Here is a 72,089-nt window from a genome sequence, read left to right on the forward strand (position 1 = left end):
CTTTGTGTGTGAAATTTTATGCTATGCACCATAGTAAGCTATAGTAAGGAATGCAAAGAATGCAGACACATATGACAACAAAATTGTGTTCCAAAAAAAGTATTTATTTTTTTATTTTAAAAAACGGAATACGTAATTTTTTCAGATTACATACTTGGCATGAAATATTTTGGAAACAATCCAGCTCCCTCTGACTCTCTGACCTCCTCTGACTCTCTAGCTCTCTAACTTCCCCTGACTCTCTAACTCACTCTGACTCTCTTACTTTCTCTGACTCTCTAACTTCCCCTGACTCTCTAATCTCCTCTGACTCTCTAACCTCCTCTGACTCTCTAACCTCCTCTGACTCTCTAACTTCCCCTGTCTCTCTAACTTCCCCTGACTCTCTAACTTCCCCTGGTTCTCTAACTTCCCCTGACTCTCTAACTTCCCCTGACTCTCTAACTTACCCTGACTCTCTAACTTCCCCTGACTCTCTAACTTCCCCTGACTCTCTAACCTCCTCTGACTCTCTTAATTCCTCTGAGGTATAAAACAGAGGGCGCTCTGGTGGAGGTGGGTAGCTAGTCAGAGGGATGATAGTGATGAGATGGCACTTCTGGCAGCACTTTGGTTAGAGGAGAAGCAACTCTGAAGATGTAAAAAAGGAAAAGAAAGGCGCCTCTAAGTGCAGTATGTCAAATTTAATAGAGTGCACAAAGGGTTAAAAGCACTTACAAGATTGTTGAGTGTTAAAAGACATGATAAAATCAGGAGTCCTCATTTGTGGCATGTGTCCATCCTCAGCACAGTGGTAGAGAGCAGTGTAGAGCCGTCCAGCAGCTGTAGAGCGTTCTCATGCATGTTGGAAAGAGGAGGCAGCAGGGAAGCCTGTATTCACTGCGGGGACACACAAGGCTGATGGTGTCAGTGTAGAGAAGGGGGTGGTAACGCGTTTCGGAGCATGTGCAGCTCCTTCGTCAGACCTACACCCACACTCCTTAAGCTGGCTTATAAATGGTGAGGGGGAGGAGCAAGGGGAGGAGTGTGGGCAGATACTAAATACACAATGATAAGGGAAGTGACAGATGTATTATGAGGACGGCCAGGACGACCGTGCACTCGCAAAATGGATTATTAACGTCAGTGCTATATACAATGAAGTCCTGAAGGAATTTGACACAGGGGTACAGGGCACAGATGGCAGTGGTTAAATTAACAATAATAAATAAATAAATATACAAACATAAGGTTGACATTGAATTAATATACAGGTGTGTTACATGGTCGGCCGGGTGTCTATATAAATGTGTTATAAAGGCGGCCGGGCGTTTGTACACATGCAAATAGGGTCGTAAGTCTAATATTGAGTAGACAATGAATAAATCTACAGCCGTGTTACAAGGGCGGCCAGGCGTATATACACATGTGTTACCGGGGCAGCCAGGCATCTATGTGCACGTGTTACAAAGGCAGCCGGGCGTTTGTACACATGCAAATAAGGTCGTAAGTCTAATGTTGAATTAACAATGAATAAATAATAAATAAATATGTAGCCGTGTTACAAGGGCAGCCGGGGAGCTATACACCTGTGTTACAGGGGCGGCCAGGCATCTGTACACATGCAAATAAAGTAATAAATCTGTTGTAAGGGGATAAAAAAGAAAAAAAAAAAAGGAATAAGCGATTACTAATTATGTCTGTAACAATGATAAAACAGTGATGAATATTACTTTACTATGAATAAGTGTATAGGTGTGTTACAAGGGCGGCCGGGCGTCTATACACTAAAGACAGATAGAGGAAAATAGTGGATGCTTATACAAGTTGTACGGATTGTGCAGATTATGACTGTAGCAATAATTTCACGGTGAGAGGTATTACTCAACTGTGTACTAGAATATAGAAGTGTTACAGGGGAGGCTGGGCGTCTATAAACTACAGAAGGATAATAGGAGATGGTGGATACTTATACAAATAGTGCAGATTATGCCTGTAGCAATACTCTGACGATAATAGATAATAATAGACTGTAAATAAGTATGCAAGTGTGTTACAGGGGCGGCCGGGCATTTACACACCCGCAAATAAGGTCACAAATCTACTATAAGGAATTAACTTATAGGAATAGGTAATAAGATGTAATAGATGCTCTACAAATAGTATTTGATTGTGACAGATGGCAGATATGTACATGTATAACAGGCAAACACCATGACGTATGGATATGATAATAAGGAGGGATGAATGATAAATGAACCATAATATTACAGTCTGTATGTTAAATGTGGTATTATCTAGAGTAAGGTGCTAATTTCCAATTCTTCATTGATACCTCCAGGCAAAAGTACATCAAGAGCGTATATCCAATAAGTCTCCCGTTGGCAGAGACGTTTAAATCTCTCTGCCGCAGGGAGAGTGGCTGGTAAATTATAGAAATACGGAGTTTGATGATATTTTTTAACCAAGAATGAAGCTTCGTTTTTGGTAATTACATTATCTTTGGTGGCTTGGTTAACTAAAATTGTAGCATCAATAGTGAAACTAGGTAGGGGGTCCTCTTGCAATTTTGTATAGGTTTGTGAGTCTCCGAGTAGTCTAATGGCCTCTTTGATGTAGTCTACCCGGTTTTGCAACACAATGCTACCGCCCTTATCTGCTGATTTAATGATAACATTCTCATTGGTTTTCAATAAATTGAGGGCTAATCTTTCTGGGTATGTTAAATTGAGATTTTTATAGGGGTTGTGTTGCTGTTGGCACATCATCAATAATTCAGAGTATACCATGCGGTAAAATGTTTCAAGGCAGCAGTACATTTAGTACAAATCCTCTCTGACGATATTTTAAAGCTCACCAATACACTTCCTGACAGATGGCTCAACACCCTCAAACAAAACACCAAACATCAAGAGGACATCCTCATTCGTACCAAACTAAGGAAATTCAAAAGAGATATAGATGATTATAATCGTAATAAAGTTTTTACGTGGAAACGCAAAAACGAGAACAGTATACCCTCATTATTGCATATTGACCCCTGGGTGGTCACTATTACCTCTAATCGTCAGGAACAACCCACCATCATTGAATCCATACCAGCCACTCTCCCTGCGGCAGAGAGATTTAAACGTCTCTGCCAACGGGAGACTTATTGGATATACGCTCTTGACGTACTTTCGCCTGGAGGTATCAATGAAGAATTGGAAATTAGCACCTTACTCTAGATGATACCACATTTAACATACAGACTGTAATATTATGGTTCATTTATCATTCATCCCTCCTTATTATCATATCCGTACGTCATGGTGTTTGCCTGTTATACATGTACATATCTGCCATCTGTCACAATCAAATACTATTTGTAGAGCATCTATTACATCTTATTACCTATTCCTATAAGTTAATTCCTTATAGTAGATTTGTGACATTATTTGTGGGTGTGTAAATGCCCGGCCGCCCCTGTAACACACTCGCATACTTATTTACAGTCTATTATTATCTATTATTATCTATTATCGTCAGAGTATTGCTACAGGCATAATTTGCACTATTCGTATAAGTATCCACCATCTCCTATTATCCTTCTGTAGTTTATAGACGCCCAGCCGCCCCTGTAACACTTCTATATTCTAGTATACAGTTGAGTAATACCTCTCACCGTGAGATTATTGCTACAGGCATAATCTGCACAATCCGTACAACTTGTATAAGCATCCACTATTTTCCTCTATCTGTCTTTAGTGTATAGACGCCCGGCCGCCCTTGTAACACACCTATACACTTATTCATAGTAAAGTAATATTCATCACTGTTTTATCATTGTTACAGACATAATTAGTAATCGCTTATTCCTTTTTTTTTTTTTTATCCCCTTACAACAGATTTATTACTTTATTTGCATGTGTACAGATGCCTGGCCGCCCCTGTAACACAGGTGTATAGCTCCCCGGCTGCCCTTGTAACACGGCTACATATTTATTTATTATTTATTCATTGTTAATTCAACATTAGACTTACGACCTTATTTACATGTGTACAAACGCCCGGCTGCCTTTGTAACACGTGCACATAGATGCCTGGCTGCCCCGGTAACACATGTGTATATACGCCTGGCCGCCCTTGTAACACGGCTGTAGATTTATTCATTGTCTACTCAATATTAGACTTACGACCCTATTTGCATGTGTACAAACGCCCGGCCGCCTTTATAACACATTCATATAGACACCAGGCCGACCATGTAACACACCTGTATATTAATTCAATGTCAACCTTATGTTTGTATATTTATTTATTTATTATTGTTAATTTAACCACTGCCATCTGTGCCCTGTACCCCTGTGTCAAATTCCTTCAGGACTTCATTGTATATAGCACTGACGTTAATAATCCATTTTGCGAGTGCACGGTCGCCCTGGCCGTCCTCATAATACATCTGTCACTTCCCTTATCATTGTGTATTTACTATCTGCCCACACTCCTCCCCTTGCTCCTCCCCCTCACCATTTATAAGCCAGCTTAAGGAGTGTGGGTGTAGGTCTGACGAAGGAGCCGCACATGCTCCGAAACGCGTTACCACCCCCTTCTCTACACTGACACCATCAGCCTTGTGTGTCCCGCAGTGAATACAGGCTTTCCTGCTGCCTCCTCTTTCCAACATGCATGAGAACGCTCTACAGCTGCTGGACGGCTCTACACTGCTCTCTACCACCGTGCTGAGGATGGACACGTGCCACAGATGAGGACTCCTGATTTTATCATGTCTTTTAACACTCAACAATCTTGTAAGTGCTTTTAACCCTTTGTGCACTCTATTAAATTTGACATACTGCACTTAGAGGTGCCTTTCTTTTCCTTTTTTATCTCTTAATTCCTCTGACTGTCTTGCTTCCTCTGACTGTCTAGCTTGAACGTAACTGAACTTTAATATTAAGTTACAAAACTTTAATAACTCAAACTCTATCTCTCCAACTCATCCTCCCTGTCATCTCCAACTCTTCCATCCTCCCTCCCTCCCTCGCATCTTCATCTCCACTTTCCCCCTAATCTTTTTTTCTCTACATCTCTATTTCCCTGAGCCATTCAAGATAGGATAGCATTTTGGAATACACTATTCAAAATTATAAAAAATAATTTAACAAAAACATAACGCTAACAAAGAAAGTATCAATTTTCAACATGAAATTGGTAGCGGCATTAGCAGGTAGTCATCTACAAATTCAAAAAACTTGGTGAACTATGTTCATCAGGCTTGGTGTGCTGTTGTAGTGTTGCTGTTGAAGAGCTTGGTGGTGTTAGCTGCAAGGCTTCACCTTGAGTTGAGGGATATTTCCTCAATAACACAGGTGGGGATATCTCGTTATCTGGTGGTACACTTGGGGACCCATATTGTCGATAGGGTGTAGGCATGTTTGAGGCTACTTCAAGCGATCGATTGTGATATGGATAATGACTTGGAATTGTTGGTTTCTGCTGTTCCATTGGTCTTGTTACAGGTGGAAATTGATTTGCCACGGACGGTATTTGCTCGTAGAGCTGTACTGGTCTGTTTTGTGTCGGGACACGGTAAGATGTTGAGTCAAGTGGTCTCGTATCCATTTGTCTGCCGATATCCGTGGTTCTACTTAGGGGTGAAATTACTGAGGCAACAGGTGAAGGAATAGGATATGGGATTTGTGATCTGGGGGTCTCATAAATTCTAGAGGGTTCTGCAAAACTAGAGGGATAAGGGTTTGGTGCAGTGTTCGAGGCAGAAGAAATGGGAGTAAATATTTGGGGACTAGGAATGTCGTGCATTGGCACAGAAACATGGCGTGGCACAGTGAATGAATGGATGCAATGTTGCACTGCAATCCTCATATTAAAGTAATGGTCTGGCAAGACCTCTTTGAGAAGCGGCACCAGACTAATGGCAAACATAGTGTGAGGGCATCGCTGGGCATTGATTTGTTCAGTGATACCTGACACTATGTTTAGTAATTTATTGATCTGGTCCTGGTCTTCAACCTGTTCTGCTGCCCTGCTGCTTTTCTTCCTGCGGGAAGCAAATGCTTGCCTTTGCCTTCTGCTGGACGGTGTCGAAACATCCGTATCCTCATTATCCCGCTCCTAAGCAGAGGACTCGTGTACCTCAATCAGCTCACCCTGGAGCTCCATAGATGAATCCTCCTGATTTGTGCAAGCAAATGATACTCCTTCATCATCGTCAACACTAGGAGCATGCGCCTCCTCCTCCCCCTCCTCCTCCTCCTCCCAACTTGCTTCCGTGCTGCAATACAAAAAATTTAAATTGGAACTCTGTTATGAAATAAAAAGTATAGCTGATAGGGGGAGAAGTAAAGGTTAGGGTTAGGACTGGTTAATTAGATAGAGATGGTAGAGTGACCGATTTCATGTATCATAAATTACTTCCTCAAATCTAGTACTGGCTTAAAAAAATCTATATATCTGGCGAAGGCATAGGGACGCTTTGGGGGGGCACCAGACCCACTCCTTGATTCACGCTGCAGTCTCTGGTGTCTCTGAAGTGTGTCCTTGAGGCTCCTCCACCTAGTGCGTATGAGTCCTTCTGTAATAAAAAAAAAACATAACTAATTTATTTTATATTTTTTTCAGGTACCTAGCAACTGGAAATTCATTTGCCAGCTTACACTACGAGTTAAAATTGGGAAAATCTACGGTGAGCATAATTATGCGTGACACCTGTATCGCCATCTGGGAGGTCCTAAGAGATGTGGTCATGAGAAAACCAAACAAAGAGGAATGGAACACCAAAGCTAAGTTGTTTTGGGACAACATTTTTTAATTATAAAAAATATTTTTCTTTCGTTCTTCTGGCAGTGGCTGATGCAAACTACTCATTCACCTACATCGACATTGGGTTCTTATGGGAGCAGTTCTGACTCCAGCATTTTTTCCCACTCAAGTTTTGGAAGAATGATTCGGGAGAACGCACTAGACCTCCCAAACGAACGACCACTCCCTGGAACATCAGAACCCTCTCTCCCTTTAATATTTGTCGGTGATGAGGCTTTCGCTCTTTCAGAAAAAATGCTCAGGCCATATGCTAACCGGTCACTGTCTGTGGAGAAAAGGGTCTTTAATTATCGGCTAACAAGAGCACGAAGAGTTGTGGAGTGTACTTTCGGAATCCTGGCAAACAAATGGCATTTTCTTCACACGCCAATAACTTTAAACATGGAAAACGCCATAATTGCCGCAAAAGCTGCCTGTGCACTCCACAATTTTGTCCGCGAAAGAGATGGATACCTTTTCGAGGACTTTTTAATGGATGGGATGGAAAACGCAGATTGGACACATACAAGGGGCAATTACAGAGGGGCCAGCATCCGTGAGAAATTTACTGATTTCTTTATGAGTCCTGCCGGTCAGGTATCATGGCAGCTTGATGGCATTCAATAAAGACCAATAACGTTTTCCCTGTCAATGCTGCATCGTCTACTATCTGTACTTTTTTCTATAAATGTAATAAAGTTTTATTGTTCGACAGTGTGTCCATCTATTTTTTGCACTTTCTGTGTCAACATACAGAGCATGTAATCATTCCACAACATTGGTGGTCAGTGGGATTGGTGGTCAGTGGGGTTGGTGGTCAGTGGGGTTGGTGGTCAGTGGCATTGGTGGTCAGTGGCATTGGTGGTCAGTGGCATTGGTGGTCAGTGGGATGCATGCCCTTACATTGGTGGTCAGTGGGATGAATAAATAGAAATATACTTACGTTTATGTTTGCGAACCTGGGGTGTGAAGTCATCCCAGTCTCCATACAGACTTTCACAAATTTCATCCCAGCCTCTGCTCTTCCGGGCATTGTTTTTGTATTCTTCAATCCGACTGTCCCATATATAATGCCTGTCACGAACAAGTCTGATGAGCTCCTCATTATCAATGGTGTTCCGACGCCTGGGGGCCATCTTGACTGCTTACAGATGGACATGAGACAGGAAACAGGAAGTGAGGGGGCAGAACTGAGTTGAACTGAACTGTTGAAAGGAGGAGCTGGAGGTGAAGAATTCGCACATATCTGAACCAACAATGCGCTTCCAGAACGATTTACATTGATGTCTATGGAGACTAAATTCGCAACGCAACACTGTAAACTCGCACAAGACCCTTTTTTTTATCGCATCGCATTTGGAGAAACCGCTGCATCGCATATATGTGAACGACCGTAATTGAAAACAATTACTTTTTGGATGACATGCGAATCTAGTTTTTGTTTAACGCATTCGTTATAAACTCGCACGAGTGTGAACCGGCACTAATACAGATAATTATGCAATAGTAGTGTTGCTGAAATTGTCCAGCTTTGTCACTCGATTACTTCATAGTTGTTAGTTTGTCAAATACTTATGGTATTAGGTAAACTGCTGCACTCCAGAGATCCAATTAAATCTGCTTTTAACATTTTGATAGTATAGAGGCAAAATGTGGCCCCGAATAATGAGATAACTGTTCTGGAGACTGTCTGTAAACTTTGGCAAAGGAAAGGCTTTAAAGGGTATGCAAATGTGGACCCCCAAAAAATAGGCAGAAAGCACAGTCAACAGTATTGCCTTTAGGCTCCCCACAAATAATATTTTTCTCATTATTAACAGTGCCTTGTTCTGTTCTGTGCCTTTTTATGGAAGCAGCCATCATGGTAGTGGAGCAAGGCTTTGCATTCTGATGTCAGAGCTGCCTTTGTGATGACTGGTGATCTGAAGACTAGTCGGGGAGTATTCAAGAAGCATTGGGAGAGCTGCAGAAAGCACAGACCTACAGAATGTATGAATAAAGTAGAAGCAGGGAGGTTCTTGCTCTGCAGGCTTTCAGGTACAGCTTACTCTTCAACATAGAAATATTACCAAATCTCCCTACAATAGGCTATATAACAGGATTGCCTAGACACAGGAAGTGCACCAATATTATTCAAGAATAATTCAAGACAAAAGGTCCATTTTTCAGGGTACAGCTTTGCCCTATAAGATAGCAAATCTTCACTTGTGAGTTTAGATCCACTTTAAGTTGCTGAATCACAGAAAATCACTCCCTTAGCACTTTAGTGGACTGCTGGCTGATGTTTTCTGCATTAGTCAGATGTTTACCATCCACTTATTGCTTAGTGAACCAGTGATAGATATTTCAGCAGATCAATTAGCCCAGGGAACTGGTGGTCTGCTACAAACATCTGCTCAGTGAGGATTTTTTTTAGTTTGGTGTAAACGATGGTTTGGGCAAAATGATTCATTCATCCCAACTACATCAATAACCACACTTCTTTGAAGTTCAATATGCATTTCTTATTGTATTACAAATAAACAAACACTTTCAGATGCCTACATAGCACACAGTATGAGATATACTGTAGCAACAAATGAATACTTAACCAAGCAAAAAAATAAAGAGCAGATTGGAATATTCATCCCCTTGGTTATTAAACTGCATCTCAAGCACTTTCACAGGGGGGAATTTTTCACATCATTAATTGACTATAAAATAAGCAATTTCACAGTATTAAATATAAGAATACAACATAAATACACTGAAGTCATCATCTGAATATCCTTTAGCTTCTATTTTTAGATATTAATTCACTCCGACCTGCTGAGAACAGTGTTTCAGGCTGGAAACAAAAATGTCTCTAGATTATCCTCAGCAGATAAGCCATCAGAAAAAATAAACAATGGGAACAATGCAAAATAAATAAAAAAAAATATAAATGTTACATTGGTTAGTACACAGCTGAGGCATTTTAACCTTCTCAATGCTGGACAATTTCACTCCCTTCCTGCCCAGGCCAATTTTCAGCTTTCAGTGCTGTCACACTTTGAATGACAATTACTCAGCCATGCAACACTATACCCAAATACATTTTTACCATTTCTTGAGACATACAGAGCTTACTTTTGGTGATATTTAATCGCCCACTGGGTTTTTTATCTTTTGCTATATAAACAAGAAAATACTGGAAAGTTTCTGTTATAACATTTTGCAAATGAATAATCTTTCTTCATAAATTCAGGCCAAAATGTATTCTGCTACACTTCTTTAGTAAATAAAAATAACCGAAATCCGTGTATATAAATTAGTATGTGTAAACGTTATACAAAGTCTACAAACTATGGTATACAGAATTTATATTTAAAAATTGATCAGTCCTGATGTACTGACTTCTAATTTCTGGAGACCCTAAAATGTCAGGACAGTACAAATACCCCCAAAATAACCCCTTTTTGGAAAATAGACAGTCCAAGGTACTTAGTAAGAGGTGTGGTGAGTTGTTTAACCGGTTTGCGACCAGCCGTAGCAGTTATACTACTGCAGTATGGCTCCACTGGGCGATCCGTCGTAGCTGTCCTTTAAGACGCTGTAGAAGGAGCGCGTGCCTGCAGCGTGTCCCCGGTCCCTGATTCAAGTGATAAGTGATAAAAATCGCTGATCGCCATTATTACTAGTAAAAAAAATAAATAAATAAAAATGCCATAAATCTATCCCCTATTTTGTAGACGCTATAACTTTTGCACAAACCAATCCATATACGCTTATTGCAATTCCTTTTAACAAAAATATGTAGAAGAATACATATCGGCCAAAACTGAGGAAAAAATTATTATTTTTTTTTTTTTAAAGTGGGATATTTATTATAGGAAAAATTAAAAGAAATTGTGTTTTTTCAAAATTGACGCTCTTTTTTTGTTTACAGCGCAAAAGATAAAAAAGGCAGAGTTAATCAAATACCACCAAAAGAAGGCTCTATTTGTGGGAAAAAAGTCGGAAATTTTGTTTTGGTACAGCGTCGCACAACAGCGCAATTGTCAGTTAAATCGACGTAGTGCCGTATCGCAAAAATGGCCTGGTCAGGAAGGCGGTAAATTCTTCTGGGGCTGAAGTGGATAGAGTTGAGATATTTTGTCACAATTTTTTGGAAATTAAGAAAATTAATACATTTCTTTTTACAAAGTTGTCATTATAACACCTTATATCTCACACACAGCATAGGCATAGTTATAATTACAAACCAAAACACATTCTGCTATGCCTCTCGAGTATGGGGATACCGCATGTGTGAGACTTTTTCACAGCCTAGATGCAAAGAGGTGCACAAAATCCAAGGAACACCTCAGGGCTTTCAAAGAGCATAAATTGTACATACTTAAACATCTAATTTCTTGACTACCTATCACAGTTTTAGAGGCCCTGGAGCACCAGGACAGTGGAAACACCCACAAAATTACCCAATTTTGGAAAACAAACATTCCAAAGTATTTTGTAAGAGGCATGATGAGTTTTTTTAAATTGCCATTGTTTGAAACAAGCTTTTGGAAAATGCAGGAAAATAAATTAAAATAATTTTTTAACACAGTTGTCAAGTAATAAAACATTTCTTAACACACAACATACTTAGATTTACATGTGGGGATAACATATGTGTGAGACTTTTTTCACTACCTTACAGCAGGTCAAGTTCCGAGCCTCCAGTTTCCCTTCCTACAACATTGTTTGCTGGCTGTCTCTTCCTGGTTAAGGTAGCCATAATCCACACTCCTCCAGATGCTGGGTGAAAGCTGATACATCCTGAAATATCTGACATGCACCAGATTGGGTACTTTCTTGCCTAGGTGACTGTGGAGGAAGGACAGGCTGGAGCCTTCACAAAAAAGGTAAATAGCACAAATAAAGTGGCTTTTTTGATTTCAGAGGGGGAAGGGTTTTAATTAGGGATAAGCCGAACACCCCCCGGCAGAACATGCGAACAGACCAAAAATTTGTGCAAACACATGAACCCCATTAAAGTCTATAGGACTCGAACGTGAAAAATCAAAAGTGCTAATTTTAAAGGCTAATATGCAAGTTATTGTCATAAAAAGTGTTTGGAGACTTGGGTCCTGCCCCAGGGGACATGAATTAATGCAAAAAAAGTTTTAAAAACGTTTGTTTTTACTGGAGCAGTGAGTTTAATAATGCTTAAAGTGAAACAATAAAAGTGAAATATTCCTTTAAATATCGTGCCTGGAGGGTGTCTATAGTATGTCTGTAAAGTGGCACATTTTTCCCGTGTTTAGAACAGTCCCTTCACAAAATGACATTTCTAAAGAAATAAAAGGCATTTAAAACTGCTTGCGGCTGTAATGTAATGTTGCCCCCCCAGCCCATTACCAGGCCCTTTGGATCTGGTATGGATATTAAGGTGAACCCCGCACCCAAATTTAAAAAAAAAAGGTGTGGGGTCCCCAGGCCCTATATACTCTGAACAGCAGCAGTATACAGGTGGTCCCCGGGTTACAAACAAGATAGGGACTGTAGGTTTGTTCTTAAGTTGAATCTGTTTGTAATTTGGAACAGGTACATTTTGTAAGTGTAGCACCAGCCAAAAAAATCTATTTTTAAGCTTTTTGGATAACATAGGGAAGCGTTATCACCACCCCTGTAACATTTGTTTTGCTGTCTGTGCCCCTGTTCAGAAGATTTCACCTCACTTTCTGTCCCAATGACAATTGGATTTTGAAAATTTTAGACTAATGGGGAAACAAGGATTGGTGATAAAGCATCAGTGGGGAGACAACTTTTTTCCATATTAACTCTTACAGGAGAGAATTTCCCTTCCTAGGGGTAGATTTCCTCTCACTTCCTGTTGTCTCTCTCTGTTTGTAAGTAGTAGTCATTTGTAAGTCGGATTTTTGAATATAGGGGACCCCTTTATATTCTATATGACCTGCCCCATACACTCTGTGGAAAATTGGGCCTTAGGTGTTGGTGGTACCAGAACACTGTAAGCCCTCACAGTTACTCTTGGTGGGTGCTGGAACGGGCCCTGCTGTGAAATATTATATCAAGAATTGTATCAGAAAAATTGGGCCTTAGGCGGTGGTGGTGGCACAACTGTCAGGAAAAGCCTTCTTGCAAGCTTTCCAGCAATAGGAAGTTTAAAAGAGTGCCTGTGCTCAGAAGCGCCATCCGGCACACACGCATGTGCAATAGCGCCAATAGCGGCACACGGGCACGCGCAGGTGCGCGCGCGCGCGCTCCCTATGAAAGCATTTGGCGCCAAAGATGTGATATAAAAAGGGGACTGTTCCATTGCTGCCTTGCTGTCCGGTCTACAGTGTTCCTGAAGACCCCTGCTGCCTTGTTACCCGTATTCTGTACTTGCAACCTGCTACCTGTTGGACTGTTCTTGATTACCCTGTTTGCTGCCTGCCCTGATCTTGGCTTTGGACTTTGACTATTCTCCTGGATTACCCTTCTGTACCTGATCTGCCCACCTGTGTTTGACCCAGCCTGCCTGTACCCTGCTGTCTGCATCCTGCTGCTGGACTACAAGACACCTCCCTGCTGTCTGCATCCCGCTGCTGGACTACAAGACACCTCCCTTCTGTCTGCCTCCTGCTGCATGACTACAAGACACCTCCCTTCTGTCTGCATCCTGCTGCTGGACTACAAGACACCTCCCTGCTGTCTGCATCCTGCTGCTGGACTACAAGACACCTACCTGCTGTCTGCATCCTGCTGCTGGACTACAAGACACCTCCCTGCTGTCTACATCCTGCTGCTGGACTACAAGTCGCCTCCCTGCTGTCTGCATCCTGCTGCTGGACTACAGAACACCTCCCAGCTGACCACTAGATCCAGCCATCTGCTCCAGCTTTCCAGTCAGGCACTTGTGCCCCTTCGCACTCTCGAGCCCCTGTCATCACTACCAGGGGTTCCCGAGTCGGAGGTATACGATGCATTCCGGGCTCTACCTACCAGGTACGTGACAGTACCGGACAGCCATGTCCGAGCCCACGCAGGGGACGTTGCCCATGGAGGACTTATGCCATCATCTAGCTGGACTCATGCAAGCTGTTAAGGACTTACAAGACGGTTATAAGCAACTAGAAGAGCGTGTCCAAGTTCTCTCTACCCCAGCTCCGGGTCCACCCACTGCTCCTTCAGTGGTCATGTTGCCTCCTGAACCCAAAGTTCCCATACCAGAAAAGTTCTCCGGGGACCGCAGCAAGTATAGGGAATTCCGTAATGCCTGTGAACTTTTCTTTGCATTGCAACCCAGAACTTTTTCCCTTGAAACCACTAAGGTGGGGTTCGTCATTTCCCTCCTACTGGGCGAACCCCAGGCATGGGCCCATCGCCTTTTGGAGCAGAAGAATAACTGCCTCGACCGTTTGGATACTTTCTTCCAAGCCATGGCTCTCCTATATGAAGATCCACAACAAGCAGCTACCGCAGAAGCAGCACTATTCTCACTTCAGCAGGGCCGTAGGGCGGCGGAAGACTATGCATCTGAATTCAGACGTTGGAATTCCGACACAAACTGGAACGACGCCGCCCTACGCTACCAGTTTCACATGGGACTTTCTGAACCATTAAAAAGATGAACTGGCCCGGGTTGGCATTCCGATACACTTGAAGGCCTTATCAACCTGTCGATCCAAATTGACAGACGCCTAAGAGAACGTAGGGCAGAACGTGCAGCTGGTCCCTCTCGCCCGGGAAGGATGTTACCACGTGTGCCAAATCCTCCTGTACACACCCCTACTGATACTTCTGAACCAATGCAACTTGGCTTGATCCGTCCTTCACTCACCCCTGAAGAACGACAACGCCGGCGGGCTAACAACCTCTGCCTTTATTGCGGGGAATCTGGACACTACGTGAGGACTTGCCCTGCAAATACCTGTAAGCACACTACCTTCTCCTCTACTTCCTTATCTGCTGTGTTTAACAATACCACTCACTTGGCTTTTCCCATTTCTCTACAGCTTCCAGGAGGGAACATCCGGGCAACCGCTATAATTGATTCCGGAGCCTGTAGTGGATTTATGGGCTTATCTTTTGCTCACAAGTTCCAGATCCCTCTACGACCCAGAGCACAGGGACTGTCTGTAAACCTGGCTGACGGATCAGCTATTAAATCTGAGCCTGTAACACAAGAAACAGTTCCTTTAGACACCACCATTTCCGGCAACCACCGGGAACTACTCAGTCTTGACATCATTGAGTCACCCCTGTTTCCCATCATACTGGGCATGCCCTGGCTCAAAGCTCACAACCCACGAATTGACTGGTCTACTGGAAACATCAGTTTTCCCTCTCCTTACTGCCGTCAGCATTGCCTACAGGGATCTACTGACATTCCATCTTCCCTGCTGTGTCTGAAAACCTGACAATGCTGAAACCTGACAAACCGTTCCAGAAGTGTACCATGATTTCCTGGATGTGTTCAGTCGGAAAGGGGCAGAGACACTTCCCCCACACAGACCCTATGACTGCTTAATTGAACTTCTTCCCGGGGCAGAGGTCCCCTTTGGGAGAATCTTTCCCTTAACCGAACTGGAGCTTGGTACTATTAAAACTTACATCGATGAGAATCTGGAAAAAGGGTTCATATGGCCTTCCACCTCTCCGGCCGGAGCAAGGATCTTCTTCATGGAGAAAAAAGATCATTCCCTACGCCCTTGCGTAGATTACCGGGACCTTAAAAAAATTACAATCAAAAACCGGTACCCCCTACCTTTGGTACCCGAACTATTTCAGAGGCTTGGAACTGCATCTATATTCACCAAACTTGATCTTCGGGGAGCATACAACTTAGTCCGGATCCGGAGCAGGGACGAATGGAAGACTGCCTTCCGCACCCGCTTCGGACACTTTGAATACCTGGTGATGCCCTTTGGGTTATGTAATGCTCCTGCCACTTTCCAGCATTTCGTGAATGATATCTTTAGAGACTACCTTGATCTGTTTATCATAGTGTATCTGGATGACATCCTGATCTTCTCTTCTTCCCTGTCTATCCACCAAGAGCATGTCAAGAAAGTTCTAACCCGGCTCCGTCAACATGGCCTGTACGCCAAACCCGAAAAGTGCGAATTTGAACGCCAAAGCATTCAGTTTCTGGGTCTGATCATCTCCATAGATGGTATCAAGATGGATCCACAGAAGGTCTCTGCCATCTTGGATTGGCCGGCTCCGATGGACAAGAAAGGAGTACAGCGCTTTGTAAGATTTGCAAATTTCTATCGCAAATTCATCAGGGGATTTTCTTCCATCATCACCCCCATCACAAGACTGACTCTGCAAGGCGCACAGTTCCAATGGTCCCCTGAGGCTCAAGCTGCTTTTACTTCCTTGAAAGACCAATTTGTGTCAGCCTCCGTCCTGAAGCACCCCGATCCAGCTTTACCCTACATACTGGAGGTAGATGCTTCCGAGACAGCAGTAGGGGCGGTACTTTCACAGAGACAAGGCTCCAAGGCTTTATTGCATCTGGTGGCGTTCTTCTCTCACAGGTAAACCGAAGCCGAAAGGAATTACGATGTTGGGGACAGGGAGCTACTAGCAATCAAAGCCGCACTTGAGGAATGGCGCTACCTCCTGGAGGGAGCGGCCCATCCTATTCTGGTGTCCACCGACCACAAGAATCTAGAGTACCTGAAGGTTGCCAAAAGACTGAAACCACACCAGGCCAGATGGGCACTCTTCTTCACCAGGTTCACTTTTCACATTACTTACAGGCCGGGATCAAAAAATACCAAACCATATGCGCTGTCCCGGATGTTCAGTGAACCTGAAACTCCTTCTCCCCCAGACACCATTCTTGCTCCTGGGAACTTTCTGATGCTCCAAGGAGATCTGCTGTCTCAAATCAGACAGGCATCTTCAACAACTCCCCTTCCAGCAGATGTCACTCTACAGTCCAGAGACGAGTTATCACGGCACAAGGATAATATCTTTGTGCCCCAACAAACACGGGTTGCTGTTCTCAAACTCTGTCATGACCACAAATTAGCTGGCCACTTCAGGATACACAAGACCTCCGAACTTCTCCAACGCACATTTTGGTGGCCTCAGCTATGGGAGGATTGTAAACACTATGTGGAATCCTGCATTACCTGCATCCAAAACAAGGGCAGCAAGACCAAGGCTTGGGGGTTGCTAAGACCTCTTCCTGTTCCAGAAAGACCATGGAGGATGATCTCCATGGATTTTATCGTTGAATTACCACCATCCGAGGGCTACACCACTATTTTCGTAGTGGTTGACAGACTTTCCAAGATGGCTCACTTCTTGCCCTTGAAGGGTACCCCCTCTGCTTCCGAGACCGCTGGGATCATTATTAGAGAAATTGTAAGGCTCCATGGTATACCTGAAAATATCGTATCTGATCGAGGGGTGCAATTTACATTCAAGTTCTGGAGAGCTCTATGTGGATCCCTGAAGACTGACCTCTCCTTCTCCTCTGCTTACCATCCCCAGACTAATGGTCAGACTGAACGAACAAACCAGACCTTGGAACAATACTTACGGTGCTATTCTTGTTTTTCCCAAGATGACTGGGTTCCCCTATTACCTCTGGCTGAGTTCGCCTAGAATAATTCTGTTCACTCTGCAACTAATCAGTCTCCATTTTTTGCGAACTATGGTTTTCACCCCTTGTTTGTTGTCCAACAATGTTCCGGAGTGTTCGGTACCGGCTGTCCAGGAAACCTTGAGTTTTTTTAGTGCAAACAACAAGCTACTCCAAGAGACCATGTCAAAAACTCAGGAACGGAACAAGGTGACATTTGACAAAAAGAGGAGAGGGGAGCTTGACCTGAAGATAGGAGATCAAGTCTGGCTGTCTACCCTGAATCTGAAGTTGGCATGCCCTTCCAGGAAACTGGGCCCTACGTTTGTGGGTCCCTTCCCAGTGGTAAGAAAGATCAATGATGTGGCTTATGAATTAAAATTACCGGAGTCATTTTGTATTCATCCAGTCTTTCATGTGGCCCTCCTTAAACCTTCAGTTCCGGATCCCTTCCTTAACCGAAACACTGGTCCTCCTGAACCTGTGCTCATTGACGGTAAAGAGGAATTTGAGGTGGAGTCAATCATAGATTGCCGGAAAAGACGCAAGCAGATTCAGTATCTGGTCAAATGGAAAGGGTACGGTCCTGAGGATAACTCTTGGGAACCAGAGACTAATATCCACGCCAAAAGACTAATTCTAGCCTTTAAGAGATCCCATCCTAGTCATCCTGAGGCTGCCCATTGGAGGGGGGCAATGTCAGGAAAAGACTTCTTGCAAGCTTTCCAGCAATAGGAAGTTTAAAAGAGTGCCCATGCTCAGAAGCGCCATCCGGTGCACGCGCATGCGCAATAGCGCCAATAGCGGCACACGGACGCGCGAGCGCTCCCTATGACAGCACTTGGCGCAAAAGATGTGATATAAAAAGGAGACTGTTCCATTGCTGCCTTGCTGTCCAGTCTACAGCGTTCCTGAAGACCCCTGCTGCCTTGTTACCTGTATTCTGTACTTGCAACCTGCTACCTGTTGGACTGTTCTTGATTACCCTGTTTGCTGCCTGCCCTGATCTCGGCTTTGGACTTTGACTATTCTCCTGGATTACCCTTCTGTACCTGATCTGCCCGCCTATGTTTGACCCGGCCTGCCTGTACCCTGCTGTCTGCATCCTGCTGCTGGACTACAAGACACCTCCCTGCTGTCTGCATCCTGCTGCTGGACTACAGGACACCTCCCAGCTGACTACTAGATCCAGCCATCTGCTCCAGCTTTCCAGTCAGGCACTTGTGCCCCTTCGCACTCTCGAGCCCGTGTCATCACTACCAGTTCCCGAGTTGGAGGTATACGAGAGGCCATTCCCTGCATTCCGGTCTCTACCTACCAGGTACGTGACAACAACACTGTAAAGCCTCACAAATACTTTTGTTGAGCGCAGGAACAGGCACTGCTGTGAAATATTAGATCAAAAATTCTAATGACGCATCCCTGTTAAACAGGGGCAGAAAAATTGGGCCTTAGGTAATGGTGGTGGTGCCCTGAACTGAAAATATTCTTAGAAGCTATCATCATGAAAATTGAGGAGGAATAGGATAGTCACTCAGCATAATAGGATAGTCACTAAACACATGCAGTCTTCAAGGGATCCCACATCCATAGAAAAATCATTTGGTTACATCAGCATCAGGTGCTTGGTAGCTGGTGATCCAAGACTGATTCATTTTTATGAATGTGAGCTGATCAACCTGATCAACCTGTCTGTGGACAGGTGCACTCTGTGATTGGTTACAAAGCCTCCAGCAGCACTGAATGTGCATTCAGAAAGAACGCTGGATGCAGGACAGGCCAGTAGCTCAATTGCATATTGCGCAAGCTCTGGCCAGTGATCCATCCTCAAGACCCAGTAACCCAGTGGATGTTCTGGTGGAAAGGTCTCCAAGTCTGATCTTGCTCCTAGATATTCCTGCACCATGGAATTCAGACAATGGCGATGGTTGCTGGAACTGATCAGACCTGGACGCTGAAGACTGAAGAATTGCCTGAAGGCATCGGTCAGCCGGCCACCTTCTCCACCGCTCTTTCTGTGACTGAACGAAACCTCAGCAACACGTTGTCCAGCACCAGGAAATTGTAACCTCCCAGGCTCTGGAAACGCATTGCACAAACCTTTCTGCAAGGCCTTCCAAAGATGTTTCATCCTCTGCTCCCTTTATGAAGGCTGCATAAGTTCTGCAACCTTACCCTTGTAACGTGGATCAAGAAGAATTGCCAGCCAGTAGTGATCCCTCTCCTTGATACCACGAATCATAGGGTCCTTTCACAGGCTTTTCAGGATCAGGGAGGCCATGCAGGTTTGCAGAGGCATTCGATCCTAAGTCCTCTGGGTCACTAAGGATCACATGATTCTCAACCACCTTCTCCCAGCCACATACAACTCCATGGGTTTCTGGGGACTCAAACCAACAATCACTTGAAGACTGCTGCTGATGCTGTGTGTTATCCTCCATCTCCATGCTGACACAATCCTCCTCCTCCTCTTCTTCTTCCTGTGTAATCAGCGGGCCTGCAGGAATACTAGTATCTGGATAAAGGGGGTCTTGAGAGGTAAGAAAGTCCTCCTCTTCCTCCCGCTGTTCTGCCTCAAGTGCACTGTACATTATTCCATGAAGCGTGTGCTCCAACAGGAAGACAAGAGGGACAGTATCACTGATGCATGCACTGTCACTGCTCACTATCCTCATGGCCTCCTCAAATGGTGACAGGACAGTGCATGCATCCTTGATCAGTAGCCACTGGCATGGCAAAAAAATCCAAGCTCCCCTGACCCTGTCCTGGTGCCATACTCACACAGGTACTCTCTGCTGCATGTGCAGCCGCTGCAGCATTGCCAAGGTTGAGTTCCACCTGGTGGGCATGTCACAAATGAGGCGGTTCTTGGGCAGGTTGCATTCTATTTGAATGTCAACCAGCAGAGCACTGGCATTATATGACCAGCGGAAATGACCACAGACTTTCCTGGCCTGCCTCAGGAGATCCTGTAAGTCTGGGTACCTGCTCAAGAACTGCTGCACCACCACATTCAGGACGTGAGCCAAACAGGGAGCATGGGTCAAGTGTCCCTGTTGGAGGGCGGAGAGGAGGTTGGTGCCATACAACCATTCCTGGCTGAAGCTGGCATGGGGTCAACCACCTCTGAGCCTGCCCCTGCAGAGCCACACTGGGGCAGAATCTCTGCCCCAGTGTGGCTCCTAAGCAGTCCAACTCAAGCACCGCATGGCATCTTTTTGCCTGAGTGCTTGCGTAGCCCCTTGAATGCCTACGGAGCACCGCTGGTTCAGAGGAGAAATCTGCCGAGGAAGAGGCCACAGAGGAAGAAGAAGAGAAGGGGGTGGAGGGGAGAGCTGTGGCAGAATCACCACTAGCATTTTGGAGGCATGGTGGTTGAACAAGCTCCAACAATACTGAACCCTGTCCTGAATCCTTCCCAGCTGCCAGCAGAGTTACCCAGTGCGCCGTGAAAGAAAGATGACATCCCTGTCCATGCCTGCTGGACCACGAGTCAGCAGTAATATGCACCTTACTGCTGACCGCCCTGCCCAACGAGGCCAAGACATTGCCTTCCACATGGTGGTAGAGCCGGAATGGCCTTCCGTGAAAAGAAATGGCGTTTGGGAACCTGCCACTGAGGTACAACACATTCCACAAATTCACGAAAGGGGGGAGAGTCTACCAGCTGAAAAGGCAGCAGTTGCAGTGCTAGCAATTTGGCTAAGCTAGCATTCAGACACTGAGCATGTCGATGGCTGGGACCGAATTTCTTTCGATGGTTTAGCAACTGGGGTAGGGAAATTTGCCTGCTAAAATCAGATAGAGGTGTACTGATAGCAGATTGGCTGCAAGTACTTGGGACACCTATTGCTGTACTTTTATTCCTCTCAGTGCAGGTTTCTGAGAGGACTGGAGGTATAGTGGGGTTGGAGAACCCAGATGATGAGGAGCAAGGAGAGGTTCGCCTTGTTCTTTGATGTGGGTCTTTTAAGTGTTGTTGCCAATGGACTGCATGGGAGGTCGTCATGGTCTGGTCAAGCATGTGATGCCCAAGCAGCTACTGTTTTGGCCATGCTTAATATGCTTCAGACATATGTTGCAAACAGCAACGGTGCAATCTGCTGCACACGTGTCAAAAAAGGCCCACACCAAAGAACTTTTGTGTGGAGAGTCAGCAGTGCCCTGCACCTGCTTAGCTCTGCGGTGTGCTGCAATAGGGTGGCTGCCCTTAAGCTGCCCCCTTGAGGGCATCCTACCTCATTGGAGATGTGCCTCTTCCTTCTCCTCTCTTCTATCAGGCACCCAAGTTGAGTCAGTGACCTCATAATCCAATACCCTCCTCATCACTGGAGCAAACTTGGCAGTATGCTGCAGTTGGAGGAACATGACTGCCAGTTTCTTGACCTTCTTGGGCACCCCCCCTCTAGGCTGATGTTACTCCCTTCCTCAACCTGGGTACCATCATCGGAGCCTTCAAATTGCTGTGCATCCTCCTGCAGCATGTACCCGACACTGTGGTCGAATAGTTCGGAGGGACTCCTTTGTGCATGATGGTGGGGCTAGGGAAGGAGTGACTGTTGACATGGAGCCGATGGAATAGGCTGCTTTGGCAGCTGCATTGGCAGGCAAACTACTCGGAGCCTGGGTGACAGAAGATGAGGAGGATGAGGACGGCTTTGTTATCCATTCCACCAACTCTTCTGCATGTTGTGGCTCAATAACATGGCCAGCTGCAGGAAAAAAGGACAAGCGTCCCCCACGGCCACGTGCTGAGGATGTACCGTGTCTACGACCAGCACTGTTGACTGTATACACAGAGCCTGCTTGCCCTCTTTTAGTGGCCTGTGAGTGTCTGCCTCTCCTTGGTGGCCTTCCGGACATGCTGTAAATTTGGTTTAGCAAAAAAACACTATACTGTATTGTGTAGTGTGTACACCACAGGAAAGTAGTAGCAACTGCGCTAGGGATGCACGGTACTGTGTACACCAACAGAAGTGTAATAACAACTATGGGTGCACTGTATGTATTGTGTAAACCATAGGAAAGTAGTAGCAACTGCACTAGGGGTGCACGGTACTGTGTACACCAACAGAAGTGTAATAACAACTATGGGTGTACTGTATTGACCACCAGAAAAGGATGAGCAGCTGCACTATAGGTGCACAGCACTGTACACTGTGTACACCACCTGAAGTATATTGGAAACAGTACATCAGGAACAGCCTGCAGTCAGATATAGCTAAACTGGATGCAGTAGATATATATATATATATATATATATATATATATATATAGATCTATATCTATATATATATATATAGATATAGATCTATATATATATATATATATATATCTATCTATATGATAGATATAGATAGATATATATATATATATATATATCTATATATATATATATAGATATATATATATATAGATATATATATATATATATATCTATATATATTGTGGGAAGATTAGCTCGTGGGGTTCACCTTTTCTGAAGGACAGTCAGCAAACGGCACTTTCTTAAAAGTCTGGCGGTTGCCAGGTTTATTTACAAGGAGATTTGCAAAATAAAACAAAACGTAAAGTAAATCCTTGCCGTCAGGCGCTAACTAAACAAACAGTCTCCTCTCTAGACAATGCGGGGCTGGTCCCCGTCACCCACAAAACATGCGATAAAGCAAACCTTACAGTCCAATAGCCAGAGCTCCTCTCACTCAGGTTCCCTGTTCTGTGACAGTACAGCCCCTAGGCCCACCTCAGAAGCGTCGACAAACTCCTTGCTGAAGTCTGGGGCCACTAGTACTGGCACAACCCACAAAGGGCCTGCTTTAAATTCTGAAATGCCTTCTTGGCTTCGGGATTCCACTTGACCATGACCGACCATCTACCCTTCGTCAGGTCGGTCAGAGGGGCGGCCATGGTGGCAAAATGGGGTATGAACCATCTGTAATACCCTGTAATGCCCAGGAAGGCCCTCACTTGTTTTTTATTAATCCGTTGGGGCCATTTTTGAATTTTGAATAACCACTCCTGGGCCAATAATTTCCCAAGGTATTTGGCCTCCTACAGGCCTATGGCACTTTTTTTGGGTTAGCCGTAAGACCTGCTTTCCTAAGGGAATCTATCAGCGCTTGTATATGGAGCAGGTGCGATTCCCAATCTGGGCTGTAGATGACCACATCGTCCAAATATGCAGCCGCATACAGGCTATGTGGTCTCAAGGCTTTGTCCATCATTCGCTGGAATGAAGCAGGGGCTCTATGCAGACCAAATGGCATCCGCTTATACTGAAATGAGCCCTCAGGAGTCGAAAAGTCAGTTTTCTCCTTGGCCAGTTAGAGGCATTTGCCAATAGCCTTTCGTTAGGTCTAGGGTCGTTATGTAGCGAGCCTGTCCTAACTTGTCCATGAGTTCGTTGAACCGGGGCATCAGGTACGCATCGAACTTGGACACACTGTTGAGCTTCCTGAAGTTGTTACAAAACCTGATAGTACCATCAGGCTTTGGGACCAGCACTATAGGACTTGACCACTCACTGTTGGACTCTTCTATCACGTCCAACTTTAACATACTTTTTATTTCCTTCGTGACTGCCTCTCATCTGGCCTCTGGGATTCTATACGGTTTTACATTTACGCGAACCCCTGGTTCCATCACTATGTCATGTTGGATCATGTTGGTCAGTCCGGGTAAGGGGGAGAAAAAGTCTCTATTTTTATGCACAAAGGCCCTAACGTCACTTTCTTGTGCCACGGACAGGGTATCTGTTATGGGGATGTCAGGTGTCACTGGTACCCGGCTTGTTAGAGGCGTGGACATGGCCAGTAAAGTCTCTCGGTCCCTCCAGGGTTTTAAGAGATTCACAGGGTAAATTTGGTGTGATTTCTTTTTTCCTGGCTGGTAAACTTTGTAGTTTACCTCCCCCACCCGTTCGACAACCTCAAAGGGACCCTGCCACTTGGCTAGGAACTTACTTTCCACCGTGGGAACCAGTATTAACACTCTGTCCCCAGGGCTGAAAGTACGGACCTTGGCACCCTGGTCATAGACCCTCCTCTGGGCCTCCTGGGCTCGCTCCATATGTTCTCGCACCAGGAGTAGGACAGCTGCGATTCGATCCTGCATCAAGGAGACATGCTCTATGATGCTTCTATATGGGGTGGCCTCCCCTTTCCATGTTTCTTTGGCGACATCTAGCAGGCCCCTGGGATGTCTACCATACAAAAGCTCAAAGGGGGAATAGCCTGTGGATGCCTGCGGAACCTCACGTATGGCAAACATGAGATATGGTAGCAAAAAATCCCAGTTTCTCCCATCTTTGTTGACCACCTTTTTCAGCATACTTTTCAAAGTTTTATTAAATCTTTCAACCAGACCATCCGTTTGGGGGTGGTAGACAGAGGTACGGAGATGGGAGATTTTGTATAGTCCTACACAGTTCCTTGGTAACCCTAGACATAAATAGTGTGCCCTGATCGGTTAAGACTTCCTTTGGGATCCCCACTCGACTAAACACCTGAACCAATTCCTTGGCAAAAGCCTCAGCAGAGGTGTTGCGCAAGGGTATGGCCTCAGGATAGCGCGTTGCATAGTCTAGGATCACCAGAATATGCTGGTGACCCCAGGCAGATTTCGCAACCGGCCCCACGAGGTCCATGCCAATTCTCTCAAAGGGGACCTTGATTATAGGTAGAGGGACAAGAGGGCTGCGAAAATGGGGCGACGGTGCCGACATTTGGCACTCGGGGCACGATTCGCAGTACTCCTTGACATCCGCATGCAACCCGGGCCAAAAAACCTCTGGGTGATTCTCTCCCTGGTTTTTTCGACCCTGAGATGTCCCCCCATTACATGACCATGGGCCAAGTCTAGCACCACCCTACGGAAGGGTTTGGGAACCAGTAGCTGTTCTACCTAATCCTCTCCATGTTTCATCACTCGATACAATTAATTGTTTTTAACGGCCATATAGGGGAAAGACACCCAATCAGGATCCACCGTTTCCCCATCCAACATCTTAATGTTTTCCCTGGCTCCCATGAGGGTGGTCTCTCACAGTTGCTCAGTACAGAAATCCTCTCTCCTGACCTCTAAGTTGGGTACGACATTTTGGCTACTCTTAATGTTAGGGTCAGAGGGGATCCCCTGTTCGTTACCCTCAGGCTGAGAGCTAGCTTCTAGGTCCTCCGGCTTCCCAGCCATGACAGGGAAAGGAAGAGGATCTCTGGCTTCCTTGATCTCACCAACGGGATCCCCTTCCCCTTGGCAAAAGGGTTCTGGTGAGAGTTCTCGTGCTTCCCCAGCAGGGTGAGCTCTATCTACCAGCCTCCCCTTGCTCTCCCATAAACTCCAAAAATGGGGAAAATCTCTCCCCACTAAAGCTTCATGAAGCAGTGAAGGTACCACCCCCACTGAATGTGTTACACTGCCTCAGAGGGTATCAACCTCATCTACCGCTGTCTGGTAGTCCCAAGTGTCCCCATGGATGCAAATTACCCCAATAGTACTGGGGTGTAGTTTTGTGGGGTTCACACAATCACTCCTGACTAGGGTCACCACACTACAAGAGTCTAGCAAGGCTGTGAGTGGCTTTCCATCCACTGAAATAACACACATCTGTTTTTCAATGCGACTCTGACATGATGCAGTACATGCGACCTGTGCAAACAGAGAAATGGGTCTTTTCATAAAAGCATAATCGCATTGCATAGGTTCATCTATAGGACAGTTTCGGGCAATATGCCCTAATGTATGGCAACGAAAACATCGTATGTGGCCTATCCCCAGTCCTCTTAACAGCCCCCAAGACCTTCCTGGCTTCTTTGGCCAGTCTGCAGGTTCAGGACGCACAGTCTCATCAGCTGTAATAAAAGTCTTATCCACCTTCCCCATGCTCTTGAGCCCCCGGAACCGCTGGGTGATCTTGCACCTCTAGAGACACCAAAGTGGGGCGTAGATGGATTCACCAAGTCCTCAGTGGCAGTGTACCTCTCCACTAGGTCCACCAACTGGGTTGCAGTTTTGGGGTCCCCCTGTCTGACCCACTTCTTCAGAGCAGCAGGGAGCGCACGCAGGTACCGGTCCATTACCACATGCTCCACGATCTGAGGGCTTGTCAAGGTCTCGGGCTGCAACCACTTCAAACATTTGTGGGGTGGCTTGTTGCTGGAGTAGGACCACTGATGCACGCGCTGGGCCCGGACTGCCATGGTGACACCCAAGCGTGCGAGTATCTCTGTTTTTAGAGTCTCATAGTCCTGGGCCTTATCTGGTTTTAAATCAAAATAGGCCTTTTGGGGTTCTCCTGTTAGAAATGGGGCCAACAGACACCAGCCCACTGCTCTTTTGGCCATCCCTCATGGACAGCGTCTCTCTCAAAAGTCACAATGTAAGCCTTGACCTTATCGGCAGGTGTAATTTTCTGTAGGTGGTAGGATGCACGTATCAACTTTAGTTCCACTGACACAGGAGCTGCGGACCCCTTTTTCAGTTCCACCAAAGCCTCTGCAAACTGCCGATTCATTTCCTGCTGGGCCGCCTGTTGTGCTGCAGCGACCGCCTGTTGTGCTGCAGCGGCCTCTGCGATTTGGTGGTACATTTCCTGCTGTGCTGCAGCGGCCTCTGCGACTTGGCGGTTGGTTTGCCTCTGAGCTGCATTGGCCTGTAGCAGGGCTTTTAATATTTCCTCCATCTTCAGAAAAGTGCCCGCTGAATCCACCACATGTGGGAAGATTAGCTCATGGGGATCACCTTTTCTGAAGGACAGTCAGCAAACGGCACTTTCTTAAAAGTCTGGCAGTTGCCAGGTTTATTTACAAGGAGGTTTGCAAAATAAAACAAACAGTAAAGTAAATCCTTGCCGTCCAGCGCTAACTAAACAGTCTCCTCTCTAGACAGTGCGGGGCTGGTCCCCGTCACCCACAAAACATGCAATAAAGCAAACCTTACAGTCCAATAGCCAGAGCTCCTCTGACTCAGGTTCCTTCCTGAGTCTCAAAACCAGAGCCCTGCTGTGCTCTCTTCCTGGATATATAAGTCCAGCTGAGTCTGGACTCCAGTGGACCAGAACATCCGGACCGGAACCCAGCCTGCCACCAGAGGCTGGAAAAACCGGGCCGGATTCTGGTTCAGTCCCTCACAATGGAAGGAATGCGAAGTGAAATGTACCTGTCATCGTGTATCTCACCTCGCATACCGTCACAATATATATGAGACTATCTGTGTGTATATATATATATATATATATATATGTGTGTGTGTGTGTGTCTATATATATATATACACTCAAATTTGGCGCGAACAGCCCATAATGTTAATAATGTTTTCTATCATAGTCTCATTAAAATGGAAAAGTTAGCTTTAACGTGCATACAGGGAATACAGGCTTCCTGCTTGGGACTTTAGCCAGCAGTGGCAGCCCGTCCATAGGGGCGCCTGGGCGCCGCCCCCCCTCCAGGCAGAAAAAAAAAAAGTAAAAAAAAAAAAAAAAAATGTTTTTTATTACTGCCCCTTTAAAAAAAAAAAGGAAAAAAAAGATCCTTAAGTGCACTGTGTTCGAACGCCGGACGCAGTGCAACGCCGGACACAGTGCACTTATGGGAAGCGCCACGTCTATGCAATCACGAGATTGCAGACGTGGCGCTGCATTTGCGGGCGTTTAGCCCGCCTTGTGGCATTTTCTGAAGCGCCAAATAGCTTCTGCCCGGCCATAGTAATAGATACTACAGGTGCCGGGCGGAAGCTACTCGGCGCTTCAGATTTGATTGACATCTGCCCTGAGTCAGATGTCACTTCCTGATTCTCTCTCTCATTGCGCCCGAGAGAGGAAACAGGAAGAATGCTGGTGCCAGTGTGAGGAGGAGGACACCACAGGAGACCCAAGGTAAGTACCGCTGTGTGGAGAATGGGGGGGACAGAGGTTGCATGTGGGGGGGACAGAGGCTGTATTGGGGGGGACAGGCAGCATTTTGGGGGATAGAGGCTGTATTTGGGGGGGACAGAGGCTGCATTAAGGGGGGACAGAGGCTGCATTTTAGGGGGACAGAGGCTGCATTTTGGGGGGGACAGAGGCTGCATTTGGGGGGCAGAGGCTGCATTTGGGGGGGCCAGAGGCTGCATTTGGGGGGGCCAGAGGCTGCATTTGGGGGGCAGAGGCTGCATTTGGGGGGGCAGAGGCTGCATTTTGGGGGGGATAGAGGCTGCATTGGGGGGATAGAGGCTGCATTGGGGGGACAGAGGCTACATTTGGGGGGGACAGAGGCTGCATGGGGGGTGGGACAGAGGCTGTATTTTGGGGGACAGGCAGCATTTTGGGGGGATAGAGGTTGTATTTGGGGGGGGACAGAGGCTGCATTAAGGGGGGGACAGAGGCTGCATTAAGGGGGGGACAGAGGCTGCATTTTGGGGGGGACAGAGGCTGCATGGGGGGGACAGAGGCTGCATTTGGGGGGGATAGGGGCTGCATTTTGGGGGGGATAGAGGCTGCATTTGAGGGGCAGAGGCTGCATTTTGGGGGGATAGAGGCTGCATTGGGGGATAGAGGCTGCATTGGGGGGACAGAGGCTGCATTTTGGGGGGGACAGAGGCTGCATTTTGGGGGGGACAGAGGCTGCATTTGGGGGGGAACAGAGGCTGCATTTGGGGGGAACAGAGGCTGTATTGGGGGGACAGAGGCTGTATTTGGGGGGGACAGAGGCTGTATTGTGGGGGGACAGAGGCTGCATTTGGGGGGGGACAGAGGCTGCATTTTGGGGGGACAGAGGCTGCAATTTGGGGGGGCAGAGGCTGCATTTTGGGGGGCAGAGGCTGCATTTTGGGGGGACAGAGGCTGCATTTGGGGGGGCAGAGGCTGTATTTGGCTGGGGCAGAGGCTGCATTTGGGGGGACAGAGGCTGCATTTGGGGGGGACAGAGACTGCATTTAATGGGACACAGGCATGCTGCATTTAATGGGACACAGGCATGCTGCATTTGGGGGGGCAGAGGCTGCATTTGGGGGGGACAGAGGCTGCATTTGGGGGGGCAGAGGCTTCATTTGGGGGAACACAGGCATGCTGCATTTGGGGGGACAGAGGCTGCATTTGGGGGGAGACAGAGGCTGCATTTGGGGGGGACAGAGGCTGCATTTAATGGGACTCAGGAATGCTGCATTTGGGGGGGCAGAGACTGCATTTGGGGGGGGGACAGAGGCTGCATTTGGGGGGACAGAGGCTGCATTTGGGGAAGAGACAGAGGCTGCATTTGGGGGGGACAGAGGCCGCATTTAATGGGACACAGGAATGCTGCATTTGGGGGGGCAGAGACTGCATTTGGGGGGGGACAGAGGCTGCATTTGGGGGGGACAGAGGCTGCATTTGGGGGGGACAGAGGCTGCATTTAGGGGGGGGACAGAGGCTGCATTTAGGGGGGGACAGAGGCTGCATTTTATGTGACAGAGGCTGCATTTGATGTGACACAGGCTGCATGTAAGAAGGGACTCCGCTGAGGCATCTGATGTAAGGATGGACTGCTGGGGACGCCTGATGGCATCTGGTTGTAGGCGACATGGCTAGTGACACACTCAGGGCTCCCACTGATTCTGCATTATGGTGAGTTGAATGATTTAATTTTATATTACAATGTAATAATAGAAATAATGCGCTTTAATCATCCTGACACCATAACAACCATGGTGCCGGGATGATTGAAGTGCTAACACCAGGTGTTTGGAGTATCTTTATCTGCTGATTGTTAAACTTTCTAGAATACACATATTTCAATTGTTGTATAGGATCTGGGCCTGCTGTCCCTCTCTCCCTCTCCCTCCATCCCTCGTTCATCTCAGACGCTAACCACACCACCTTAGAGCCACGCCCACTATTCCGCTGAAACCACGCCCATTTTCACCAAGTGGGAGGGGTCAAAAAGGAAGGGCGGGGTCTGGCACCCCCCCATCCTAAACTTCACCAGCCGCCACTGTTAGCCAGAATGATGTATCCATGGTGTACTAATTCTTTCCAGCAGTATATGACACAAAAATTGGCCCAGTGAAAACTCACTGGGACCACAGCACTCCACAAAGCAGCCCCTGAATGGTTAGGCAAAAACAAAATGGTAAAACCAATAGGTTAATATGTCATGTGAAAGTAGCAGTGTGCCACTTAATAATCTCAAAAAGGAAATGTGATACCGCAAATCAATATACTGTATAGTTATTATACAAATGGGATCTGTTGAGTGGGTAGCTAATACTATACAAATAAATGCTACACTCATGGGTGGGTGCTGCATCCCGCAATTCAGGAGCGGATACTTAATCTAGGATGCACACAAGAGGAGAGAGAAACAATAGGCGCAAGGGCCATCATAGTGTGATTTTAAAAACAAACACTTTATTAAAACATAATAAATTGCATTCACAAGAGCAAAGAGAAGACGGGCAGAAGTGACGAGATTTTCAGCACCGGGTCTCAGAGTCCGACCGTGAGGGAAGCCCACAGGCGACAGCCAAAGAGATGATGTTGGACACCGGGTGTCGCTGTATAGCAACTACCTGATGCAGATGTCACTCAAGGAGCATGCATAGTCAGTGAATGCATTTTCAGGCATATCTGCCTCTTCATCAGCATTGCTCTTGTGAGTGCAACTTACTATGTTTTAATCAAGTGTTTGTTTTTAATATTACATGATGGTGGCCCTTGTGCCTGTTGTTTCTCTGTCCCCTAATTAATTCCAACACCTTTGTTTTTAGACAACCCTGCCCTTAATACATAATCTATATGAAAGAAAAAAAACATTTTTTTATTAGTCTGTTAGTCAATGTTGCCTCACAAGCCAGCATTGCATATATCACAGACACAGTTACTTCTACTTCAAAGAATTGTATTCCTGCAGGTGGTAAAGGTGAGGGTGAGAAGTGTTTGACTGAGCTAGGGCCTGTGTTGGAACATGCTGCATGATGTCTACAGATCTTCTGATCTGTAAAAACCCTTTTGAGTCAGATTGAGATTGGAAAAAAAATTACAACTGACTGAGAGAAAAGTACAAAATGTTGCAGTACAAAATACAGAGTATCACAATACAACATGAAAGAGCAATAGGTTGTCAAATATCAGGTCTTATATTTCCAAATAATCCAAGGTTTCCAAAATATGTTTTCACCAACTCAATAGCTCCTGAAGGATTGGGTGCCAACCATTGTTTCCTAAATCTAGTAATAATTATTCTAGCAGTTAGTAATATATGGGTAATAACAGTATGAAGGTATGGAGGAATATATCTATCTTCAAATTTAAAATGGCCAAAGTTGGGGATGGTGGTATGCCATTGATTTCTGCCAACAGTTAGAATATTTTTCTCCAGTATTATCACGGTATGTCAGTGCCACCTGCCATTATCTCTGTCACAGCAGTACAATATCATCAGATCAGTGCTGCCAGTCAGTGTCCCTAATCACCACCACACCAGTCAGTGTCCCCATGAACACTGTAAGTCAGCAGCAGTGTTCATGATTGCTGCCACACTAGTCCCTAGTGTCAGCAGACCAGTGTAACCAGCAACAATGTTCCTGATCACTGCCACACAAGTGTTGTGTCTCCTCTGCTTGCTGCCTGTACTCACCTGGGCCTTTTTTAATGACCACATTTCTGCCTGTAAACTGGAGCAAGCCTTTGCCTGTTTGCTGACCAAGTCTCTGTGTGCTGAACTGACCCATCTACACATGCAACTGACTATGTTCCTGTGAGACTCCAGTCCAAGCCCTATAAGGCTACTTTCACATTGAAAGTGCCAGCCCTTAGCGTTAAAGCTCCGTTTGTTTTAGCAGCGCTTTAGCACTGTTTAAGCGGCACTTTTCGGCCACTAGCAGGGTGTATTTAAGCCCAAAAAAGGTTTAAAAACTCCAGTTTTGCAGAGCTTACAAAGCGCTTTGTGGGTGCTTTGAAAGCGCTGCCCATTCATTCTAATGGGCAGGGGCGGGTTGGGTGTGCTAAATACAGCGCTCCCAACTCCCCCCAAAGATGCTGCTTGCTGGACTTTTCGGAACATCCCGCACGTGCACCGCTCGAGTGTGAAAAGTCACACTGAAATGAATGGAAGGTGGAAAAATGATTAGCAAAAAATTAAAAACCCATGGATGATTAATCACTTCGGCCCCAGAAGGATTTACCCCCTTCCTGACCAGAGCATTTTTTGCAATTTGGCACTGCATCGCTTTCGCTGACAATTGCGCGGTGGTGCCACATTGTACCCAAACAAAATTTATGTCCTTTTTTTCCTACAAATAGAGCTTTCTTTTGGTGGTATTTTATCACCTCTGTGGTTCTTATTTTTTGCGCTATAAACAAAAAAAGACAGACAATTTTGAAAAAAAAGCTATTTTTTTTACATTTTCCTATAATAAATATCCCCAAGAAATATATAAAAAAACAAATTTCTTCCACAGTTTAGGCTGATATGTATTCTTCTACATTTTTTTGGTAAAAAAAAAAAAATCACAATAAGTGTCTATTGATTGATTTGCGCAAAAGTTATAGCGTCTACAAAATAGGGGATAGATTTATGGCATTTTTATTATTTTTTTTTTTTTACTAGTAATGGCAGCGATTTGCATTTTTTATCAGGACTGCGACATTATGGACACATCGGACACTTTTGACACTATTTTGGGACCATTGACATTTATACAGCGATCAGAGCTACAAATAGCCACTGATTACTGTATAAATGAATTTAGAAGAAATGGCCGCACACCACTGTAGATCAAAATCCTTTTTATTTGGACATCCCAAAAACTACAGGAATCAGAATAATGTAGACGCGTTTCGCGCACTTCACGTGCGCTTAGTCTTTACTGTATAAATGACACTGGCAGGGAAGGGGTTAAACACTATGGAGTGATCAAGCAGTTAAGTGTGTTCCCTGGATGTGTTCTAACTGTAGGGGGGATGGGCTCACTACAACATGACAGAGATCACTGCTCCCGATGACAGGGAGCAGTAGATCCCTGTCATTAGGTAGAACAGGGAAATGCCTTGTTTACATAGGCATCTCCCAGTTCTGAACACACAAGAAAACCAGACCAGCGCTGTCCCCATAAGCAACACACAAAATATAACAGTCTGTATAAAAAGTTCTCCTAGCTCTAGGTGCTGCAGCTCTCTCAAAAATCCACAGGGTGGCGGACTTGATCTGAAATGTACAAAGAAGAAAGAGCGCAAAGCTGCCCTAGTGTGATATTGTTTAATGCTAAAAATGTGAATTCAAGTTAAAAGGGTTACGCTCACAAACATGGATCTGAAAGTCGCATGTACAGCAAGGTGGATGTCTCCTCTCCTGGCCTGAATGAATGGGTTGGCTCCCAAAGGCAAGTGATGTAGATGGGGGATGTTAGAGCGAACTCCGCCTCCTCATCGTGTCAGGCTGTGTTTGCTGTGAGACATGCGCACGGTCCAACCGGCACTGCGTGATGTCACTCACGGCTCTGAATAGAAGACTGAGTGAGTGAAGTAACTCCTCCTGGCTAGAAGAGCGATTGCCACAACAACATGTTTCGAAGGCACAGCCTCCTTCTCCAGGTCATGCCCTTCTCTCCTCTAGCTTGCTTTTGTATGTGAAACCTCCCACCCCTCCCACGGACCAGCCAATGCCATTCAACAGGTCAGGAGCATGGAGCTCACAACAGGAACTATATTTAAAATATATTTAAAGAGGGGAGGGCCTGATACATAGCAACAGCATTCAGGTGAAAAAAAATTAGATTTATACATTTAATGCATTAGCTTTAATAAAGTTAAAATAAAAATTCAAAATATATATATATACTTTGAAGGACACACACATACAGATAGAATACAATAGAATAGAATAGAATTTGATTCTCATTATTGTCATTAATCATATACATGCTTAGAGAACTATTATCAAAATTATTGTAAATTATTATCATATTATGACTTAAAATCATCCTCATTTCGTTGGGATCATCATTTTGATTTAAAATATTTAATACATTTCTAAAAATTCTTTATTAGTACTAGCCTATTCATAATTCATAATTTTTAATTCGTAGTTTATAATTTTTGATTTTTGATTTTTCATTCTTGATTTCTAAAACTTTTAAACATAATTTCCAGTTCTAAATTTTCTATAAACATATATAATCAATTACTCTGTCAAACGTATGCAGTAGTAAAGGGTTTATAGATATATCAAATATAGAATGTAATATAATATATACAATGTATGCAGAACAATGTGCCACTTAACGCAATGGTAATATTTCATATCAGAGTACCTATCTCAAGTTCCTCATTTAACCCATCAGGTGTCACGCTGTTTAAAATAAAAATCCAAAAAGATTCTCGTTTACATAAACAAGCAAATCTTTCACCTTCCGGGATCATCATAGATATAGACTCAATGCCAAAGAGTTCCAAAACTTCAGTGCTACCACCATGTTTGTGTTTAAAATGGCATGGGACACTGTGTTTTTCTATCTTCTTCTCTATAAACCTGCAATGTTTGTCAAAACGTGTCCGCATGGCATGCACCATCCTACCAACATAGATAAGCCCACATGGGCACCTCAGTCCGTATACAACAAACTGGTTGCTACAACAGATGAACTGCTTGATATTAAAAGTGCGTCCATCTTTGTTAGAAAATGTTTTTTGATCATGTGATATGAATCTACAGGCTTTACACTTAGTACCTTTACACTTATAGCATCCTGTAATGTTAAAGAATTGAGGAATATTTGCCATCCTGGCACTCTGCTTTTCTTTAAGATGACTAGGAGCAATAAGGCTTTTGACGTTAGTTGCACATCGAAAGATAACCTGGGGTTTACTTGGGAGCACTCTCCCAAGTGCTTTGTCTTGCCCCAGGATTGGCCAATGTTTTTGAATTATTTTCTTAATCACCCAATGTTGGTCATTGAATCTTGTGATAAAGAGGGTACCATGCAGATCTTTAGTGGAAATTGGCATATCCCTAGTAGTGATTCCTTCTCTATATCGGTCGACTGCCCTTTGTATGTGTTGGAGCTCATATCCTTTTTCCAGAAATGTTTTAGTTAACACAGTAGCCTGATCCTCATAATCCATAATATTACTACAATTTCTGCGTGGAAGGCAGAACTGACTGTAGGGTATATTCTCCTTCCATTTTGGATGGTGGCAACTCTTTTGATGGAGATAAGAGTTGCCAGCTGTTTCCTTGAAATTAGTTTTGGATGTGATTCTACCATCAACATCACTACTCAATTCAAGGTCCAAAAAGACCAGAGAATTCGGTTTCCACTACATGGAAAAAATGTATACCAAACTTGTTGGCATTACAATAGGAGACAAATTGGTCAACAACATCAAGGGGCCCATCCCAGATGATGAGGACATCATCTATATATCTCCCATAGCATAACAAGTGTTTGGCAAAGGGGTTATGTGACCAAATTTGGGATTTCTCCCAATACCCCATGAACAAGTTGGCATAGCAGGGTGTAAAATGTGCACCCATAGCCGTGCCAGCTACCTGTCTGTAAAATTGCCCCTGAAAGGAGAAGTAAAGGGCAAATCGAGTACATTGACAGATGAACTCAGACTGGGATGGGTTAAATGAGGAACTTTAGATAGGTACTCTGATATGAAATATTACCATTGCGTTAAGTGGCACATTGTTCTGCGTACATTGTATATTTTATATTACATTCTATATTTGATATATCTATAATCAATTTAAAACTGCATACATTTGACAGAGTAATTGATTATATATGTACCGTATTTATCGGCGTATAACACGCACTTTTTTCCCCTTAAAATCAGGGGAAAATCGCGGGTGCGTGTTATACGCCGATCCCCTGCGATCCTGAGCTGCCAGATCTTCAAAATCGTCGGCGCCGAAATACACAGAGCCGGTCCTCGGCTCTTCTCGGCCACTTTCGGCTTCACTCGAGCGCCGCCCGAACCTAGCCGAGTGTACTCGGCTAGGTTCAGATAGCTCCGCTCACAGTCACGCCCATCCTGGGCGGGACTACGAGTGGAGCCAAAAGTGAACGAGAGCCGCCGAGAAGAGCCGAGGACCAGCTCTGTGTATTTCGGCGCCAGCGGCGCCATTTTCAAATCGCGGTCGGCGATTTTGAAGCCCAGGATGGCAGGGGATCACAGGATCGAAGGCTGCACTGGGGCAAGGCTGCACTGGGGCAAGGCTGCACTGACAAGGCTGCACTGGGGAAGGCTGCACTGACAAGGTTTCACTGGGGCAAGGCTGCACTGGGCAAGTCTGCACTGGGCAAGTCTGCACTGGGCAAGGCTGCACTGACAAGGCTGCACTGACATGGCTGCACTGGGGCAAGGCAGTACTGAGAAGGCTGCAATGATGGGCATTTAAATGTAAGTTTTTTTCCCTTCAACTTCCCTCCTAAAAGTTTTTTTACCTTAAAATTCCCTCCTAAACTTGGGGTGCGTGTTATACACCGGTGCGTGTTATACGCCGATAAATACGGTATATAGAAAATTTAGAATTGGAAATTATGTATAAAAGTTTTAGAAATCAAGAAAAAAAATCAAAAATTAAAAATTAAATATTAAGAATTAAAACTTATGAATAGGCTGGTACTAATATAGAATTATTAGAAATGTATTAAATATTTTAAATCAAAATGATGATCCCAACAAAATGAGGATGATTTTAAGTCATAATATGATAATAATTTACAATAATTTTGATAATAGTTCACTAAGCATGTATATGGTTAATGACAATAATGAGAATCAAATTTTATTATTATATTGTATTCTATGTGTATGTGTGTGTCCTTCAATGCACGTGTGTGTGTTTATTAAAGCTAATGCATTAAATGTGTATATATATAATTTTTTTTCCCCCTGAACGCTGTTGCTCTGTATCAGGCCCTCCCCTCTTTAAATATACTTTAAATATAGTTCCTGTTGTGAGCTCTGTGCTCCTGACCTGTTGAATGGCATTGGCTGTTCCGTGGGAGGGGCGGGAGGTTTCACATACAAAAGCAGGCTAGAGGAGAGAAGGGCGTGACCTGAAGAAGGAGACCACGCCTCCGAAACATGTTGTCATGGCAACCGCTCTGCTAGCCAGGAGGAGTTACTTCACTCACTCGGTCTTCCATTTACGGTCGGGAGTGAAGTCGCGCAGCGCCAGCAGCACCGTGCACGTGTCTCACAGCAAACACAGCCTGACACGATGAGGAAACAGAATTCGCTCTAATATCCCCATCCACATTACTCTCTTTTGGGAGCCAGCTTATTCATTCAGGCCAGGAGCGGAGACATCCACCTTGCTGTACATGCGACTTTCAGATCCATGTTTGTGAGTGTAACCCTTTTAACTTGAATTTGCATTTTTAGCATTAAACAATAGCCTTGTGCTCTCTTTTCTTTGTACATTTCATCTCCCAGTTCTGCCTCTCCTTGCTGCAATCGGGGCCACCGGCAAACACGGGCATGTGGGCATGCTTCAAAGGGACGTACATGTACGCTCTTTTGCCATTCTGCCAATGTAAATCGGCATGCGGCGGTCGACAATCGGTTAAATACAAACAATCTCTGTTTTTCTAAAAAAATTATACAAATTTCATTTGGGTAGAGTGCTGCATGACACTCCTTCAAAGTGTGAGAGCACTGAAGGCTGAAAATTTGACTGGGCAGGGGGGAAATGTCTGGTATTGAGGTGGTTAAAGTGGAAATGTGCCTCAGTGATAAACAATAAACTTTAAATATTCTGTACAAGTAGTAAAAGTGCTTTTAGCCCACATTCACACTGAGGGTGGGTTTTAAACCAGCATTCCAGTCTGACTTCGGGGGCGATTTGGCAGACATCTGTGCGGGTTCATGCACAGATGTCTTTTGAAATTGCTTCCGAAGTCGCCAAAAGTATTGCAGGAACTACTTTTGGGAATTGGTGCGGCTTCACCGTCACCGATATGGATGGTGCTGTTGCCGGCAATAGGCTCCGATATGGCACACGCTTTGACATGTCAAATCGGCCCAAAGTGAACAGGGGCTCAAACGAGCATTTTTTTTCTATGAATACATGTTTTTGAATGCTTGACAGTCTTCTAATCTGTAATGTAAACAAAGCAGGTGCACAGGAAGAGAATACTGTATAGAAGGCCAATTTTAAAGACTTTACTGAATCTCTTGTAAATTTAAGGATGATTTGCTCTACAGTATCTGAAGCTACAGAGATCAGCGAGGGCTTCTTTTACCCACCTGCTGCCTGCGGTAGTGTTGATATATGGCCTCCTGACAGCTTCCTAGTTCTGGGAGGGCATCCCTAGATGTCCTTCTGCATGCACTCCTTTTTTGAAACTATCAATGCTCCCCGCTGAGACCACCGCATGTGGAAGGGAATTCCACATCCTTGCCGCTCTTACAGTAAAGAACCCTCTACGTAGTTTAAGGTTAAACCTCTTTTCTTTTAATTTAAGAGTGACCACGTGTCATCAGTGTCCTAATCAGTCATGCCAGTGTATCAATACCAGTGCAGCAACATCAGTGTCTGGATCAGCCACACCAGTGCCGCCACACCAGTGTCCTGATCAGCCATCTCAGTGCAGCCTCATCAGTGTCCTGATTGGCCACGCCTCTAGGTATTCCTGCACCATGTACAACAGACACTGGCGATGGTTGCTGGAACTGATCAGACCTTGGGGCTGCGGACTAAAAAATTGTCTGAATAATTCGGTCAGAAAGCCACCTTCTCCATCACTCCTGTGACTGACCGAAGCCTCAGCAACACGTTGTCCAGGAGGACCAGGAGATTGTAACCTCCCAGGCTCTGGAAATGCATTGCACAAACCTTTCTGCAAGGCCTCCCGAAGATGTTTTATCCTCTGCTCCCTCTGCGACAGCTGGATAAGTTCCACCACCTTACCCTTGTAACGTGGATATATACAGACTGACTGTATATATATATATATATATATATATGAAATGCACTGTAGCTAACTGAATCGCCTGCCTGCTCAAACTAAATGAAATGACACTCTCTCTGCCTCTCTCTGTCTCTCTCTGTCTGTCTCTGTCTCTCTGTTAACAATGCCACCAACACACTACACACGGCCGACATGCAGGCTGCCTTATATAGTGTGGGGCGGGGACTTAACCCCGTGAGCCATAATTGGCCAAAGGCACCCTGCCTTTGGCCAATTATGGCTCTTTTCGCTGATGGTGCTGTGATTGTCCAAACCATGCGGGTCATAGTGCATGCTTGGCCAATCATCAGCCAGCAATGCACTGCGATAACGCAGTGCATTATGGGCCGTGACGCGCCGCTTGAATTTGGCGTGAATGGCCCATAATGTTCGATCTTCGTCGAAAGATCGGACAGCCGATGTTCGACTCGAACAGCCAGCCCATCCCTAGTCATTAGTACAGTGACAGTGTATAGTATTATCACTGATCACTGTATTAACATCACTGGTAACGTCAGTAGCAGTTAGTCATTTCCCCCAGCATGAGTTAGTTTTAGGTTGCCCGCCGCACTATCGCAGTCCCATTATAAGTCGCTGATCGCCGCCATTTAAATTTTTTGGGGATATGTTTTATAGCAGAATGTAAAACAATGGTGTTTTTTTTTTTTTTACATTTTCGGTCTTTTTTTGTTTATATCACAAAAACTAAAAAACCTAGATGTGATTAAATACCACCAAAAGAAAGCTCTATTTGGGTACAGCATTGCATAACAGGGCAATTAACAGTTTAAGTAGCGCAGTGCTAAATAGCAAAAAATGGCCTGGTTATGAAGGGAGTAAAACCTTCCAGAGCTCAAGTGGTTAAAGGTGCTATATAAAATAAAGTTAATTACTATTATTATTATTATTATTATTATGAGTTTGCAATTTGTGTTGCATAAGAAAAATGACAATCTTAAAAACAAGTAAAGGAAGGTCAAGGCAAATCTACTTTCTGGCTCACCGCCAGTTGTAATAATTTTAGAAATTTCAGCCAAATGTTAAATTTAGTCCCTGGCTTCTTATGTGTCTTGGATAAACCTGTAGGAAAGCTATAGTGTCCATAGTTAGTTTTATGTGTTTGTTTTTACAGCTAGGATATGTAGCCAGTCTAAGCATTTGTTTACTTTCTCTGTGCTCTGTGTGTTTTTCCTAAGCTCAGGATATTGAATGCTTCTGTCTGCTATTGTCGAGGAAGCAATAACTGAGTTAGGAAAATTTGTCTGCTCCAGCCAGTTACTGAGGAGTTCAGTGGTGTGAACTGAGGGAAGGTGATAAGAGTTTGAAGTAACCGTCCAGGATGTTTTTTTCTCCATTGGGCTCTGTCCCAGATGCAATGCTCTGTTGGATTTCAGGTTCTGTGCAAGAAAATATTTACCTGGATAGAGCATATTGAACTGAAACTTCTGTGCTGGCTAGTGTCCAGGGAGAGCTGGGTAAAAGCTCACTGATTTGGTGAACTGTGAACAGTGAACAGCTTCAGTTTGGGTCAGACTCATGGTTGATGCAGACTCAAAGTTCATCCCTACACTGGAGTGCATGTATAAAGAAAAAGGGTTGCTGCAAAGAGCTTGTAGGGGTCCAACAAGACTAATATGTAACAAAGGATGAAATGGTACTGGATTCACAGTGCAAGAATTACCATGCTTTTCATTATGTGGATCTGTGCTTCCTTTACATCTATCTGCTGCTCCATCAGTCATCAGCCTACCAGTTATCAGGAGATGAGTCTGACATCAGGAATCAATGATTTGCTCCTCTAGCAAGTTGGCTGTTTCTGTACTGAAACATAGTATAGAAACAAGGCATGGTAAACTTTTCCTGGAGAAAAGATCAGGTACAGGGAAACTACAAGTAATAGTGGTGTCTTGTTCCCTGCTTGCCTTTTTGTTTTGGCCACTGCTTTACCAGCTCATATACTCTTTAATTGCAGTCAGATCATTCAAACAACATTTTCATATTGGTTGCTCTGCATTGTAACTGAATATAATTGACTTCTATTGTAGTATGGGCTTTTTTTAGGAGGTGGACGTTTTTCTCTCGAAAGCAATAGCTCTAGATGGCATGCAGTTATAAAAAATGGTTTCTGATACCATAAGGATATTTCTGATACATAGAAATTCTATTTTAACAAAAAATACATACCATTAGAGATTTCCAAATCTTTATTGAACATTGAATGTCAACTAGAGGTGTTGGGGTCAGGTGTAGCAATCTGTGAACCAAATGTTCTAATCAGATCTGATGTGACCCTTTCTGATGTATAAAAAAAAGAAAACAATGTTTCTTCCTTCCTGGTACAACTGAATTAAGTTTAAGTACAATATACCCTGATCTAAAGATATTTCATAGGATCTTACAAAAAGAGTTGTTGAAAATTATGATTTCTAAAGACTATGATCTCTATTAAATTACAGTCACACAAATAGTTTACAAATGAACAAGATGTGAGAAATTCAGCTGGGAGTGTATTCTATTTGTTCATATAGTTGACAATAAAAGAACCCTAATGCCGCGTACACAAGATCGAAATTTCCGACAACAAATGTTCGATGGGAGCTTGTTGTCGGAAAATCCGACTGTGTGTAGGCTCCATTGAACATTTTTTGTCGGAATTTCCGACAACAAAAATTTGAGAGCTGGTTCTCAAATGGTTTGAGAGCTGGTTCTCAAATGGTTCTCAAATTTTCCGACAACAAACTCTGTTGTCGTAAATTCTGATCGCGTGACTGGCTATTGAACTTTTTTCTCGGCTTGTCGTACATGTTGTACGTCACCACGTTCTTGGCGATCGGAATTTACAACATTTTTGCGACCGTGTGTCTGCAAGACAAGTTTGAGCCAACATCCATCGGAAATAAATCCAGGATTTAGTTGTCAGAATGTCCGATCGTGTGTACATGGCATTAGAAAAAGCTAGATATTTGTGGGCATCCCTTGCACTTTATAATAACTATGGAGCTTTAGAAAAATGCTAAGCAAAAAGAGTGTTTGTAGTCAGTATAGTACTGCTGTCCAAAAAATAATATTTTTGATGAACATTATATAAATGGTCCATAGAACTACTGGATCACTGAGGAAATTGTTGAATATTTTGACAAATGTACACTGAGCTACATTCAAAGAAAAGAAAGCACTGATACCAAAACCTAATCCCAGAAGGTGAAAAATAGTATGGGATTACAATGATGCTTTAGATCCTGGTTGTCTTGCAGTCAATAAGAACAAATTCGTTATAAGATGTAACAAGAAATTTACTGCAGATCTTCAGAGTCTGTCTGCGATTTAAAAATCAAAAGTAGTACCATGAAGCCATGAAGCTTGGATGATATCCAAAATGCGAAAGTAAATTACTTAAAGAGTATTTGATACGGAAGAAATTCCATATTTTAGAAAGACCAATATAGAACCCCAAACTTAATCTCATTGACATGCTATGGTATTTTTTGAAGCAAGCCATTTTAGCAACAAATGATTAAAATATGTACCAAGTGAAACACAGCTGTATGTGGGAGTTGGCCAAAATACTTCAATTATTCAGATTAAGATTATTGCCCATAAAGGCAGCCCAACCTATTACTGAATATAGTTGCATACTTCTTTAATTAGTGTCATTGATTGTTTAAACTATTTGCTCTATAAAGATATAGACATTAGACAATAATGCACAAAGATCAGATGACCCTGTAGAAGTCTTTCATGTAAATATTGGGGACATTCACAAGTGTTCCCAAATGTTTCTCACAATTATATGTGCCTACAATAAGAATGTATCACATTTAAGGCTCCTTTCTCAATGAAACCCTTTTCTATCCCCTGTTAAAAGTCCAACTCAAAATAAAATACAAAAAACAGTAAATGTTAAAAGAAATCACTATAGGCAACTAATGTTTATTGACATATAATGGCATTGTGTTACTTATCAGAAGCAGATGATCCAGCACATTGTGTACATTGACCTTCTGTAAAGAATACTGTCTATGCTTAGCACATTTTTCAGCATGAAGGAAATTGGTCTAATTAAAAAGTGCATATAGTATTAAAACATTTGCAACCAAGCTGTAAATGATATTGCAGGATCGCTAACTTACTGAGGCAAAGCAATAATGTGTTTTAGATAGAAGCTGTAACTGGACCGTGGAAAGATAAAGGAGAAAATAAACACTAACTGAACACTAACGTTATATTTTACTTGGGGCATAGTTGCTACTAAACCATTTGGACAGCTGAGGCAGCTAAACAAAATACATTCATGCAAATAATAGGAATAAAAACATTTACATAAATAATGTGACTGGCCACATTTGCTGAAATGGAAATAAAAGGTAATATTTTTTATTTTATATTTGTTACATTGAACATATATTCTGTCATTAACCTCTTTGGCTAGAGGCAACCCAAGTTTCTACAAACGTTGTGCCACACCTAAGATATTTTTGTTTTATATGAAACTAATGAAAGAAAAATGAGAATAAACGTAGTCTTTTTTTTCCCCTACATTTTATTATTATTACTATGGTTGAGGGTTATATTTTGGAGAAGGAAGTCTTTTTCGCATACGTCAGTATTGTCCACCACAGCACCCCTAACTTTTATTTTGAAGGTAATCCGGCCATTAACAAGCGTGAGTAAAAGGTTTCCATTGGATGAACATTGGCCTTCATTTTATATTGTGACCATGTGGAAAAGAGAGCTCCACTCAAAAGCCTCCTTCTCGTACTTTCATCGTTCTCCTCCCACAGTGGGTGCTAGCCCCTCCAGGAGCATGTTTCAACTGCAATGGCAAACTGGGGGGTGCAGCCACACACACTGGTGAACAGACAAGGCTTCAACTACAGTCCCAGCATCTTGTCCATGCCCCTCTGACATGTTTCACTCTGACTGGGCTTAGTAGTAGAGGTAGCAACCCTATGAGGTTTTCAAAGTAGCTTGCAGCCTTTTCATTCCAAATGCAGAAACATACCCACACAAAGGTTCTGGACATGTGCTTAAAAGTTTGCATACATTGGCAGAAATCATGAAATTTTGGCATTGATATTAAAATATGACTGATCATGCCAAAAAACTGGCTTTTAATTAAGGATAGTGATTATATGAACCCATTTGTTATCACATAGTTGTTTGGCTCCTTTTAAAACCATAATGATAACAGAAATCACCCAAATGGCCCTGATCAAAGGTTTATATATCCTGGAATGTTTGGCCTTGGTAAAGACACACAAGTTGACATACACACACACGCAGGTTAAAATGACAATTAAAGGTTAATTTCCCACCTCTGTGGCTTTTTAACCCCTTTATGCCTAAGCCTTTTTCTGACACTTGTTGCTTACAAGTTAAAATCAGTATTTTTTGCTAGAAAATTACCTACACCCCTTAAAAATTATATATGACCCTAGAGAATAAAATGCCGGTCGTTGCAATAGTTTATGTCACACTGTATTTGTGCAGGGGTCTTTCAAATGCAATTTTTTTGGAAGAAATACATTTTCATGAATTAAAACAAAACAGTAAAGTTAGCCCAATTTTTTTTATAATGCAAAAGATGACTTTACGCCAAGTAAATAGATACCTGTCATGCGTTAAATTTGTGCACACTCGTGGAATGGCAACAAACTACGGTATTTAAAAATCTCCATAGATTAAACTTTATCAATTTCTAGAGGTTACCAGTTTAAAGTTACAGAGGAGGTCTTGCACTAGAAATATTCACTCTAACGATCGCGGCAATACCTCACATGTGTGCTTTGAACACTGCTTACATTTGCGGGCGTGACTTACATATGTGTTTGCTTCTTTGCGCGAGCATGTAGGGACGGGCGCTTAAATTTTTTTTTTCTTTTTTCTTTTCTTTTATTTTTTTATTTTTACACTGTCCCTTTAATTATTTATTTTTTATCACTTTTATTGCTGTCACAAGGAATGTAAACATCCCCTGTAACAGTAATAGGCAGTGACAGGTACTCTTTATGGAGGGATCTGGGATCTATAAGACCCTAAATCCCTCCTTTACACTTAAAAGCATTCAAATAGCCAAGTTTGGCTATTTGGAATACTGTAAGTTTTTTTAAATTTGGTGCTTTTAATGCTTCTGTAAACCGGAAGTGATATCATGACATTGCTTCCGAGTTACTTGATCAGAGACCTGATCAAAGCCAATTCCAGCATTGTTTGGGTCTCTAGCCAGCCGGCAGGTGTGCCAGATGGTTGCTTGGGCCTCGTGGGACGGGAGAGCCCGGGTGAGCCGCGAAAGGTGGTGGGAGGGGGAGCGTCCCCTCCCCCTGCTTGTGATAATGATCAAGCTGCTGCTTAGTTGCATCGATTGTTATCATGAGAAAGCCAACTGCTGGCTCTAAAAAATGGTACAACCCCTTGAATCCAAGGGGGCATATTTGCGTTATGTTGGTGTGAAGGGGTTGAACTGCAATTCGTGTCTGTGTATAAATCATCAATGAGTTTGTTAGCTCTCATGTGAATGCACTGAGCAAGCTAGATACTGAGCCATGGGGAGCAGAATAGAACTGTCAAATGATTTGTGTGACAAGGTAATGGAACTTTATAAAGACAGAAAAGGATATAAAAAGATATCCAAAGCTTCAAAAATACCAGTCGGTACTGTTGAAGCACTTATTAAGAAATGGAAAAATTCAGGAATATCTTGATGCCAAGCCAAGACCAGGTAGACCGAGTAAGATTGCAGCCAAAACTGCCAGAAGAATTGTTCAGGATACAAAGAAATCCCCACAGGTAACCTCAGGAGAAATATGGGCCGCTTTGGAAAAAGACAGTATGGTTGTTTTTAAGAAGCAGAATACGATGATAGCTGCATGGTAGTGTTGCCAGAAAGAATACTTTACTGCGCAAAAAAACCTTATTATAATATGCCCGATCACACCTTGACATGCCTCACCGGGCTTTTTTGTGCCATTTTGTGCCACAATGTTGCAGTCCCGCTACAAATCACTGATCACCGCCATTACTAGTAAAAAAAAAAATTATTATAAAAATGCTATAAATATATCCCCAATTTTGTAAACGCTATAACTTTTGCATAAACCAATTATTATACGCTTATTGCGATTTTGTTACCAAAAATATGTAGAAGAGTACATATTGGCCTAAACTGATTTTTGCTTCTGGGGGAGGGGATATTTATTATAGCAAAAAGTAAAAAAAAAATTATTTTTTTTTTTAATTTTCGCTATTTTTTTGTTTATAGCGCAAAAAATAATAACCGCAGAGGTCATCAAATACCACCAAAAGAAAGCTCTATTTGTGGGAAAAAAGGACATACATTTTGTTCGTGTACAACATCGCATGACTGAGCAATTGTCAGTTAAAGGGTAAATCCTTCCGGGGCTGAAGAAGTGATTAAAAACAACCACGCCGTCTTTTTTACAGAGCAGCCTGTATTTTTTCTGAGGTTACCTGGGGTTTTTTCTTTGTATCCTGAACAATTCTTCTGGCAGTTGTGGCTACAAACCTATTTGGTCTATCTGACCTTGGCATGTATGCAGTGACATTCATGAGCCCATAATCCCAAGAATTCCCTCTGGCTAAGGAAACAACTTGTCCAACACAGAGATATACTGCTCTGAACAGTGAAAGCCAAATGTGTAATGATTAATGGCACACCCGATCCAGGTGCTCTGGCTGAGGATGTCCCTCCCGCATCCAATAACTTTATCACGAGTATACGAACATAGGAAAGCCGACACTTCTGGAGATTCAGTTTTAAGTCTTTATTTCCATGGGACCATGATAAAAATGATGGCTGATGTGTTTCAGCACAAGCCATGTTCATAACAGGAAACAACTTGCTTACTGTCTGCAGCAGCAAGTTTACAAGAGTTAAATGCATGTATTCTCCCTTTATATAAAAAAAAAACATGTTCATTAAAGGGTCCATTTTAGAACTTACATTTTCGTGCACATCCCTGTTGATCTCAGAGGCTTTTTCTTGTTTAGGAGACATGCACCTATGGATTGAAGGGGGAAAACACCAGTTCATACACACCAGTTCATAAATATGCAGGTTTTATTCATGGATATGAATATGTGTGGGTGTACAGAGTGCTGTGGTAAGCTTACTCAGGAAGCTTTAAAGTGGTAGTAATTAATAGTATTTCTCCTGAGGAAGCGAATGTAATCTCGCAAAATGCATTGAGATTCTTTATAGACACCTGTTTCTTGGTTCACCAGTCACGTCATGATTTCTGTAATTATGTTTATTGATGTGGATAATATGTCCTCAGACCTCTTTAAGTGAATGAAAAATGTGAAAAATACGTTTAGATTTTGTATTTGACCAATAAACTATACACTACACAGTGTTGGGTACATGCTCCAGGAGGATGCCCAGCGTTTAGAAAGCTCTGATGATGATACTGAGCTAGATGAAGGCAGTAACGTGAGCCCGGACAGAGGGGGTGCCCAAGAAGGACAGCAATCTGGCAGTCATGTTCCCCCCTGCTGCAGCATACTGCCAGGTTTGCTCCAGTGATGAGGAGGGAGGGGATGATGAGGTCACTGACTCAACATGGGTGCCTGATAGGAGAGAGGAGGAGGAGGAGGAGGCACATCACCGATGAGGCAGGATGCCCTCCAGGGGCCAGCCTAAGGGCAGCACACTGACTGCATCACACCTCAGAGCTCCGCATGTGCAGGGCGCTGCTGTCTCTGCGCGTAGAATTAGGTGTGTCACAGCCAAGTACTTGCGGGCAACCTGCTATCGGTACACAGACGTCAGATTGTACCAGGCAAATTTCCCTGCCCCAGCTGCTGCACTGCAAAAAGAAGTTCGCTCCCAGCCATCCACATGCCCAGCGGTTGAATGCTAGCTTGGCAAAATTGCTAGCACTTCAACTGCTACCTTTTCAGTTGGTAGACTCTGCCCCCTTCCGTGAGTTTGTGGAATGTGCGGTTTCTCAGTGGCAGGTCACTTTTTCTCACAGAAGGCGATTTCGGCTCTCTACCGGCATGTGGAAGGCAATGTCTTGGCCTCGCTGGACAGGGCGGTCAGCGGTAAGGTGCATATTACCACTCCCTCATGGTCCAGCAGGCATGAACAGGGACGTTACCTAAGTTTCATGGTGCATTGGGTGACTCTTCTGGCAGCTGGGAAGGATGCAGGACAAGGTGCAGTAGTGTTGGTTGTTCCACCACCACGCCTCCAAAATGCCACTACTAGTGATTCTGACACACCTCTCTCCTCCACCCCCTCCTCTTCTTCTTCCTCCATGGCCTCTTCCTGTGCTTTGTCCTCGGAACCAGCGGTGCTCCGTAGGCGCTCAAGGGGCTACGCAAGTATGCAGGCCAAAAGATGACATGCGGTGCTTGAGCTGGTGTGCTTGGGGGACAGAAGCCACACTGGGGCAGAGGTTCTGTCAGCTCTGCAGGGGCAGGTTCAGAGGTGGTTGACGCCACGTCAACTTAAGGCAGGAATGGTGGTTTGCAACAATGGCACCAACCTCCTCTCCGCCCTCCGACAGGGACAAATGGCCCATGTGCCCTGTTTGGCTCACGTCCTTAAATTGGTGGTGCAGCGGTTCTTACGGGATGTCCTGAGGCAGGCCAGGAAAGTCTGTGTGCATTTCTGCCGGTCATATAATGCCAGTGCTTGGCTGGCAGACCTCCAAAAGGAATTTAACCTGCCCAAGAACCGCCTAATCTGTGATATGCCCACCAGGTGGAACTCAATGTTGGCCATGCTGCAGTGGCTGCACATGCAGCAGAGGGCCATCAATGAGTACCTGTGCGAATATGGCACCAGGACAGGGTCAGGGGAGCTTGTTTTTTTTTTTCCCATGCCAGTGGGCCATGATCAGGGATGCATGCACTGTCCTGTCACCATTTGAGGAGGCCACGAGGATGGTGAGCAGTGACAGTGCATGCATCAGTGACACTGTCCCTCTTGTCTACCTGTTGGAGCACACGCTGCGTGGAATAATGGATAGGCCAATTGAGGCAGAACAGAGAGAGGAAGAGGAGGACTTCCTTAGCTCTCAAGGCCCCCTTTATCCAGACAGTATTCCTGCAGGCCTGCCTATCACACAGAAAGAGGAGGATGAGGAGGAGGAGGAGGATTGTGTCAGCATGGAGGTGGAGCCTGGCACTCAGCATCAGCAGCAGTCTTTAAGGGATCATTTACAGTCCCAAGAAACACATGGACTTGTATGTGGCTGGGAGGAGGTGGCTGCGGATCATGTCGTCCTTAGTGACCCAGAGGACTCCAGACTGAATGCCTCAGCAAACCTATGCTGCATGACCTCCCTAATCTTGCAAAGCCTGTGGAAAGATCCTCGTATTCATGGTATCAAGGAGAAAGAACAATACTGGCTGGCAACCCTCCTTAAACCACGTTACAAGGGTAGGTCGCGGACCTTATCTTGCCGTCGCAGAGGGAGCAGAGGATGAAACATCTTTGGGAGGCCTTGCAGAAAGGTCTGTGCAATGCGCTCCCAGAGACTGGGAGGTTACAAACTCCTGTTTCTGGACAACGTGTTGCTGAGGCTTCGGTCAGTCAAAGAAGGAGCGGTGGAGAAGGTGGCCGTCTGACCGATGCTTTCAGACAATTTTTTAGTCCGCAGCCCCAAGGTATGATCGGTTCCAGCAACCATTGCCAGCGTCTGTTTTACATGGTGCAGGAATACCTAGGGGCAAGATCTGACTTGGGCACATTTTTCCCACCGAAAATCCTCTGGGTCACTGGGTCTGGATCACTGTCCAGAGCTTGCACAGTATGCAATTGAGCTACTGGCCTGTCCTGCATCCAGCGTTCTTTCGGAACGCACATTCAGTGCTGCTGGAGGCTTTGTAACCAATCGCAGGGTGCGTCTGTCCACCGACTCAGTCGATCAACCGACCTTCATAAAAATGAATCAGTCTTGGATCACCACCAGCTACCAAGCACCTGATGCTGATGTAACCGAATAATTTTTTTGAAATGTCAGATCCCTTTAAAGACTGCCTATGCTGATGCTGAGTGACTATCCTGTTATGCTGAGTAATTATCCTCTTCCTCCTCAATGATCATGCTGATAGCTTGTAAGAACATTTTTCATTCTGGGCGCCGCCACCAGTGCCTTAGGCTCAATTTTCAGCCCCTGTTTAACAGGGGCGTGTGATTACAATTTTGATGCAATTCTTTGCAGCTGGGCTAGTTCCTGCGCTCCAACTAGAGTATCTGTGAGGGGTTGCAGTGTTGTGGCACCAGCACCAGTGCCTAAGGCCCAATTTTTCAGCCCCTGTTCAACAGGGACATGTAATTAGAATTCTTGATCTAATATTTCACAGCAGGGCCCGTTTCTGCGCCCACCAAGAGTAACTGTGAGGACTTACAGTGTTGTGGCACCAGCACCACCACCACCACCACCAAAGGCCCAATTTTTCTGCCCCTGTTCAACAGGGGCATGTAATTACAATTCTTGATCTAATATTTCACAGCAGGGCCCTGTGAGGGCTTACAGTGTTGTGGCCACAACAACACCTAAGGCCCAAATTTCTGCTGAGTATATAGGGCAGGCCCCTACTTTCAAACATCCAACTTACAAACGACTCCTACTTGCAAATGGAAGGAGACAACAGGAAGTAAGATGAAATCTACCCCTAGGAAGGGAAATTCTCTCCTGTAAGAGTTAATATGGGAAAAACTTTTCTCTTTTACACTGATGCTTTATCACCAATCCTTGTTTCACTAAAAACCCCAAATTTTCAAAAAACATTTGTCATTGGGACCAAAAAGTGAGGTGAAATCTTCTGAAGAGGATCACAGACAGCAAACCAAATGTCACAGGGGTGATAACCCTTCCCTATGTTTTCCAAAAAGCTTAAAATAGATTTTTTGGCTGGAGCTAAACACGTTAAAAATGTACCAGTTAAAAATTACAAACAGATTCTACTTAACAACAAACCTACAGTCCCTGTCTTGTTTGCACCGCCTGTATACTGCTGTTCAGAGTATATAGGGCCTGGGGGCCCCACACCTTTCCTTTTTTAATTTGGGTGCGGGGTTCCCCTTACTATCCATACAAGACCCAAAGGGCCTGGTAATAGACTGGGGGGTACCCATGCCATTTGTCTCACTGATTTTCATCCATATTGCCAGGACACGACATTACATTAAAGCCGCAAGCAGTTTTAAATGACTTTTATTCCTTTAAAAATGTAATTTTGTGCAGGGACTGTTCTAAGCACGGGAAACACACGCCACTTTACAGGCATACTATAGACACCCCCCAGGTACGATATTTAAAGGAATATTTCACTTTTTTTTTTTTTTACTTTAAGCATCATTAAAATCACTGCTCCCGAAAAAACGGCCTTTTTAAAACTTTTTTTTGCATTGATACATGTCCCCTGGGGCAGGACCCGGGTCCCCAAACCCTTTTTAGGACAATACCATGCAAATTAGCCTTTAAAATGAGCACTGTTGATTTTGAACGTTCGAGTCCCATAGGGTTCTAATGTTTGTGCAAATTTTTGGTCCGTTCGCAGGTTCTGGTGCGAACCAAACCGGGGGGGGGAGGGTTCGGCTCATCCCTAGTTATAACCTCTTCACTTTCGACATGAGACTAGCATGCCACAAAAAACAGACATTTGTTCGTCCGAAAATCTAAGCATGTGTACAAGGCTTAAGTTACAGGGGCCTATATAGCCATAAAGGAAATATAAGGACTGCTACCTGAACTATATTGTTATGAAGTAAAATGCATTGTATTTTTTTTTCAAATGCACCCCAATGCACTAAGGTAATGCATCTCATCAGATAAAAATAGCGCATGTTTGATTTTTTTCAATTATGGTGCATTTGGCAGCTCATTCATTTCAATAGACTACCTTAATACAACGCACATCAACTTACGACCTAATGCCTGTTATCATGGATGCACTAACATGATGTTCTAGTGAAGACAAGTCTGAATGGGCCCTCAGTCTTCACCTAACTTTGTGAGATTGTTTTATATTTGGTACATCTGTTCTCCAACTCTTACCAGCAACTGTTTTCATTGTTATTCAAAATGATGTTTTGTAGATCATTTAGTGACTTAGAGAATCTGTTTCTTTCTTTTTTAATGAATTATTCTGAACCTTTCTGTACTATGCAATCCGGATTTCTTTTTCACTTAATAGATTAATACCCATTGATCAACACTCGGATTATACATTCTACACACAACACTCCTGAAAAAACATGCAGTTTATCTACTAATAAAGGACTGTATTTTTTTACATTAATTTATGAAGATTTCTTTTTTAAGCCATGATGACACAATTTTTCGAAAATCACAGAAAGGATTGTTCAATTCATGTTTTTAGAGAAAAGGATACCTCGGCGCAGCCAAGTTCAGAATAATTACTAGTAAATTTGTGCACATAATAGAAAAAAATTAGGAGTGGGCTCAGGTTTCTCTGTAATCCCAATATGATGATTTAAATATTGACTCCAAGCTTATTTTCTTTAACAGGGCGCTGACTCGTGGGAAAAAAAACCTAAAAGCCACTTTTTTTTTACCAGCTTTAAAGTGGAGTTCCGCCATTTTTTTTTAAGTCAGCAGTTACAAATACTGCAGCTGCTGACTTTTAAAATATGGACACTTACCTGTCCAGGACACCGCGATGACGGCACCCGAAGCTGATCTGTCCCTCGGCTCTTGGGTGGAGGTGCTGCCATCTTTGGTAAGGGAATCAGAAAGTGAAGCCTTGCGGCTTCACAGCCTGGTTTTCTACTGCGCATGCGCAGGTAGATATCTGCGGATACTGCGGCTATTTATGCCCGGAAGTGGGACCAAATACCTGAATTAGACAGGTATCTGCTCCCCCCTCCCCCTTGAAAGGTTCCAAATGTGACACTGGGGGGGGGATTCCGAAAAGAGGAAGTTCCATTTTTGGGTGGAACTCCACATTAAGTTGAATACTGACCTGACTGGTTAAATATCTGCCAGGCAGTAATCCTACTTGTAACATTTGCTTCCAGGAATATTTCTGTACATAAATTGTGTCTGACATTGAACTGTGTGTTATCTGTCCATATGTTATTGCAAACTCACAGCAGACCCATTACCACTAGAAGCTGTCTTAAAATTTGGAATGCTTGGCTTGCTCACCTTTGTATTCCAAGGATTGAGGTGACAATGCCTGACATTCTTCTTAATTTGCATAAAAAGCAACACATGTCACATGAAGTTCTATCTCCTATCAGCCTTTTAATCTTTTATTTCAGGGACATTGCTAAGATTGTGAGAGGCCTTGGGACTGAGAAGAGTATTGATGCAGTGTGAGCTGTGCACTGCATAAATTGGTGGATGGGACCACAATGTGCTTACAGTGAGAGTAGCCTAAAGCAGTGTTTCTTAATTCCAGTCCTCAAGGCCCACCAACAGGTCATGTTTTCAAGCATTCAATTATTTTGCACAGGTGATTTGACCAGTTCCACTGCCTTAGTAATTACCACAGTCATTTCATCTGAGGGAAATTCTAAAAACATGACCTGTTGGTGCACCTTGAGGACTGGAATTAAGAAACACTGGCCTAAAGGGACAAACTTAAATAGAACCTGAGCCTACTCATTATATATATGGCACACATATGCCGGAGTTCTTGTATCCTCAAAGTTTGCTTTTTGGCCCATGTGGTAGTCTCACAGAAACATGTAAACCTCAGAACAAAATGTTTTTTGTAGAGCTTATACTTTGGGGTTGACTTACTAAAATGGGAGAGTACAAAATCTGGTGGAGTTCTATATAGAAACCAATCGGCTTCCAGGTTTTTTTGTCAAGGCTTGAACAAGATGAAGTTAGAAGCTGATTGGCTACCATGCACAGTTGCTCCAAATTTTGCACTCTCCAATTTTAGTAAATCAACCCCTTTGTCTGAGCCTACCATTAGGAAGAACTTCATTCAAAAAAGGAGTCAGGAATCACTTAGCCACCAGCAACTGTAGGGACAACAAAAACCTTGTTAAGGAATATGTAACATACAATATAGTATATCCAGTGCAGGGATCAGGAGTATGTAATACACAGAGCTCAGGAGTATGTAATACACAGAGCTCAGGAGTCAGGAGTGTAATGCATAGTAGACATGTGCACTGCTGTAAAATTTGTTTGTTTTGGTTTTATTTGTTTTGTTTTGGTTTTTTTTTTCGTTTTTCGCATCATTTGTTATGATCGAAATTCATAAATTTGTAAATTCATAAATTCAAAAATTCATAAATTCAAAAATTTGTAAATTCTAAAATCCAAAAATTCTAAAATCCGAAACTAAGAAAGAAAACCCCAAAATTTGAAAGAACAAAAATCTGAAAATTCTAAATAATAAGTAATTAATATTAACTAACTATGGAATTATAGGTTTTGGAATTTCCTTTCAAATTTGGCTGCTAGTCAACTTAACAAATACGAATTTATCCGAGGTTATGAATAATCCAAAAAAACGAATGGAACGGAGCTAATTAATAATAAATAATAATAATAAAACATTTTATTACTATTATTATTGTTATTTATTATTAGTTACGTTACATTTGTTTAGATACGGCATTCGTTATTTCAGATAATTTGTAACTTCTGATAAATTTGTTACGTTCACTAACAGCCATATTTTAAAGAAAATTCCAATACCTTTAATTTAATAGTAATAGTTAAGTTATTATTACACTGAGCAAAATTATAAATGCAACAATTTTGTGTTTGCCCCTATTTATCATGAGCTGAACGCAAAGATCTATGACTTTTTCTATGTACACCAAAAGCCTATTTCTCTCAAATATTCTTCACAAATCTGTCTAAATCTGTGTAAGTGAGCACTTCTCCTTTGCCAAGATAATCCATCCACCTCACAGGTGTGGTAGTTAGTTATTATTTCAGATTTTCACATTTTCGAGTTTTTGAATTTTCTGATTTTTGAATTTGGAATTTATGAATTTACAAATTAACAATTATTCAAATATTCAAATATTAAAATTTACGAATTTACGAATCTTTGAATATTTGAATTTACGAATATTCTGAAATATTCGTTAAATGTGTTTTCGTTAATTCAGGTATTTCCGAATTAACGAATTTGTTGAAATTTGTTAAAAAAAGAATTTGGAACAAAACGAATTGCACATGTCTAATGCATAGAATGCGGTCAGGAGTATCAATGCACAGGGTGTAGGAGTCAGAAGTATGTAAATCAAAGTGTAGGGGTCAAAAATATGTAACACACAAAGTGTAGGGGTCAGTAATGTGTAACATGAAAAGTGTAGAGTTTTAGCAGTATGTAACATTGTTTGTATTGTTCATGACAGCAATGCCTTACAATAGATCTATGTGTTATTTTTATTACAACATGGTGGTATTTGGAGAATGTGCTATGAATATTTGCTACAAAATGAGATGCTTGTTTAGTTATTTAATTTTCAAACAAAAATCCCCATCGGGGAAAAAGAGGAATTTTAAAGATGTGAAAAACCCAGTGGCTTTATTTCTGCTTGAAATGAAATTATTCTGTCACTGGCAAACCAAACGCAATCAGGATCATAAATTGTACTTAAATAACTGTTAGCAGAGAAGCCAGTTTTCCTACCTGGATCTCAGCTTCAGCAGACAACGTCCAGATTTGTGCACACTTCCACAGCTACTTTCTGAAAGAAAACACCAACAGAACAATCAAGAGGCACAGGAAATTGTGCAGAAAACATTCAAATAGCCTTTAAAAATAGTGTAAACGTTTCTGTTAAAATCATTGTAATGCATCCATTATTGTGATTTAATAGCTGAGACATAAGACTTCACAGACAAGCTACAATTTTTTATGTCTTAAATAATTTATAGTGACTAGCATAATGGAAAGGGTGGGATGTATTTTATGTGTATTTAATAAAATCCTTGGTGAATTTTTAGATCACAGAATTAGACTCATTTTAGACTGGTAAACAAGAAACTAATAATCTGTAGTTTTGGTATAAAACAAAATGAGGGATTGCACAAAAATAAAATACAGTTTTTCTATTCTAGCTGTGTTGCATTTTTGGATTACAAGTTGTCTATCTTCCAGGGATAGCAAAGGGATTAACGTTATATGCTATTGCTCTGTACAAAGAGCTTCAGATGATATGTTTACAGTATATTGTGTAAAAGAATAAGTGCACTTTTTTTTCCAAATAATTTTTATTATTCAATGTTTACATTTACAGAAAAGAGCAATAGAAATCAAACTGATGCAATCGGTATATGTAGTCAAACGACTTTCATGAAGGGTATCAAAAAACAATACAGTTCATTAACAACTTTCATAAACAATTTAAGTATGAACTAATCATTGTATCATTCTGATGGGTGTATAGGAATGTGAACAAAGGTGTCACTGTTATGAGGTTTCGTAGATCATTTCTTAGAGGGTCTGTACATGAAGATCAGGTGAACCAAGACAAGCCTACCTTAAACCCAGACACCCCTAACGGGATCACACTGTGTGAGGAAGGTGGCAGTTGTTGCTGTTCGAGATGTCCCATCAGTGTTGGTTTACGTAGTGGAGGAACTTACCCTCTTTGCATTTTATAGTGGTTTTTGTAAAACCCCTCTCCGGGAGTGGGTATTCGAGTGGGAGAGCTCAATTATGTAATGTTGTTAAAGTGGTCCTACATTGAGGGGTTCGTCAAGTGTTGGGTTTTAGGGTTAAGTTTAAAGTTTAATTTAAATTTTTATTTCTATTTGCTCTTTGTCGAGGTGTGGGGGGGAGGTTCGATTTGTGTGGGGCGGGTAATGATAGGTGAGTGGGTATGGTGGTTACCCTATCCATGTTGGGGATGAGGAAGTGTGTGAGAGACGTCTGCCTGTTCCCAATGTGTGGTGAATAAGTGCACTCTAAGACAAAGTGTACTTATCCTTTTTGCCCCTTTGCCCTGACCAAACCTAGATCCCCTCTCCCCTTCCACAGATGCCTACTTACCTTGATCTGACATCTGCAACTTAGGTGTGTGTTTACATTCTGGCTGTGCCTGTGCATTACAGCCCCATGAAACTTCTATGAGGGAGTCTCCCTTTGGCCTATGGGGCTGAAATGCGTGGGTACAGTTGGGACAATAAAGGCTTGTGGCACTGGATGTAAACAAACACAGGAAGCTACAGCCATTGGATTGATGTAAGTATACTTATGTTGAGGGAAAGAGTGGATTAGATTACATAGTTACTGTACATAGTTTATAGTTTATTCAGTTTAACTACTTCCCGCAAACAGTAAAGAACATTTTCTGCAATCTAAGGTTAAATGTTTTTTCGTCTAACCTCAAATCATGGCCCCATGTCCTCTTCAAGGACCTCAGAGTAAACAGTTCAATCTATGTAAGTGATTTTCATAGCTAAGGTCCTCCATACCCCTTATTAATTTTGTTGCCCTTTTCTGAACTCCTTCTATATCCAACTTCTTTCCTGAGCATTGGTGGCCAAAACTGAACTGCATATTCAAGATATTGCCAAACCAGTGTTTTGTAATGTAATAGAACTATTAATATATCTCTGGAATGTTTTGCTAGCTTTGTTATCTGTGATTTGGCATTGCATGCATTTGCCAAGTCTATGATCTGTAAGCACCCCAATATTCTTTTCATCACTGATTCTCCCAGGGGAGCCTCTCCTAATATATATTTGGCATCTGTATTTTTGGCACCCAAGTGCATAATTTTGCATTATACAATGAACCTTATCTGCCATGTAGCTGTTGAAACCCATATTTTCAAGGTCTTCCTGTAGTGATGCTACATGCTGTCCATTTCCCTGCATAATTTTGTATCCTTCGCAAACACTGAAATTGAGGTCTTCCAACCTCTATATCATTATTAAACAAACAGAATTGGCCCCAAGACAGAACCCTGGGAAACACCACTCACAGTTTTAGACCATTCAGAGACTGACCAGTTTCCTATCCATGTAATAAAATTTCATTAACTCCGACAGACCTTAATTTATAGATTTAGGCTGGGTTCACACTATTGCACATAGCAGGAGACTGTGACCGGCTCTCTATGGAGCCGGTTCAGACATCTCCGCAGCGGCCCCAGTGCAAATTGCACAGGAGTCCTGTGCATTTTTTGGTCCATTTCAGGTCTGAATTTAGCCCAAAATTCTAGCTGAAATCGGACCTCAAACAGTGAATGGAGATGCACCGGACTCCTGCTGCAAGCCGCTGTGTTCTCTATTGTCCAGACTAAATGTTTATGTGGTAAAATAATATCAAACACTTTAGAAACAAAAACAGATAAACTTGGTCCACAGAACAATAACAGGTTGGTCTGACAAGAATGGTCTTTCATAAATCCATGCTAGTTGTCACTTATAAAACCTTTATCACAGACAAATTTCTGAATAGAGCTCCTTACCATTTCTTCGAATACCTTACATTCATACATGTTGTTATGTTGACTGATCTGTAGTTTTCCTGGTATACATCGTGATCTCTTTTTTAAATTGGTACCACATTTGCTCTGCACCAATCAGTTGGTACCATTCCACCCAGCAAGGTGTGTTGAAAAATTTGAAATAGTAGCTTGACTATAACTAAGCTAAGTTCCCTAAGGACTCAAGGGTGTAAGCGATATGGACCTGGCAATTTGCTTACGTTGTTTCTCTAGTCTTTTTTATACCTTTTTTTCTGTCAGCTAGAGAGATACCTTTGATAAAATAAAAAAATGAAATGGAAGCTGCCCCTTTAAAAGTGAACAGGTCACCAAATGCTGCTGGAAAATTATATTAAAGGATGAGGCGCTAGCGATGTTCAGTGATTCAAAAATGCAAATACAAATAAATAGCAAGCTAAAAGTCCATATGTGATAAATCCCAACACCAAATTGTGATGCTCAAAATCAGATTCCTAGTTCTTCACCACAAGAGCTCAAGAGATGGGTGGCCACTCACCAGAGAATTATGACCCCTTTTTACAGGAAAGTCAAACAGCACTTCTGGAATACCAATTGATTCCACTGACAGCACAGTTTCACTCTGCTGGCCCCTTGAGATGAAACTAGGATGGGAAAAATGACTCCACAAGAGACATAGAGGAAGGTCTCATAGTGTAGTATTTTTAATAGATAAAAGCAAATGACAACACCAAATGCCGATTACTAGACATGTGCGATTCAGTTCGTAACAAATAGATTTTCGTATGAATTTGTTAGTATTCGTACATTTGGATCAATCCGAACATCAGAATAGTTGAAAGAACCAAAATACAAAAATTATGAAATTATGAATAAGCAAAATAATGAACACTTGAAAATACGAACTTGCGAACGGACAAACTTACGAAAATACGAAACTCTGAAACTCCAAAAAAGTAAAAGAAAGAAAATGACATCTATAACGAATGATTTACATTTCGTATTTTCAATCCTTTGTCTGTTCATAATTTTGTATGTTCGTATTTTCATTCGTGTGTTCATAATTTAGTTTCCTCGTCTGTTCGTAATTTCGTTTGTTCGTGTTCTCGAATCGTTCTTTCAAATGGGCAGTGTATTAGTGAGTGATGTATCTTACTGTACTTAATATCTTTAGCCAATCAGCTTATCCCTTTTGTGCCTGAGTTACACTGCATTTCTGAATCTTTTTAGAAGAGGAGACTGAGTCAGGTCTCGTGACTGAAGGAGTGGACTGGAGTAAGTACAGGACTTATTAGAAAAGCATGCATAGGATTATTATTCTTTATTTCCTACGAAAGTACGAATCAATGAAAAGAGCAATCTCACAAAAGTAACAATTACTAAATTACGAGTAGTGTACCGAATAAACTAAAATTATTATATAACAAAATTACAAATTTCGAATCAAAGAAAATTAGACTAACGGAATTACAAATCATTTCTTATCAACGAAAATATAACTGTTACGAAAATACAAATGAGTCAGTATATGAAACCTTGCATCTTACGAAATTACGAATCGCTAGACTAACGGAATTAGGAATCATTTTGCATCAACGCAAATAAAACTGTTATGAAAATACAAAGGAGTCCGAATATGAAAACTCGTGTCTTACGCAATTACGAATCGTTACAAATCAACGGAAACATAACGAAACAAAACAAAATTTTTTGTTATGCACATGTCTAGCGATTACACTCACATGTTCCAGTGCCGATTTGGGCACCAGGTGTAACCAGCATGTGCATGCCGGCTAGTCCTAAATGGATAGCGTGAAGTCCACGTCTCTCCTAAGGCCAAGCCTAGATAGGATGTGGAATCAGAACCGGGAATAGTGGCTCCTCTGCTCCGACATATGTTTTGCCGTATTAGCGTCTTTAGGGAGTGATGTCACACAACTCCTAGCTTGCATAAAAGTGGTGCTATTGGTGGGACTCCTCCAAAATGGAGGAGAAGACAAAAATGTAATGCAAAATCTCCCTCTAGGGGATGCCAACTTTCACACACTGTTCCCACCATAGAGCATAAACCAACCTGATATCAACAACTACAAACTCGAAAGACACATTAAAAACATTGCAAATTGATAAAATATCATAGTTAAATCACATAAAGAAAATAGTGACATGATAAAAAAATATAATAAACATGAACCATGTAAACTGGCACTATCTCGTGGCCAGGCATAATAAATGTGGAACCTAGATGCGTGCAACATAGCCTATAATGAAAAAACATCACAGAGCAGTGCCATCTAGTGGCCAATATCTAAAAAAGGCCTGAAACAAAATGTATACATGGCCAAAACTGATATAAATTGGAAAAATAAAATTTTCTATAAAAAATATATAAATTATAAAGTAATATAAATTTATGTGTACAAGCTAGATGAACTAGCAAAAAAGAAAAAGAAGAAGAAAACCCAGAAAGAGTCACCCCATATAAATAGATTTTAAAAGAAAAATGTTACACTCCACCCACCAAAAATGTGATGGATGGCCCATAGTAGAACAGTGCTCAATAGTCAGTCAAAAAACACTTCAGATCAATATTAATATTCAACCCCCTAGGCTGTAAAGATTGGAGTCTAAATATCCATTGGTCTCCAATTGGACACCTTCTTTGCCATGTCTGTACCTCTCCAATGCTGGAGAACACTATCAATATCCCAAAATCTGAGTAGGGAGGGGTCTTTATTGTGTACAAACCTAAAGTGGTTGGACACACTATGGTACGTAAACCTTGTTTTATGTTTTCTATATGCTCCCCCACCCTTATAGCCACGGTCCTGGTGGTTGTGCCCACATATTGGAAATTACAGGGGCACATAAAGAGGTGGGTGACATGTCTCGTGTCACAGGTGATGAACTGATGAATATCATATTCACCCCCCCTCGTGACCACCGATGGAAAACTGGTGGCCTTCCTAGTTTTATCCCTAGTGGTTCTGCATGCTTTACATCTCCTGCACTTAAAGAATCCTGTGCAATCCAAAAAGGTAGGAGGTCTCTTGGGGGCCGGATAATTTTTTTGGCCAACATATTGTGCAACCCTGGAGCCCTCCTATATATAAAGTTTGGTTTACTAGGAAGAATCTGTTTTAAGATAGGGTCCTTACACAACAATGGCCAATGTGTCTTGATAATTCTCTCAACTTCCTTATATTGAAGATTAACCTCCTTGGCGCTTTTTCTGAGTGAGGCTCGGGGTTAAATTTCAGTACCATTATCAGTAACCCCAAGATACACTCGGGATTACATTGCTGGATCCTGGTGCAGTGTACTTACCTTGTCCCCAGGATCCTGCAATGTACCCCCGCTGTGTGTATGTCCTGTTTGTTGGGCTCCATTCCCTGTGGGCATCACGACGCACAGGGCGGAGCCCTGCAGCAAATTAAAAAAATTGAAAATACATAACACATACAGTACACTGTAATCTTACAGATTACATTACTATATGAAATCATTTCACATCCCTTTTGTCCAGTGCCCTGCATGCAGTTTTATATTGTGTATATATACTGTTCTTTCTGCCTGGAAGCTTGAGAATGTCCATAGCAACTAAAAAGTGTCCCTTTACATCAAAAGTGGTTTTAGACCAGCTAGAAAAGAGTAATAGTAAATTAGAACACTTGCAGAATTGAGCAATAGTGAATCGTGGGGAAATTCATTTTATTATTATTATTATATTATTATTTTTTATAATTATTTATAGTTTTTTATTATCCGCCAGTCTTATGACTATGTCTCTATGTTGTTCCAGTTTAGAATTGGCTTCTCTGGTTTGTTTGACTTTTCTTTTTTTATTGAAAGGAATGTCCTTAATATCTTCCTGTACTAAATGTTTGAAAGCCTCTATGAACCTATGGGAAGCATTTTGGGATTGAAAGCAGACTTGTTCCGCAGCTCCGTGTGAAAATGGGTCTGCAGAACAACTGCCCGATTGGAACTGGGGTGTTCCTCAAAAAATTTCTTAATGTTCAGTTTCCTGACAAATTTTTCCAGGTCTATGAATGTTTCAAATTTGTTTACAAACTTTGCCGGTGCAAATTTTAAACCCTCACTGAGAATAAGAAGTTCCTCCTGAGTGAAGGTAATAGCAGTGAGGTTGAAAATGCCTGTTGTCAGGCTTCTATTTTTCTTTTTGTTTCTACCCCCTCTGCATCCTCTCCTCCTACCAGCTGTTGGATGGTCAGGAAAGGATGGAGGTAATGATTCCCCCTCTGTGGATAACCCATTTGCACAATTTTGAATGGTTCCTTCCACTCCTTCCATTCCCCCCTCTTGGGGATAATGAGCAATAAAAAGGGCGGGCTTCTTCTGCCTCTCCCTCTACCACATCCCCTGAAACTTCCCCTATGGCTAGCCCTATAGGGTCTGGACCTAGGTGCATAAGAACCCTGTATAAGGGGTACCTGGGGTCTTTGGAGACTGATCCCTTAGGGAAGCATAGTAGTTATGAGTAGGAACTCTATATTGAGGGGTGACACATTACCCCAAAATTTGGGTTCTGCGTCACCATCTTCAAAATGAGGTGTTTGTGGATGACGTGCTTTCTTTGCTTTTCTCCCTTTTTTTACTTATGTAATAGCCGGGTGGGGACCGGTCCCAGAAGTAGATGATAATAGGTCTCCTCACCTCCCCTAGATGGGGGTATGGTGGAATCCGGCCATTTGTAGATCTTATTGTCTTTGTAAACCTTCATGTCTCTTTGATACTTTTTAATCTTTTTGTTCTTAGTTTCAGTGTCCTGTTTATTAGGATAATGCTGAAGTTTGAAGTCTTAACTAAGTATTCTGGAGTGTCAGAGAATGGTGCCACCTTATCTTTAAGTGTGTTCAGCTGGGATTCTAACAATCGCAATTTGTGTCTCCTTCTGCTGATTATAATTCCCAGTAATCTGTTCTCACACTGATTGAAAAATTGGCTCCATTCTTTGAGTAGATTTTCATCTTCCAAAGCATCATTGGGTCCCGGATCGACACTGTAACATGTGAGTGTAATCACCATTTGTTGTTGTCATTTGTTTTTATCTATTAAAAAATACTACACTATGAGACCTTCCTCTATGGGCTCTTTCACACGGAGGATCCATATGTCCGTTTTTAATCCTTCCGTTTTCGGATGAAAAATGGACATACATGTATCCCTATGGAATAGCGGATGTCAGCGGATGAACGTCCGCTGACATCCGACCCGCTCCGATCTGAAAAGTGTAACGGAGGAAAACCCTACTTTTCCATCCATTTTTGGATCGGATCGGGTGACAACGGACTCTACGGTCCATCACCATACGATCCCCCATAGGGGAGAGCGGCGCTCTGACAGGTCCGTCGCTGCACAGTGTGCAGCGACAGACCTGTCATTTTCCTGCTCAGTGGGGATCGGCGGAGCGATCCCCGCTGAGCAAGCAGGTGTTCAGGGGGCGGATCGGGACTCTTGTGGAGTCATTTATTTTTCCCATCCTAGTTTCATTTTGAGGGGCCAGTGGAGTAGAACTGTGCTGTCAGTGGAATCAATTGGTATTCCAGAAGTGCTGTTTGACCTTCCTGTAAAAAGGGGTCATAATTCTCTGGTGAGTGACCACCCATCTCTTGAGCACTTGTAGTAAAGAACTAGGAATCTGATTTTGAGCATCACAATTTGGTGTTGGGATTTATCACATATGGACTTTTAACTTGCTATTTATTTTTATTTGCATTTTTGATTCACTGAACATCACTAGCGCCTCATCCTTTAATATAATTTTCCCGTAACCTTTGATGAAATTTCATTAGTATTAGGCCTCGTACACACGATCAGATTTTCCGACTGGAATTGTGTGATGACAGGCTGTTGGCGGAAGATCCTACCGTTTGTATGCTCCATAGGACAATTGTTGTTAGATTTTCCGTGGAAAAATGTTGGATGGCAGGCTTTAACATTTTTCACGGACAGATGTCTGTTGTCAGATTTTCCGAGCGTGTGTACACAAGTCCGTCGGACAAAAGTCCAAAGTGCAAACACGCATGCTTGGAAGCAAGGAAGAGCTAGAATTGGTTGGTCTTGTAAACGAGCGTTCATAATGGAGAATTAACATTCGCAATGTGGCAAATTATGAAATCTCCAAATGCAGCGCACATTCTCTTCTTCTTTAATGGGATAATAATGAAGCTGCTTTGCTGGTGATACTGATGGAGTTATTGCAAACGAATTTTCAAAGGCTTTTTTTTTCTAGCGATATCAAGAATAATGTTATGCTACCTTAGAACGATGCTGTTGTAGCAGTCCTTGTACACTGCTGTGACCGGCGACATGTCATCCTAGAGTTATTTCCGGGTTCGCGGGCTTCGGCGATATGATTGGTCGGAGTCGCAATGACATCACTCCCGCGCATGCGGCAATGGTGGCACAGCAGCTGAAGAAATGGGACGAGCGAGCCGTTTCTTCAGTGCGCATGTGCCGGTGACGTCGGCACATGCGGATACAGTGAATATCTCCTAAACTGTGCAAGTTTAGGAGAAATTCACGGTACCTACAAGTAAACCTTATTATAGGCTTACCTGTAGGTAAAAGTGGTTATATAGGGTTTACAACCACTTTAATAAGGAGTTTTTAGATGGAAATGTCTTTTCACCACACAAGAAACAAAGAAAAGCATCCTCTGTAATGTCTCAGGTTGGAATAACCTACACTGGATTCTACATCTTATGCCGCGTACACACGGTCGGACTTTCCGGCATACTTGGTCCGGCGGACCAGAGTGTGCCGGACAATCCGCCCGTGTGTGGGCGGCGGCGGACTTTTCCGGCGGACTTCTTCCCAAAAGCCCGCCGGACCTAGATTTGAAACAAGTTTTAAATCTTTCCGCCAGACTCAGTTTCGGGCGGAAAGTCCGCTCGTGTGTGTGCTGGTCCGACGGAAAGCCCGCTCGTGTGTATGCTGGTCCGACGGACCAGATACGACACGAGGGCAGGGTATTGCATCTCGCGCTCGCTGCAATAGGAAAAACAAATTTTCCTATTGCGGCGAGCGCGGGACATACCAGGCCCTTAGGTCTGGTATGGATTATAAAGGGAACCCCCCCTACGCCGAAAAAACGGCGTGGGGTCCCCCCTAAAATCCATACCAGACCCCGATCCGAGCACGCAGCCTGGCCAGTCAGGAAAGGGGGTGGGGACGAGCGAGCGCCCCCCCCCTCCTGAACCGTACCAGGCCGCATGCCCTCAACATGGGGGGTGGGTGCTTTGGGGGAGGGGGGCACCCTGCGGGGCCCCCCCACCCCAAAGCACCTTGTCCCCATGTTGATGAGGACAAGGGCCTCTTCCCGACAACCCTGGCCGTTGGTTGTCGGGGTCTGCGGGCGGGGGCTTATCGGAATCTGGGAGCCCCCTTTAATAAGGGGGCCCCCAGATCCCGGCCCCCCACCCTATGTGAATGAGTATGGGGTACATGGTACCCCTACCCATTCACCTAGGGAAAAAGTGTAAGTAATAAAACACACTACACAGGTTTTTAAAATATTTTATTAAACAGCTCCGGGGGGGGGATCTTCCTCCGGCTTCGGGGGTCTTCTTCCGGCTTCGGGGGTCCCTCCGCTTCATCTTCTCCCGGCGTCCGGTTGGTTCTTCTCCGCTCTCTTCTCCCGGTGTTCCTGTTCTTCGGCCGGCTTCTCTGCTGTCTTCAAGTAGCTCTCTTGCCAGCAGAGGTCCGGACTTCTGGGCTTCTGGGCTTCTGGGCTTCTCTTCCCCAGATGTTGACACGACGCTCTCTCCTGCTGGACTGCTCTCCGAGGGCTGCGTTGTGACTTATATAGGCGGAGACCCCGCCCCCTTTTGATGTCACAGTCCCTGGGCATGCTGGGACTGTGACGTTTTAGGGGGCGTGGTCACTGGGTGATGTTGACCACGCCCCCTAAAACGTCACAGTCCCAGCATGCCCAGGGACTGTGACATCAAAAGGGGGCGGGGTCTCCGCCTATATAAGTCACAACGCAGCCCTCGGAGAGCAGTCCAGCAGGAGAGAGCGTCGTGTCAACATCTGGGGAAGAGAAGCCCAGAAGCCCAGAAGCCCAGAAGTCCGGACCTCTGCTGGCAAGAGAGCTACTTGAAGACAGCAGAGGAGCCGGCCGAAGAACAGGAACACCGGGAGAAGAGAGCGGAGAAGAACCAACCGGACGCCGGGAGAAGATGAAGCGGAGGGACCCCCGAAGCCGGAAGAAGACCCCCGAAGCCGGAGGAAGATCCCCCCCCGGAGCTGTTTAATAAAATATTTTAAAAACCTGTGTAGTGTGTTTTATTACTTACACTTTTTCCCTAGGTGAATGGGTAGGAGTACCATGTACCCCATACTCATTCACATAGGGTGGGGGGCCGGGATCTGGGGGCCCCCTTATTAAAGGGAGCTCCCAGATTCCGATAAGCCCCCGCCCGCAGACCCCGACAACCAACGGCCAGGGTTGTCGGGAAGAGGCCCTTGTCCTCATCAACATGGGGACAAGGTGCTTTGGGGTGGGGGGGCCCCGCAGGGCGCCCCCCTCCCCCAAAGCACCCACCCCCCATGTTGAGGGCATGCGGCCTGGTACGGTTCAGGAGGGGGGGGGGCGCTCGCTCGTCCCCACCCCCTTTCCTGACCGGCCAGGCTGCGTGCTCGGATCGGGGTCTGGTATGGATTTTAGGGGGGACCCCACGCCGTTTTTTCGGCGTAGGGGGTTCCCTTTATAATCCATACCAGACCTAAGGGCCTGGTATGCCCCGCGACGGGGCTCGCAAGGTGTCAATCTCGCCGATAAAAGCGGCAAGATTGACATCCTTTTCTAGTCCCGTCGCACCTGAGTCACGTTCAAAATGAACGGACTTGTCCGTGTGTGGGCAAGTCCGTTCATTCTGAAAGTCCGCCGGAACTCCGGCGAAAGTCCGTCGGAAAGACGGGCGGACTTAGCCCGCCGGAAAGTCCGGGTGTGTGTGGGCAAGTCCGTCCGTTTTAAAGTCCGGCGCACCTGACGGACAAAGTCCGTCGGAAAGTGTGCCGGACCAAGTAGGATAGAAAGTCCGACCGTGTGTATGCGGCATTAGTCTTCTTGGTGAGTTTACACTTCCTGTGGATCTTGTTAGGTCAGCAAGTTGTCATTCTGTCCATACAGGCTGGGTCTCAAGAGGTATGTATTTTGCATAAAGTAGCATTTGATTCAGTACAAACTCCTCTCTCAGATGATATCTGAATGGTCAGGTCATTCTTCATATAACCACATTACCACATTGTATTTATTAATCCTACAGAGGCACCATCCGTTTATAAGGAATTATAAGAAAGCAATTATGTTGTAACTCCTATCATGGAAATGCCTGAAATTTGACAAATAGTTGAGTGGGGACTTCAGAAAAACAGTGAACTAATTAGATTTGAGAATGATAATTCTGTAGGCATTCAGTGCACTAATGGCATACAGAAAGCTCTCAGATCACCTAATCACCCAGAGGCATTTACATTTTTTTGGTTTTAAAAAATTACGGTAGCTGCAAATTGAAATGGAGAGAGCATTTTTGTAGCATACATTTAAAGTATTAGTTGTGTTGCAACAAATATACAGTTACAGTACTGTGCAAAAGTTTTAGGTAGGTGTGAAAAATGCTCTAAATTAGGATTGCTTTCAGAAATAGAGGTGTTAATAGTTTATTTTTATCAAATAGCAAAATGCAAAGTAAATGAATAGAAGAAAAATCCAAATCAAATCATTATTTGGTGTGACCACCCTTTGCCTTCAAACCAGCATCAACTAATTAACCACTTGCCGACCAGAAGCTGCAGTTATACTGTGGCAAGCTGGCTCAGCTGCGCAAATCACTGTAGGTGTACATCTGGCTCATTCATTGGCGTGCGCCGATTGGCCAGCATGGAAGCCAATCAGTGGGTCCAGCGGACTTGATGTCTGCGGCCGCCCTCAAAGTAAACAAGGCAGATCTCCATTCCAATGCCCCGTACACACGGTCGGACATTGATCGGACATTCCGACAACAAAATCCTCTGATTTTTTCCGACGGATGTTGGCTCAAACTTGTTTTGCGTACACACGGTCTCACAAAGTTGTCGGAATTTCCAATCGCCAACCACGCGGTCACGTACACCACGTACGATGAGACTAGAAAAGGCCAGTTCAGAACCAAGCGCGGCACCCTTTGGGCTCCTTTTGCTAATCTCGTGTTAGTAAAAGTTTGGTGAGAGACGATTTGCGCTTTTTCAGACTCGTGGCTTTAAGATCGTTTTATGCGGTTCAGTTTGTGCTTGTGGGTTTGTATCTGCTCTTCAGTGCGTGCAGTCAGTTCGTATTGGAGTTTTCTGTGCGATCTTGTCCGCTCGTTGCTGTTTTTCAGGTCGCTCTTCACAGGCCTTGCTGTTCTTCAGTGTGTTCTGCTACTTCGTTCTGAGCAGCCGACCGTTTTCTAGCCATGTTGCGTATACGTACTCCTCATAGAGTTCGTGCTGTGTGGGGGCTTGGTGTTGGGGTCCTGACCTTGACACAAGTCCAGTCCATGAACAGGGTGGGGAGGAGTTCATGGACCAATTGGTTGCTTCAGCGTGACCAGTTCTCTCATATGCCTTTGCTCTGTGAGATCCGTGAGAATAATCCTGATGATTTCAGGAACTTTCTCCGGATGACAGACCCCGTATTTCACCGTTTGTTGGCTTTGCTGACCCCCTATATCAGCAGGCAGGATACCTGCATGAGGCAAGCGATCACTCTGGAGCAGAGGCTCATCGCTACCCTGCGGTACTTGGTGACAGGGAGAAGCCTGCAGGACCTCAAGTTCTCAACAGGCATCTCCCCCCCAGGTTCTGGGTATCATTATCCCAGAGACCTGTTCTGCCATCATACAGGCCCTGCAGAAGGAGTATATTAAGGTAAGATTTTTATCCTTTAATATCACATTTTATTGTATATAATGTTTGCTAATGTAATGTATTTCTTTCCTCATTCCCTAATTACCATGATTGGAATATGCTTTGAATGTCCCCTTTGTCCTCGTGCATGCTGGATTTTTATGTCATTATTTTTTTTTTGGTCCTTCATACATATTTGCCTTCACTTACCTCCCCAGCATGCTCTCCTGCCCTATATTCACCTCATGTAGTCACTTAACAATGTATTTTATCAGCTCCATAGTAGTGCTTTACCCCAAACACCCCCTAAAATTTTTTGAAATGTGATTGGTGCTTTAAATTCAGGCAGAGTGCCAGAGGCTTTTTTTTGTAGTGTCCCCCAATCATTTTTATTAACCCCCCTCCCCCCAACTGCTAAGTCAGCTGATACCAATTCTCTGTCTATCCTCAATCATCTATCTGCTGACTTTGCCAAACCCATACACACTATACCCATCTCTTTTGTGGTCAGATGTATGGATGAATTCCCCAAAGCATGTATTGCAAGGACCTGCCTGTATACTTTCAAATGGTAATGTTTAAAGTTTTTATATACTATTATTATCTTGATAGTAAATAGCAGAATGTCCAAATGTGCTCAAATGTGTACAGTGTGTATTTATATCTTTGTATTATGACACTTCTTACCTGTCCAGTGGGCTGCCAATAGTGTAACTAAGGAGGGGCTGTTCCAAGTAATACCCTGTATTTAGCCATTCATCTCTCAATGAACTGAAGAGGGTTAACTGTCCAAGATTCCCCCCCTATAATGTTAGAAATGGCCCATGAGAGGGGGTGGGAGGGGGAATATGATAGGTGTACCTTATACTTTGGTGTTGTAAAATGGATGTTGGCCAAGAATGTTTGTGTCTAATCTGCTTTCCATGTTTATGTGCAAAAATTCTACGTTTGTTTTGTTTTCCTCAACAGTTTCCTTCAACGCCACAGGAATGGCAGACTGTGGCCTCCCACTTTGCCAGCGGTGGGACTTTCCTAACTGCGGAGGGGCAATTGATGGGAAACACGTCCACATCGTCCCACCACCCAACTTGGGGTCGTACTATTATAATTACAAGGGGTTCAATAGTATTGTGATGTTGGCGGTGGTGTCGGCTAATTACGAGTTCCTGTATGTGGACATGAGGAAGAATGGCCGGATGGCCGATGGTGGAGTCATCGCCCAGACAGAGTTTTACAGGCATCTCCAGAATGGCAGCTTGGACTTGCCATCTCCAGAAGACAATGTGGAAGGACTCCCATTCGTCTTCGTTGCGGATAAAGCCTTTGCGCTGGGGGACCATCTTATGCGGCCATTCCCGATGAGGACCCTCACCCCGGAACAAAGGGTTTTTAATTACCGGCTGGCCAGAGCCAGAAGAGTGGTGGAGAACACATTTGGAATCCTAGCCAGACGGTTCCGCCTATTTCTGACACCCATCCATATGGCGGAGTATAAACTTAATCATATAATCCTGGCGTGCTGTGTTCTACACAACTTTTTACGGCAACATTCTGCCAACTATGCTGGCTCAGTTGGGCCTGAGACCGAAATTCTACATGAAACAACACTGATGGTGCTTGAAAGTGGCCGTCCTGGCTTGCCCTCCCTGAGTGCCTGTGATGTCCGGTTAAGATACCTTGAGTTCTTTGTGGGTAGGGGGGCCATCAATATGCCAGACAATTTGTGAAGCCTTTATCAAATAAAAACCCAAAAAAACAAAAAATCTTTGGTGACATTTAATGCTTGTGTTTGTTTTAGCTGACCCTGACAGAAATGTGGGTAGTCCTGAAAATGGCATGATTGTGTAACCTTATACAAAGCACTGTTGGGTGTTATTTACTAAAGGCAAAGACACTTTGCACTACAAGTGCACTAGAATCTGCACTGAAACTGCACTTGTAGTGCAAAGAGGATTTGCCCTTAGGAAATAAGCCCCATTTTCACAGAAACCAGCAATTACATCACCACAAAGGTGTTGTAGCGTTGAGACAATGATCCACCCATTCTTGATTAAGAATCTTTTTAATACCTGCACAATCACATGTGCATTTAGAAAAGGTTTTTAAAACAAACCAACATGTTTGTTGTATAACATTTTTTGGGGTGGCATTATCAAAAATAGAAATGTCCATTTAAGATAAAACAGGCATGTGTAAAACCAACAAGAAACACACAAATCTTGAACTTAGAAAGTTCACATTTGGTAGAACTTGAAGGCAATATCAGACATGAGTATTTAGGAATAGGGATGAGCTTCGTGTTCGAGTTGAACCCATGTTCGACTCGAACATTGGCTGTTCGGTCGTTCGCCGAATTCCGAACTTTATGGGCCGTTCGTGCCAAATTCGTGTGGCGCGTCATGGCCCATAATTCACTGCGGCATCGCAGTGCATTGCTGGCTGATGATTGGCCAAGCATGCACTATGACCCGCATGCTTGGCCAATCACAGCGCCGTTGGTAGAGAGAGCTGTAATTGGCCAAAGCCAGGGTGGCTTTGGCCAATTATGGC

Source organism: Aquarana catesbeiana, linkage group LG04 (assembly GCF_042186555.1).
Source record: "Aquarana catesbeiana isolate 2022-GZ linkage group LG04, ASM4218655v1, whole genome shotgun sequence".
In the NCBI taxonomy this organism is placed as follows: Eukaryota; Metazoa; Chordata; class Amphibia; order Anura; family Ranidae; genus Aquarana; species Aquarana catesbeiana.